The sequence below is a fragment of the Parasteatoda tepidariorum genome, chromosome 1, assembly GCF_982258835.1.
Source record: "Parasteatoda tepidariorum strain Cologne lab strain chromosome 1, Ptep-v5.0, whole genome shotgun sequence".
NCBI classification, from domain to species: Eukaryota; Metazoa; Arthropoda; class Arachnida; order Araneae; family Theridiidae; genus Parasteatoda; species Parasteatoda tepidariorum.
This window is the reverse complement of record NC_141755.1, coordinates 18,502,509-18,574,597: the sequence shown is the minus strand read 5'-3', so window position 1 is coordinate 18,574,597 and position 72,089 is coordinate 18,502,509. Positions and strand designations below refer to the sequence as shown.

General features: G+C 31.4%; 3 protein-coding genes across 3 annotated transcripts in view; all 3 read left to right on the top strand.

The window, feature by feature from the left end:
- The first annotated feature begins 23,259 nt into the window (after nt 1–23,259).
- On the top strand, nt 23,260–48,657 carry LOC107444036 (lysosomal acid phosphatase). The gene is made up of 9 exons (XM_043042408.3): nt 23,260–23,492; nt 31,889–31,984; nt 36,298–36,378; nt 38,810–38,959; nt 40,427–40,522; nt 41,401–41,490; nt 45,030–45,150; nt 47,587–47,669; nt 48,180–48,657. The coding sequence occupies exons 1-9, from the start codon at nt 23,370–23,372 to the stop codon at nt 48,492–48,494; spliced, it is 1,155 nt and encodes a 384-aa protein (XP_042898342.1). The 5' UTR covers nt 23,260–23,369; the 3' UTR covers nt 48,495–48,657.
- Nucleotides 48,658–48,883: 226 nt separating this feature from the next.
- Nucleotides 48,884–59,730, top strand: LOC107444030 (potassium channel, subfamily K, member 16). Its single transcript, XM_087163967.1, has 5 exons — nt 48,884–49,135; nt 51,252–51,428; nt 53,258–53,581; nt 56,883–57,118; nt 59,477–59,730. The coding sequence occupies exons 1-5, from the start codon at nt 48,994–48,996 to the stop codon at nt 59,660–59,662; spliced, it is 1,065 nt and encodes a 354-aa protein (XP_087020093.1). The 5' UTR covers nt 48,884–48,993; the 3' UTR covers nt 59,663–59,730.
- A 7,372-nt stretch (nt 59,731–67,102) lies between these two features.
- Nucleotides 67,103–72,089, top strand: part of LOC107444031 (two pore potassium channel protein sup-9) — a 13,664-nt gene continuing 8,677 nt past the window's right edge. Inside the window, exons 1-2 of the mRNA XM_071180521.2 lie at nt 67,103–67,341; nt 70,332–70,508. Of these exons, the coding sequence (XP_071036622.2) occupies nt 67,167–67,341; nt 70,332–70,508 (352 nt within the window). The 5' untranslated portion in view covers nt 67,103–67,166. The remainder of the gene's footprint in view (nt 67,342–70,331; nt 70,509–72,089) is intronic.

Below are 72,089 nucleotides of genomic sequence, written 5' to 3'. Positions count from 1 at the left end.
TTTTTCCTTCTAAAAAGCAAAAGGTTGTTTGAAAAATTTGATCGTAAAAAATAAACAAAACATCATTTATTCATTTTTTATGATTTGAACATAATAAATAAATAAATACGCGATTACCAGGGCACTGAAAATAAATTGCCCGAAATTCTTGGGGATGTAAAAATTCCAATTGAGCATATATTTTGTATACTTACATGGCTGACAGTGCATGCCCTTATTCAATCAGAAATAACGAAAAAAAAAGTATGAAGCGCTCCTCAAAATTTTTATTAAAATCGTGAATTTGTCAAATAAGACAGAAAAATAGCTCTAAGAGAGGAGGATGAAAATCCAAATATTAAATTTAATTTTGAAAAAAAAAATATAAAATAAATTACGCTTATTCATTTTTTATTCTTCTAATAATGATCATTTTTATTTTTAAAAAAATTTAACCCAATCACTGCACATAAGAATATTAATAGTATGGAAATTCATTATATTGCGTCAACGTAACATGAAGAACATGCGTTTGATGATAGTACTTATTGATTTTGATTACATTGCTACTTTAATAATAATGTTCTGCATTTATTCCATCAATACTTAATACTTACCTGTTAATAAAGCCATATACTTCAAGGTTAATAATACTCAATATACTTTGTAAATAAATAAATAAAAAAAAACTAATAAATGCTAATAATACTTAGTAAATATATCTTGATTTATACTGAAAATATTGTGTTGTTAATATAATGTTGTTATATTATTATAATATTAGATATGTTGTTACAATATTCGATAGAATATTGTTAATGCCATTTTTACCGATAGATTAATAATGGGAGTGTTTGCATGTTTTTATATGCAATAGAAAAAGTTGTAGCGGCATGCAAAAGTTTCATCTAGGCATGTATTTTGTAGACTGGCAACCATGCTTGGCAGTGTATGTTCAAATTATGAGATTTTTCGAGTCCTGGGTCAGATTCAGAAATCTTCCTGTTGAGAATGATGAGGCTAGGTTATGTGATAGAATTGATGATTTGGTTGTAATTTAAATGCTCGAATGAGGAACAAGAAAAAATGATTTCCAATTTTTTTTTTTTTTTTCGGAATGTACAAGCCTAGAAACGTTATATGTAACAGGGGGATACATAAGGGTTACGACAAACTTCTAGGGGAGTTAGAGCACATGATCTGAATTAAAATCGCATGGGAAGCCAGGCTCTAAAATGTCGTTAGACGCAACTAGAGGTGCTTCCCTTTTATGAATTGCTTATTCGAGTAGTTGTGAACAGGTCATAATAAGTAAGTATCAACAGAAGTGTAGGACGACATTTCCGGGCATGAGTTTTTATGCAATTTTAATTCTGTTTAACTGACTCCCCTAGAAGTTTGTCGCAACCTTTATGTATCCCTCTGTTACATATAACGTTTCTAAGCTTGTACATTTAGACCTATAATTAGACTAAAAATGTCATTTAAAAAAATCTAGTTTTAGGAGCAAAAATAATTTCAAATTTGAAATCCCCACACCCGAATTGGGCAAGATCGAGTATTTGTATAAGTACAACAAAAAATTTGCAAAAACTTCCTAGTACTATAGATAAAAATCTAATGAGGGTGTCTCAGGATTCTATGAAAATGTTGATAATTAATAGTCTTTTAGCTTCAACTGCATCTACCAACCAATCAGAAATCTTTAATAACCCTTTTCAAATAAGAGCAGGATGTAACATAAAAATGGTCTCCCACCGTTTTTTTTTCTTTTTTTTGTTTTTTTTTGTTTCCATTGCGATTTTATTAGCTAGAAAATCCCATGTAAGATCCAGTTTTCTCACATTATTTTCTATACATTTTTGTCATCAGGCTAAAATTAATAAAATCATTAGAGTATCCTGTTCCTTTAAAATATTACCTATAATATTTTTATTATTCTACATTGCTATTATTATATTTTTGATTTTTATTGTTTTCTAAATTAAGAGTTTGCTGACCAGGTGGCCGAGTGGTTAGCGCGTCTGACTGCGGAGCCGATGGTTGCGAGTTCGAATCCCGCGCAGGGCATGAGTGTTTCTTTCTCTCTGTGTTCTATGTCCTTTCTCCTTTGTGTGTGAATGTGACCTGCCCTATAAGCGGGTCTGTGGTTGTGTGACGTAGGTGACGCTGCTCCACCACCGTGGCTTCGCCACAGGTGCCCACTGGGTAACGAGAAGAGAGTAGCAGCTCTGGCATTTCTGGCCAATGGGCACTCCTGGCCACATCCCAAGTGCCCGCCATTAAAAAAAATGTTTAGTAGAACAAAAATAGAGAAAATGAAATGTCATCAGTACTTTGTGATATACTAAATTCAGTACTAAAATTCTATCAGTATGCCGGATAAAACCTTTTGGCGGGCCACAGTTAGTCCATCCCTGAGCTAGGTCTACCTGAATTCACTTTTTTTTCTATATTTTATTGTTTTATATACCAATGAAGGTGACACAGAATTTATCATGGAGGGTTTCTCTGACACTATAGCGTCCTCTTAATACATTAAGCAGGTGTTTATTAAAATCAGTAAGCCCACAACTGCTTCAGCTATCCATCAAGGAAACTAGTTGAACAGCTTATATAACTTATCATTCTATTAGGTTAATGTATAAGGAATTTGTGATAACTTTTATCAAAACATTTCAAATACAGACCAAATTAAGCTTGACTCAATTTTTTCTTCTTATTATTTCTTTACCGAATGTGTTGACAGGTTCAGGTAATCTTAGAACTCAGGCGTGGCTATTTAATTTATGACCACTTGAACCTGAGCAGGTGAATTCTAAACGTGCAGATAATATTTTGTTGTAAAGAAAAAAATCTTTGTCGAAGATCTATGTTCTGAAAGGAGTATATTAGATGCTATCGTAGTCACCTCATTGCATAAAACTATTAATTAATAATGGCGTTTTTCACAACCTTGTGGTTTCTCAGTTATCAATCTCAAACTTTTTCATCGTTCAAACTCTTTGCGTTCGCGAAATTAATTTGTTATTCTGATAAAATTTTCGTTTAAATACTAAACTTCTATAACTATTTGCATAAACCATTTTATTTTACTTTGTAACAGTCGACAGCGTTGAACAGTCGACTCAATTCTGAGTTTACAACTATCAATGTTCAACTCCGCAGCCTTGCAATTTTGAAACCAAACCAGTAGACTAAGGAACTCTTGGATCAAGCATTGGTACAAACTAATCTTAATGGAGGACTTTCTGTTGGAACTGATCCGTATTTACGTTACAGGGAGAGAGGAAAACCACGAAAACCTTCCATGGGTAGTCCGAATTCAAGGGAACTCTAACCCATGAACTTTCTGCAACTCGGGACATTTTACATCAGCATTGTGGTCGGTGCGAACCGTGTGCAGAAATCATATCAACCACCCATCGCTGTGACTAGAATCTGCGTCACCTCATTGGAATGCGATTGCTCTATTCCCTGAGCCACCACGGCACTGCATAAACTATTTTATTTGCATTTTATGAGCAGCGTTGAACAGCCGACCCATTTCTGAGTTTATGACTATCAATGCCTTGGTAGCCTTGTAATTTCGAACCCAACCCACAAGATAAGGAATAATTGGAATCCTGAATCAAGCATTGGGATAAATTAGTCTTAGTGAAAATGTCTTATCTAGAGAACCGGAGAGCTCTCTTCATTAAAATTTTTCTAGGCAATTGACTCATTAGTGCAGAAGAATAGTGTATTTATTTGACAGCGTTTTGATGGAACTCTCCTACATTAAAGCTGCATGAACTATTTTATTTTATAACCATTGTTGAACAGCCGACCCAATTTTGGGTTTACGACTACTAATGTTCAATTCCGTAGCCTTTTAATTTAGTACCCAATACAGAAGACAAGAGACCACCTGGATCAAGTATTGGGAGATATTTGCATTCGTGGGAGGACATTTTGATGGAACTAATCCACATTAGCGTTACATTAAGAGGAAAACCATGAAAACATAGTTTACCTGACGGAAAGGGGACTCTAACCCATGATTTTTCAACCACTGAGGATATTTTACGTCATCACTGTGAGTGGGATGAGCCGGGTGTGGAATTCGTATCGACCATTCATCGCTGGGATTCGAACCCGGTTCACCTCGAGACGAATGCGCTATACTCTGAGCCACCACGGCTCTTGCATGAACTATTGTGAGTACTTTTTGAGGTTGGTATCACTTTATACTAAAGCAGAGGTCACTTCGGAATCATGTTTACAGGGTGTCACAAAATTGTCGCAAGAAGTTTGGTGGAAAATGTCAAAATTGTCTTATTTTTAATGTCAATAAATTGCCACCATTTTTATTGTTCAGTAACAAAAAAATTTTGTAATGACATTAAGATATAGCGCATTTAAGAGCTAGTAAAATATTTTTATGATATCTTTTGCAAAAAAAATAATTAATTTCGACCATTAATAAACATATCTTGATATAAAATTAGTTTGTAAATCTACCATACACACCACAGAGGAGCATTAAAACAAATTCGAATTAGGCTTAATATAACAGAAGTGGATGGAATTTTAATGTTACGAAATTATTTATTATAATTGAGAGATTTATGTAAACTACCTTAAGAGTATGTAATTATCTTAATTAAAAATAAAACATACATGCCTCTGCAGTAACAGTGAACTTTTGTAACAGCTGCGTGTGAGACAAAAAATTTACATTCTCTTGTGCTTTATGATAAACAATCTATCATTATCCTTTAAACCTTCAGTGATTCTAATTTATCAAATATTTTAAGCGATTACATCATTGCCTGCTAGCTGAGTAAAGAAAAAAGGATTTTATTGCATGCTCTTTAATATTTCATTATATTTTATTTGCCATGTCAGATAAACTTAACTGGAGGTGAATTTTTGTGGACTACGCCCCTGAATTAGTATTCCTAAAATTATCTGGAAACATGTGCTTAGTGTTTAGCATTTAAATTTTATTTCTATAAAACTAGATAATTTAAAACCAATGGTAAATTTTAAAAAAAGTATAGTGTGCTGAAAAGCGAAATTGATGGAGAAATAGTACTAATTCGTTTCAGAGAGAAACGTAAAAAAGCGCCATACTGTTAGTGACGTCAATGATTCTTGATTAATTTTGAAATAAAAAAAAATAAAAAAAGTTATTTACTAAAACTCGAAATTAATGGAGAATTGGCCCTTTTTTGTTTAGACGAAGCATAATCAAACTTTTTTATTATTAACACCAATAATGTTTAATTAATTTTTCTAATAGGATCTACTTGAAATAAAAATAAGCTTTGTTCTAAAAAGTAAAATTAATGGAGAAAAGGTATTTATTCGTTTAAGGAAATACAAAACATAATCACCACACTATAATTGACAACAATGTAGCTTGAGTAATTTTAGCAATAGATACTACTTAAAATAAAATTTAAAAAAAAAAAAATAGTTTTGTACTTAAAAGTAAAACTAATGAAGAAATGGTACAAAGTCGTTTAAGAGAAGCATTAAAAATTACCATACTCTTATTAAGGTCAGTAATGCTTAGTACTAATTGAAACATAAAAACAAGCTATATTCTAAAAAACTAAATTTATGGAGAAATTATACTAATTCGTTTCGGAGAAAAATAAAAATTCGCACACTGGTTTTTGACGCCAATAATACTTTTTGGTAATAATGATGAATTTTAGTAATAGCTACTAATTTGAATTAAAAAAAATAATAAGCTGTCTACGAAAAAGCAAAGTTAATATATGCTTGGCTCTCATTTGCTTAGGAAAAACGTAAATCTTTCAAACACTTCTAAACAATAACTTTTCAAATGTTCACTTATTTGAAGATATTTAGAATTAAAGAAACAGTTATTTATCATGGAAATTTCTTTAATTTGCAAAATCAGTTATTGATAAATTTTTGAATATGAATGAGAAAAAATTTTTTTTTTCTCAGACTGCTTTTTTTTGTTTTTGATTTTATATTTTAGTACGAATATAATTCCGAAAAATTATCAGATTATTTTAGTTACTAATAGATTGTTTTTTATAATTAAAATATACCAAAATATATTTTTTTCTCGTGCAGGGGTTTTCAACTTACATGAGGCCGGGGGCCACAATTAATAACACAAATCAAATGGCGGGCTGCAACTTTTTCAAAATTTTATATAGGACTCTTTTATGTTTGAAGGAACATTAAATATTACGGTCAGATCTTTACCAAGTTGTACAAAACAAAAGTATTGAATTACAAATTAAAATAAGAAGTAGATTTTTTAAAATCCTTAATTGCATATTCAAAAATTCGGGCTACAATAACTTTAATGTGCACCCATGTATTAAACAATTAATGTGCAACAGATATCTAATTGTTACGTGTGCCGATAATTAACTTTAAAAAGGTTGGTATTAAAACTTACACAGTAGCACACAAAATGTTCAATGACAAAATTGAGGTTTGTCTGCTGCAACCACCAAAGAATAGATATTTACATTTTAAATTTAAAATTTACAAATGTGTGTGTAAATATTTTCGTCCAAAATGAGTGGCTTCAAAAAGTTAAATCGGAGAATTTCTTCGAGAAAATTTCTGATACACACGTGCTAAATTTCACTCACGAAATACAAAAAAATGAAATAGAAAAGAGCAACATACATGATCATTTTTGTACTTGAATGAATATTTTCTTGGATGCAAAACCTGAGAAATAATTTTTTTTTGCACCGTTGGTATGATTAATTTCACAGAAACGAAGAAATTAGGTTTTTATTAAAGTGAAAAGTATTTTAAATTCATAAAGATTTTTTACAAAAATTGTCTGCAAAAAAATGACAACTAATATATTTTAGTTCGCGGTCCACAAAAAAAGGCTTCATGGGCCGGTTGCGGCCCACGAGCCGCCAGTTGGAAACCACTGAATTAGAGCGTCAGAAAAAAATATAAAAGGGACTCCGATGTCCCATCTGCGCCAGAAGGATAAACACTTTCTTTCGAAAGAAAACATTTTTACTAAGGAAATGAGGTTTCATCTGTAGAGATTAAAATTCTTTAAAAAAAATACACATATATATATAAAAGAACGAAAATGAATGACGGATTTTCAACTTTTTCTTAAGAAAGTTTCAAGAGAACTAGGAGGAAGAAGAAAAAAAAAGTCTGCTAAAGAATTTTAAAGCTGTAAATATAATTCGGAGTATTGAACCCAACTGAAATATCGTCGTCATAGAATATATATATCCTTTATCTAACCTTCACACATGAGATTGTTCTTTCATTGAGAAGAAAATGCCAAAAGGGAAATTAATTCATATGAGAACGTGAGAGGTGGTAAAATACCCGCGACACAAAGGTGGTCTTGAGCCACAAATAACAGCGACAAAACACCATCAGCGTGAAAGAAACCATTTTTTCCTCATTTACCTTTTCCTTCTTTCCGAAGGGTTCCTGAAAATTACTTTAGAGAAGGCGATACTGGCGGCTTTTAAAAAAAGAGGCATTAATTACCTCTGCTAATGATGGTCCGCACGGAACGCTACCTCAGAAGGTTTTGTAATTAAGTGGGAAAATGCTCACCATCCCCTGGCAAGATGGGTGGTCCCTCCCTTTAAATTGAGACCACGCCTCCCTTCTTATAGTTCTCCCACAAACACTATAATTGAAGAAATAAAAAGGGAAGTGGTAATTTGAGGAAGTCCCGGCTGTAGCACGTAGAGGTGAGAAACTGAGAAAATCTTTTTGAGATTTGAACTTTGTCCCTTTATTGTCTGACCAGCAAGAGTTCTCGTCTGTTTTCTTATTGAATTGTCTTTTAGCATTACCTTTTATTTGACTCGGACTATTAATTAAATATGACTGTCTATGATTCAGTTTAATTGCAGGTTTGTGGTAAAGTAATGCGAATAACAATGCCTAGTTGCAGTTGACGCTGCTGGTTGCTGTGGTGAACAGTAATACCTGTGGCAAAAATACTGCGTAAAGTGATGCCACTATAGTAATGCAACTATTTTACTAAACAATGGTGATAAATTGATACGTTTTCTACTCGCAGCTCGCACCGACCACAGTACTGACGAAACAATATCCTCAGTGGTTGAAGAATCACGGGTTACAACCTTGTTACAACCCCTTTGCCATCGGGGCTAACCCTCTCCTTGTTAACACAATTGCGGGTTAATGTTCCTTCAAAAAGTCCTCCAGGAAGTTCATAATGTTTGATCAAGAAGTTCCCTTGTCTTCTGAATTGTGTTCAAAATTACAAGGCTATGGAGTTTAACAAAGTCGAAAATTCAGAATTGGTTCTGCTGCTCAAGACTGAATATATCCGTTACATAATAAAATAGTGTAAGGAAAAGAAATACTAAATTCTAAAGAAGAACAATTTTCTGAAAAAGCAATCTTTAAAAAACCTTTTCTACCAAAACTATGAAAAACCTGCAAATTTGAGGATAATGCTTTAATTACTTGTACAAGTATGGTAGAAACATAAACTTTGGTTTCATCCTATCTCCGTCCTCTTAATATTTTTCTTTATTCTTATTGTCGTTCATACTAAAGAGGTCAGAAACGATTGAAATAATTTTTCTCCCAGGTAACCTCACCAACTACCCGAAAATCAACCCTTTCCAGGGCTAAGTTTCCAATGAAAAATTTAAAAAAAAAAAAAAAAAAAAAAAAAAAAAAACTTTCCAATTTTGTTCCAAATTTGTTACCTTGTAATGTTTATTTTACATTCCATATGCTTCAAACTAAATTTAAATTGTGTACAATTAATAATAAAGCAGCATGTAATATATTTCCTCACACAATAAAAATATAGTTTACAAAAGAAATCTCCATAAAGCTAAAAAGGCTTTGGGTCGTTGTCATGAAATTCCTGCCTGGCACAGTGAGCAGTGTAATTTATTCATTCTCAGTTCTATCAGATCCTTTTTACTCAAAATTTTAAAAACGTCTATTAAATTAATTTTTATATAAGTACAAATTTCTTTTTAGTACAAAATTTTTTTTGGGCAACAAAATATATCGCTGCCAAGCCAGTATTATATGAATAAGTTAATGACAAAAAAACAAAGAAATTCTTTAAGTTATATATTATGTAGAAAGATTCAAAATGCAAGATGGTGAAAAGAAAAGGAAAAAAACTCAGTCTGGTAATCAATCATCTCCAAAAAATTCCAAAATGATCGTCTGCTTTTTTTTTTTTTTTAATCTTGTTCATAAATATATAAACAATATGACATAAAGGTTTTTGAATGTAAATAAAATATATTCATTTTACTAAGAATATGCATGCTATACATTAACAATAACAAAAATAGTTCCAAAAATTCCAAAATTATCATCTGCTTTTTTTTCTTTTTTTTTTGATCGTGTACATAAATATATAAACAATAAGACATAAAGGTTTTTGAATATAAATAAAATATATTCATTTTACTAAGAATATGTATGTTATGCTTTAACAATAACAAAAATAGTTCCAAAATTATCGTCTGCTTTTTTTTTCTTTTTTTTCTTTTGATCTTGTGCATAAATATATAAACAATAAGACATAAAGGTTTTTGAATACAAATAAAATATATTCATTTTACCAAGAATATGCATGTTATACTTTAACAATAAAAAAACGTAAATATGAATGAGGTTAGGCAAAGTTCAACACAGACGGCAAAGGAGACCCAATCAAATGACAAGTTTCACAGATCAGCAATTTTAAGTTATTAGTAATTTCATGGCGTAATGACAGAAAATTTCTAACAATTATCTTTATTTTTGCCATCATTAGAAGCCATTTTTCAGCAGAAAACGTAAGTCTCCCAAAGTAACCTTATTTTCATGGTATTTTTCAAAGCAAAAAACCGTTGACTTACTATATTATTTATTCAAATAACTTTCAGAAAATAATAACATCATCTTTAAAATGTTTATCACTCTCAATCATAGATGTTAAAATCTCTCAGATGGTGTTGTGAAAAAACAAATGATTTTTATCTCTAACTGTGACGGTAAATATGTTCGAAAATATTGTGCTGAATCCGTTTCCGTAACTGATCGTGACGACGTTTATTTAAATTTTTTCCTTCATCATGCATCAGATGATGGTTTTGTTAAAAGTTGCCACATCTGATAAGAATCGAATGTTTAACAAGGATAAAAAACTGTCAACAAATAAATCACCGAACGGGTTTTTTTTTTAAATTTTTTTTTTATTTTTAAAATATTGTTGACGTTTCGCTTCGGGAATTTCACTTCTTTATAAGGATACCCAGAATTGAAATTCATGCGTTTCACTGGCTGTAAATATGAGAAATGATTTCTACAATTTCACTTTTTTTTCATTTATTTTAACAAGCATCTAATAGAGTTTTCAAGTTTTTTAATGCTAATATGTGCTTTCTGTTGCCCATTTATTTTACAATAAAGCAAAAGGAAAGAAAAAAAGAACGAAATGTAAATATGTAACTTCTGTTGCCCATATGTTTTGCAATAAAGCAAAATAAGACAAAGTGTAAATATATAACTTCTGTTGCCAATTTCTTTTAAAATAATGAAGAAGAAAAAAAGAAATATAGAAGAAAGAGCAACTATATAACTTCTGTTACCCATCTATTTTAAAGTAAAAGAAAAGGAAAAAAAAAAGAATATAACTTACCCATCAATTTTGCAATACAGATAAAGGAAAGAAAAATATAACAAAATAATGTAAATTTGAAATTTCTGTTGACCATCTACTTTACAACAAAGAAAAAGAATAAAAAAATAGACCAGAATTTAAACATGTAACTTCGGTTGCCCATCTATTTCACAATAAAGCAAAAGGAAAGAAAAATAGAACAAAATATAAGTATGTAACTTCTGTTGCCCACATATTTTACAATAAAGCAAAATAAAAGAAAGTGTAATTATAAAACTTCTGTTGTAAATTTGGTACACATTTTCATTGTAACACATTTTCATTATGGTACACATTTTCATTTGGTTGTAAATTTGGTACATTGGTTTAATGGTACACATTTTCTTGAAAAAATGACACCGGAAGTTTGTCATTTTAATATGGGTTTTGTTAGTAGCACCGTTATCCACTTTGTAGACTCACTGGGCAAAGCAAAGTAACATTCTATAGATACAGATAACAATAAATTGGACAGTAAACAATTACTTTATTCAAAGCTCCAAATGCGTGTTCCAGGAAATTGATATGGTTTGAAAATATGTGCTTAAAAATGGATTTCACTCACAACGAGTGATTAAGAAAACGGAAAGGTTATTTAAGTCAACAAACATGGCATTTGATTCCATTTCTTAAGTACGCTAAAGTTGTAATATGCAACATAAGCGTTACACAAGCGTTTCGTTTTTTTGAAAACGCTCATTATAAGATATGTTCACTTTTCAAACGCGTGTATCAGGGTATGTTTATTTTCTTAAATACGCTTTTTTTTTACCTCTATCAATTTTTTAAAACGCGCATTTTAAATTCTATCAATTTTCTTAAACACGCATTTCCAATAATATCACTTTTCCTAAATGAATATTTTAAATAATATCTATTTTCCTCTTAAACGCATATTTCAAATAATATAAATTTTCTTAAACGCACGTTTGAATCATAATATCAATCTTTTTAAACGAGCATTTTAAGTAACATCTATTTTCTTACACACGCATTTTTAACTACACCCAAAATATAAATAATAACCCCGCTAATCAAATACCACGCAACCGTAATCTTAGACAAATTTTGAAACGTATAACATTCTTTAGTTAAAAGCGAGTATAAAAAGAGAAAATTTTTTTCAAAGATTAAATAAGCAACAAGAGCCGGTTTATTCTGAATTTCATAGCCTTCGCAAATTTCCGATGTCCCATCCCATTGCCTAAGCATATTTTTAGTAAAAAAAATCAAGCCACGAAACTTTTTTGAAAATGTTGTAAAATGCTTTTAAATGTCCAATTGTTGTTGTTGTCTTGACTCCTTAAGGCACTAGGGGTGCGATTGTTCTTGTTTCTCAATCGCGCCATCCTTGGCCAAGAATTCAACTTCTGCTACATGCGTAACATTCGTTTAATTGCGGACCCATTCCTACAACCATACATCGTAATTTTGACCTGTACCAGAGGACGATCAATCTCGAATTCAGTACCCCCAGAGGTTTACTTTGTTATAGGAACATGGAGAACTTTGTGACTCAACAGAATCAACGTGCACCAGTCACCAATAGTACACGGGGAATCTTTGGCCTTCTGGATTTGAACGATTTATGATTTGACATCTAGATTCTCACGAACATGAGTCCAGCGTCGTACGAACCAGGTTATCTCGGCGCCAAATGTCCACTTATAATGTATAATAGTTAAAAAATATTTCTATTTTTGAAGGCAAACTTTAATAACTTAATTATTTTATTTATTTATTATAAATTTCTGGAAAAATTTTATGTTTTTGAAGAAAAAATCTATCGTTTGAACTTTTAGAACCACATTTTTTTTTTAATTTCTTTATTTTTGTGGCAAGTTCTATAGTTTAGGCATCGTAAATGGTTTTTTTTATTGTAATCTTATTTATTCCTTATCCCCTAAAAGACGTGTTTTTATATTAATAATCTAAAAATTATTTCACTTTTTAAATTTTTAACTCTTTTACATGGGTGTGTGAATTTGCAAAGGAAGTGAAAATTTTCAAATCCGGTGAATTTCTGATATTTCTACACTTCTTAATTTATTAATCTTCATATAAATATCCTCTTGGATTAGTATAATTTACTGTTGGGTTCCTTTGATTACTTGTTAAAGGGGGGCCCTAGGACTTCCTGATGTTTTTGAAAGGATGGACAAATCGAAGTAAGAAAAGACAGGACAGTGTTCATACGCACTTGGAACAAATTAAAAACTGGTGTCATAAAAAAGTTTATGCTAACATTACTACCACTTTTTAATTTTTTTGTAGGAGCCTATTAACCCTTTCAGGTTCAAATTGAGCAGGGAGTAAGAGTTGAGTACCTAAAAACTTCATTGAAAAGCAAAAAAAAATAGACTTTTGGTTGCCTTTTTAAGTTTTTCTGGTCATTAACTATTCAAATGATTGGTGTTTTCATTTTAACCAATCACTATTTGTGAGAAAAAAATGTATATACACGCTTTATACAATAGAATATATTTATTTTAAACAAATATATGAAGCAATATTGTTTATTCTTATTTTTTTTAAATATAATTTATAAAAACTAAGATTCCCAAGGGCCCTCTAAGTGCCTGGGGTACACGGGCACTATCTGGGTGTGCCTATGCGTAAAGACGGTACTGGTTGTCGGTACTGGCGGATGTACTTTGATTTTAATTTTAACTATTTTCGAGAGATGTGCGCGATATTGTCAAAGTTTTTTACGCATTGAATTTTAGAAATTATTTAAAATTTGTCCGGCAGCCATTAAATCTCACAAACAACTATAAGTGTAAGCACGGGATATTTCAGAATAGTAGGCAGCTGAAATATTATAATTATTTCCATTTCTGTTGATAGATAAGATAGAAAACTCCTCACGATTCTTCATTATGCGTCGTACTACTTCCTCGCGCACCTCTCGAACCATAACTTGAGTATCATATAAAATATATTACGCTATTGCTCGAAAAAGGCAAGCTACTTCACCAATAATTGGTATGACAGTATGCTTCACCACAGCAACGTTTATGTTTAAAATTACTACAGTCATGATTTCTACAGAAAGGATAAAAAATAAATCTAATTAATTACTTTATAACTAAGTTTTTATTTCTATAGAAATATAAAATTATTTTAAATAAATTCTTAGCATATAACTAAGTATTCAGCACAACTTAATCCATCACTTAAGACTACCTAACAAAATGACACACTATTCGCGATCGCAACGCTCGAGTACACCGTCTAGCGGGAGCCTGTAAATATCAGACACTAATTTATCACGTTTTCATTTAGTTCCATCGAAATCATTGACAGAATCAGACGCCATTTTTTAGCTGCAAATAAGAAGCAAAATTTCCCTAAGGAAAAGGCCGAAGAACTTGAAAAAAATCTCCAGAATATTAGTAAATCTTTCAGGAACAGTACACGCCAAACATTTGAAGAAAAATTCCTCAATAATTTTTAACTTCTATTGATTCAACTGATGACTTCCGATTTCGGATACTGTTACAGATGTGTGTATTAAGGTAAAATGCATTTCTTCTGTCTTCAATTCATTACGAATTAAAGTGAAGTCAACATTGCTTTCGTCATTCCAGTGAATAAATATGAATTCAGAACATGCAGAATTGTAATAGTTATAGCATATTCTTCTTCGTTATAGAATAGTATATATTTCTGTATCCATATAATTCGGAAAACAACAATAAAAAATTATCCAAGTTACTTGAAATAGTGCCATTTGTGCTGATTCTTAATTAATTTTAATCGTTTTCTTGGTAAGTATTTTTTAGTTTTGAAAGAATAAGTTCAACTAGAATTCAGATATTCTGTTTTTAGCTACATATTCAAATTCATATCAATTATAAAATTTTGCTGTGTAGTATGTTATCTAAAAGTAATGAAGGGATAAACTATGTATCTATTATTTGAGAATAAAGTTTTCAAACAAGGAACTTATCATTTTGGAATTCTCCGGGAATTATAAATCAGGTAAGTGCAATGATTTTTACAAAAAAAAATTTGCCTGTAAAATTTTTTTTTTCATTTGATGATGGTTCTCTACAGAATGGTTTTTTACGTCTGATTAAGAACTATAAGAATAATAAAAAAAGAAACAATATGAAAGTTTTTATTTCAATGTAAAGAATTCTTAAAATCGTTTTTTTATCCTAAGAATTCTTTATTTTCCGTTTTTTAGTTTATAATTTTTTGATAAAAATTGTTCTCAAAATACTTTTCTTGAAAAATTAAATGGTATAACATTATGTGTTTACGTATACTTCTTGTATATTCCAATGTTTGAAGTAATGTGATTCAGAAAAGTATGGAATAAAAATTCGGTACTTACGTATTAACGCCACCGCCGCTACAGATTTGGCGGTTTTTAAGTGCCGCTAATCTACACTTAAAAGTTTTGCGACAATTCATAAAATAAAACACTTTATTTAAAATCAAAATAGTCAATCGGATTTCGGTGGAAAATGAGCCGATATAGAGTTTAGCATAGATTCAAAACAATCATATCGCCATATGAACTCTGATAAATAAGATTCCAAATGAAATAACATTTCCAAAACGTACGTTTACCAAGATAAAGTTTTATGTTGTGGGAATTGGTACATTTTCGTTTTTTCGGTAAAATATTTCCCTCCTAAAAAAATGCAATTGCATCTTGTTTTGTTTTTGGCAAATCCCAAAGACGAATTTTTGTAGCACTAAAAATGGCGACAAAAAAGAATTGTTTTTGTTTCGTCAGTATTCTTTATTTTACGTTTCTTAGTTTCTAAATAATGATTTTTATTGAAACTTGAAATTTTTTGATAAAAATTGTTGTCAAAAAACTTTGTTTACAAAATTAAATTTCATAAAATTATGAGGCTTATGTATACATTTAATCATGTTATATCATTAAATTTAGTAAAACTATTTCTCGGGCATTAGGTTTTAACTCTTATAAGAATATATATATTTTTTTCTGTTAATGTACAAATATTTTTCCGATGTGTTTTGGATATTCCTTCTCTAATAAAAAGAGATACCATTTTGTTTTCGTTTGTATAAGAAAGAATATCAAGCATTTTTCTTTTTTAAATTTAATTAGCCACAATAAAGAAGGAACGTTGCAATGCTACGTGCTACATTAACGACGTCTCTAGAGTAACTGAATGACTGTTCATATAGAAATTGCAGGTATTAGTCTCATAGAACAACGCCCCCTATAGTTCGTTGCGATCGCGAATACTATTAAAATTAACACTATTTAAATGAATACTTAAGACAGCCTGATAAAATTATGAAATCGGAGGTTTTTCAAGCAATCTTTCAACTCCTTTTTAACCCCCTCAGGAGTGGAATATCTAAAAACCCTTCCTTAGTAGGTGTTTATTCAATGGTATTACGTGTATTAAATGGTCATTCCAGTGTGGAAGTGATAATAAACGGTGAATGGAGCACGTTAAATCTGTCGGGATCACAAGTCCTCAAAGTTTCCATAACAAATCAATACCTCTGGGGGTACTGATCCAGGAGTTCCCTTATCTTCTGGTTTGGGCTCAAAATTACAAGACTACGGTGTTGAACATTGGTGGCCGTAACATTTTAGGCCAGCTGTTCAACAACGGTTATAAAATAAAAGAAGGAGGTCGTTGTCTAAATTTCATGAACTCTGCGATGATGAATCAGTCAATCAGGGCAAGTCATTTTTTTATGCAGAGATTTCCTTTCTTTCTCTTATCAAATTTAAAGATTTCGCTGTCTAAACTGTAGGAAAAACCTGCAGCAGTTTTTATAATTAAGAAATATGCTTTTTATTATGCTATTTGTGAAAAATAAAATTATCAGAAATCTTAAAATGAAATTTCTAGTTTCTTACATCATTGTGAATTATTAAAATTTTGATGAATCATTGCCAAGTTTCACTGTCAAAAAGAAATAAAAATGGATAATAATCTGTGGCGGATCATTATAATAAATTTTGTTACGCTTAGATAAACATCTTCACGCATATCAAATGAAAAAACTAGACATAGACAATATTTTTTAATGTCAATTTTCGAAATAATTTTTATTTTATGCGAAATAAATAATTCAGATAAATATTTAAAAATATTACTTTTTTTATGATGACATTGCAGCCTGCAGAAAAAAATTTCATGTTTATATTTCATTGCTTTATGCGTACTGTATTATTTTCTATTTTTGTAGCGTTTAATTTCAAAATCAGCATAATTTAGTTCAAATTTTATTTTATTTATTCTTTTGTTAATGAGATTAAATTCCAGGATTTTTTCTTACATACATTTTCAATTACAAATTATTAAAGTTTTATTTAAATATTAAGTAAATTTGACAACATTTTAAGATTTATAAAAATAAAAAAAAATTTAGAATTTCAGTTCCCCGAAAGAGAGGCCAACTACACAAATAGTAGTATTTCCAAAAAAAATTAGCATTATCACAATTTTATGAATGCATTGGATCATAATACGTAACATTCGCGTAACACGTAATGTTAATTTTAGTAATTCTTGCTGATTCTACATTATTTAGGTTAGCACATTAAAACACGTTCTAAAAGCATACGTGTACAAAAGAAACAACTGTGATTTCATTTATTTATCAATCAATAAATAAATTTATTATTGAAAACCAAACATAAATGATTTTATTTTTAATTTATAACCGTCGTTGAACAGCCGAACCAATTTTTTGGGTTTACGACTACTAATGTTCAACCCTGTAATTTTGAGCCCAATCCAGAAGACATGTGAACTCCTGGTTCAAGTATTGGGAGATATTTATCCCTCCACGGAGGCAACACCTATAAAACCAAAGGCCGAAGGAAACCAAGAAAAGCCAAAGCAAATTCCCTAAGTTAACCTGATGGCAAGGGGACTCTAGCAGATGATCCGTCTACCACTGAACATATTTTATGTCACCACTGTAGTTAATGATAGCAGGATGCGGAATTCGTATTGACCAGCCATCGCTGGGATTTGAACCTGGTTCAACTTATTTGAAAACGAACCCTCTATACTCTGAGTCACCTCGGCTCGAAGATAATTGATTAATGAAAACGTGCGATAAAACCCTAATGAACTACTTTTTGATTAAATAGAGTCTGGAAATCACCGCGATTCATATATTATTTTATACAATTATACATGTAACTAACATCCCCCACCCTCACTTTCACAGTTTGAGCTAGTTTGAATTATTTTAGTTATTTATTTTTTAAAGCCACTACGTTTTGTCTTGAAACTACATTCTCTTATTTATGGTATCAATTTAATTAAAAAAAATATTCAAAAAGTGTATATTTACATAAAATAGGGGTCAACTATAAAGGACATTTTCGTTTATTTTATTTATACACTAGCCGTCTAAAGCGGCCAGCTGTCCGCCACGCTAAATACTTCTTGGGCTCTAGAATTGCTTGTCGAAACTCGGTCATGTTCCATCCTTCTTTGACGTTCCACAGACGTTTCTTGGGCCCTTCTTCTTCTTCTTTGAGAATCTCTTAATATCTTTTTCTTTGACAAAATACAAAGTTTTTTGGAAAGCGGTTCTGCCATGTCAGTAATCGGGTTTTTAAGAAGTCAACGAAAACTTTAGAAGAACAACAATTACTATGAAAGCAAATCATGAAACTTCAATATTAAAATCTAAGTGCTTACCTGCAAACTGAAACTTTCAGAAAATAACTAATTACATTTAATAAAAACTGTTGAAATAAAGAATGGAAAAACCAAAGAGATTCAAGGTAAGTGTGATCGTTCCTTCAAAAACAATTAAATTCCTATTTTATATATTATATAGCTACAACGCTTAAGAAAAAACAACTAAAATGCTAAATACATGAAAAGAGCACGAAAACGAATTAATTTTTATGGTATCAATTTATATTTCTATATAAGTTTTTATGGTATCAATTTCTATTTCTATATCGCAACAAAAATTATTGTCTTTGCTTAAGAAAAAAAAAAAAAAAATAGAGCGTGGAAAGAAGAAGAAAAACTTATTATAACAATTATGAACATCGACAAATATATCAAAGCGAAGCGTTCTATTTAGGTATCGAATATGTAGCCACATTTTTAATACAAAAGTTAAACTTTTCTCCACTTTGATAAATGTAAACTAATGCGAACCTTACAATTAAATTATTAATTCCTTCGTATATTATTGGTTTAAGCTGTCGAAAATTAATATTTCAATTGTAAGGTTCGCATTACCATACATTTATAAGAGTGGAGAAAAGTATATGCATTTTTTTATAGTTTTTTGAATATGGCTCTTTGAAGACGAAAAAGCATTGATTTTCTTAGAAAATGACTGATAACTAAAAAACTAATCCAAATTTTTGAAAAAGAAAAAAAAATACTTCTTCATTATGTCGAAACACAATTATGTGCCGAGTTTCGTGCCTGGGCGAGGCTTCTGGGGCGAGATATATTGTGATTACAGACACACACACAGCCGCGTTTATTATTATGTATAGATTAATATTATTTATTTTTAATTTTTCAGTTGGTAAAAAGTATATCATTTATAAATATTTTTTTAAACATTCAATAGTTTCCAACCACAAATACCATAATTAATAAATAGTTAGTTGGTATTACAGTAGATCATACCAGGAAGAAAAATAAATGGTAGTTTCTGGAACAAATTCCACGGGGAAAAATAATTGGATAAAAATAGTGGCGTCATCACGCGGCAATAAAATGAAATAAATACCTGTTAAAAAGTATTTGTTTGATAAATTTCAATTTCTGTTTTCATTTTTTAATTTTTTAATCCCGTTGTGAAATAAATATTTCTGCCTTTTATTACCTTTAACCATGACAAAAATACTCCATATAACAACAGAGGGATGAAAAAACTGAAGCCTCAAATTACCATTTACTTTAATGTTTGTTAAAAATGTTTTTTTTATTTACAAAATGTTTTTCAAATTCCTTCTGTCAGTTCGTAGAATTCAATGATTGATAAGAAAATTCAACATAAGGACAGTTTTTTATTTTAAGTACTATAAATAAACGGAAGGAAAATTTTTAATGAGTATAAGTTAAATTTAATTTTCTTAAAAAACTAAGTAAATTTCATTAATACAAGTCTTTACGCAAATATTTAAAGCTTATATTCTTTGAAAAAAATTCCAAATTTTGTACACAACATTTTATAAAATTTTTGCTGTAGACGTTTATTTTCAGAGATGCAATGCAGATGTTAATTTAATATTGTTAGTATTTTGAATTATTTGAGAAACCCATATCATTAATTATACCTATATTTATTACTCTATTATTTCTATTAACACCAGTAGATTAGATGTTTGCCTGAAAATTACTTTTTGTAATTATAGCATTTCCATTTAGTTTGATATATTTTTTAACATTTGAAAGGTACAGGCTTACTACAGGTTTTTGTTTCTGCAGTGCAAATTTATGTTATTTTCCGTATTTCAACTGTATATTCAACAACTTGATCTTATTATGGGAACACAAAATCGCATAAACATTTAAAATCTTGATGGCCTTATTTTAAAGAGAGAAGCACATAAAATAAAATTTAACCAAATATCTGTAGAGAAAACTACTTATTAATTTTCCTAGATGGCAGCACTGAGGAAACACCTAAAAAAATAACATTTTATAAACGTAGTTTTTATAAAAGATATTTTTAGACAACAAAAAATTAATTTCAAACCTTAAAGTTTGCTAACTTTAAAAAAATTAACAGTAATATTTAGTTATTTAATATAAAATTTAAAAGTTAGAAACAATTATTTTACAAAACGTTTTACACATATTAAACAGTAAATTACATTAATTAAAATTTTCGTAAAACTGTATCCAATCAACATGCGCATTTCAAATTTATTAAGAAATTGCAAAACATAATAAATTATTTACATTTTACACCATTACTTAATAATCTAACGGAAGAAAAATATTTTACGGGGTTTTATAGTAATCAGAAATTAAAATAGAATTTAAGCCATATTGCAGCAGGAAAAAAAAAAAAAAATTCAAAATTAGTAGATATTAAATTTTAACACCTTTACCATCGCTACCATAAAAATGTAACACTTAAACCACATTTTGTAGAACTTCTGCCTCCACCGCCATATTCATGTTTAGTTTCAAGTAGTACTTAAAAACCCTTAGAAGAATAAATAATTTGATTGTAACGGGTAAATACTAATATGATTTAAAAACAAAGTTTTCTAATGCTTAATTATTCCTTACTGATTACGGACAGGGGAAAAATAAGTTAAATCGTATATTAATTTTTATATTGAAATAATTTGGAATATTTATAGGCATTATTACTAAGGCAGAATTGGTGTAAAATATGAGCTGATTGTATTAAAATTTTGTTGACAAGATATTGGTAAATTCACTAATCTTTATAAAATTATTGAATGACAGTACTCTAAATAAATTTATATTTCATGATAAAATTTCTTAAAAAAATATTTCTAGTTTAGAAGTTTTTAAAAATCATTCACTATCGAAGAAATTTCAAAAAATTAAACACTTAAAATTCATGTGCGCAAATTTTTTTGTTAGAAACTGTAGAGTATGTTAAAACAACGTATTGTTCACATTTGCAGCAAATTGAACACGGTGCAAAGTTAAACTAAACCACCCCGTGCGAACTGAACCTTATCGTTAAATGAATAATCTCAATAAACTGACGAAAAATGATATACTTGATTAAGCACTTCATTGATTTCCAGAAATATTTAAATGGTAAAAAAAATCAACGTGTTTCAAGCACTCAAAAATAGACACTCATTTATTTCAATTAAGACATTTTAATTAACCAATAATTGCAAACGGAGGGCTGTTCGATTGGATCGGGGTGTTGTGGTTGTCCCGCCGCTGTGGGCCCGGTTTTGCTCGTCGTCTGCTCGAGGATTGGTGCTGCAGCCCTGCATGTTTTTGAGCTCGTCGCTTTGAGCTCGATTGTCCTCCTCTACTCATGAAAGTTTCGTTGTGGTGCTCTCCATCATGCGTGACTCGGGGCCTTGTACTTGAGAGCGACTGAGTTTTCAAATGAATCTGGTCTGGGGTATGGGCCTTCGGGCTTGGATCGCCATAACAATAATAATTGCATAAAATTTTGCAAACCTAGCTTAAATATTTACGAAGATATATGCATATTTTACAAAAAAACTAACTCTTAATAACAAAATTATTATTTCTAAATTTGAAAAAAATTCATTAAGAATTTTGCAAAAAGTTAGCCTTTAAATTAGTTTTTTCATAGTGCGCATACATGGAAAAATTAAAAAAATAAGATTATAATTTTGTAGTGAATCATATTTGGTAGCCAATAAAATAAAAAATAGAAAATCCAATTTGAATATCGTGAAAATTTAAGAATTTTCCAGCAATTTTCTAACTAGATATTGTAAATTTTAAATGAAAGCTCTGAATGATGAGGGGTTTTCCACAAATTCCATTTTGTATAGTGAGACGAAATTAAATAACAAATAATACCTTACATTAAACGCCTGTGTACACAAATGTGATAATAGTACAAGAAAAGAAAACATGTGAAAGAAAATATACTTTAGCGGGAGATGATCCCTCACAATGCCGGTGACATTTTTAATAAATCTTGTTTAATAGTATAAAATAAAATTTGTGAAAATCCCCTTATCATTCAGAGCTTTCTTTACAAAAGTACAAAAAACAACTTTTATTATTAGTTACTAAATACAAAATCGCTTCAAAATTACGAAGAAAAAAATTTTTCAATTTTTTCCGCTCATGCATAGTATAAGAAAACTACTTTAAATGCTCCTCATATCTTCCGCAATTTTAAACGATACTTTTTTAAATTTTAAAATAATAATAATTTAATTATTAATTTAATACTGCTTCCAAAATTTTTGTTGCATATTTTGAAAGTTATAGCAAAAAAAAAAAAAAAAAAAAAAATGGTAAGACAAATAAACTAGATTTTTAAAGAAATGTCTTAAGAAAAATATTTAAGCTACTTTAAAGATGTGCTACAAAGTTAGTGCAAATGACAACCAAGGTAATCAATTCAAGTAACAAGCTTATTGTTACATTTTCTGGCATAGGACGTTCAAAAACACTTGTTTTCGCTCGTAATTTATTGTCGGTCCCTCAAACTTCTGAAAGCTTTAAAATCTATTGATAAGTATGAGATATGTTCTAAATATCTCTAAAGTTGGTACTATGTATAAGGATAACATGATATAAAAAAATGACTACCCCGCTATAAGTTAAGTACTAAAACAATGCACAGCAACTGATCAACCTTAAACAGGTTACAACTCTATTATGATTCAATGTTAAACTAATTTTTCTAAGAGTGTAGCGCGCAGGCAATGTACCGTTGTTAATCCATAAACAGAAATAGGAAATGTAAGTTTGCGTTATTTGTTTTGTGTCAATTGATTCGAAATCAAATTAAGAGTCGATCTTTATGCTGTTCAGTATTGTGTCGTTCATCAGAAATTGTTACAGCGGAAAATCTGCAACGTTTTAAAAATCCTGAGCAAATAACGAATAAAGGAAGACATAAAATTTTGGCGAATCAGCTGTCAATTACTTAAAAACAAATCGAATCATTTAGAACTTGCGTTCTTTATGAACAAAATGCCACTTTATACTTAAACCATCTAGATAGAAAAAAAGTTAGGACGTTCTTATCTGAATTAATTATGTGGAAATTTTTGGTGTTATCTTTAATAGCATCTAGTGGTCTAATGGCCTATGAGGATGCTTATTTATCGTCAGAAGATTCATATGTTCTAAAGGAACGGATGCTTGTGTATGTGCAAATAGTAAGACTATTTTCTATATTTATTCCAAATCAGAGCAACATTCTACCTTTATTAAGTAATCCAAATATATTGATAGTAATCGAAATTAGGATATCTTTCATTATGTTGTCCAAATATGTTCATAACAATCTAAATCTTTCATTACTTTTTATTTTGTAATTAAAATATATTGATTGCAATCATAATTAGGATATTTTTCATTATATAATCCAAATATATTGTTAGCAATCGATATTAAGATATCTTTCATTATATTTCATCATGGAATCCAAATATATTACTTGCAATCAAAATTAGGATATCTTTTTTTATCTTTCATTATGGAATCCAAATATATTGATAATAATCAAAGCTAAGATAGTAAATATTTTTGGGTATATTGAGGCAAAATGAGTATATCTTTCATTATATATTATATAATCAAAGCTTATCGATAACAATAAAAATTAAAATATCTTCCGTTTTCTGAGAAATATATATTAAAAGATTGTTTTCAACGTTTACGTTATTGACGGAAGATTACACGCTTATTACACACGATTACACACGAAGATTATAAGATTATGAATTTTACATAGTATTTAGTAAAATTCATATTTTTTTCTTAAACGTCAATATTTTCCATGAAAACACAAATAATTTTGTTTTCAAAATATATAATTTCTGTAGCTTTATATATATATATATATATATATATATATATATATATATATATATATATATATATATATATATATATATATATATATATATATATATATATATATATATATATATATATATATATATATATATATATATATATATATATATATATATATATATATATATATACCGTAAACCGGGGCGAGTCTACCCATATTAGTTTTATTTAATTTTCACTATTTTAAATTGCATATAAGAAATTTTTACCGACGGAGGACTTAGTTCAGACTCTAAGGAAGATGGCGCTGTAGTAGTTTGATCCGTTTTTATTTATTTGGTGTCTTTTTAACCGACCTGTTCAAACGTCTTTTGAGAGATTTGTATTGAAAATCAGCAAACTTTTAGTTGGTGCTCCGTAAGTATATTATTATCATTACTATTTTCACTTTGGTTAAGTGATAAACTTATCTAAGTCTAAGATTACATTAATTTTATATGAAAAAAAAAAACAAAGAGAATGTAAGTTTTGCTGTTGTAAACAAAAAGCCAGAATTCGCGGGGCGAGTCTACCCATTCGTATTTAGTTTTAATAAAGCATAATAATATAATTTAGAACTTTGTTTATATTAAAATTAAGTCATTTCAAATGAATCTGAGTATATTATTTTAATTCTGCATTGATAAATTTATCATTAATAAGAAAATTTATAGGTTAAATATAAATGTAAATATAAAATATGTTTATTTTACCTATTTTTTCAATTTTTATATTACGAAATTAACTTTTTTTATTCAATGCAAGTTAAATGAATTATTATTTATAAATTATTATTACCTCCCAAAAGAATGGGAAAAGGATTTTTCATGATTCCCAATGTTTGAATTTCGATTTTGTTAATAATCTTTAATTATTATTATTCATTATTATTTAATTGTAAATTTATATTAATTTAAATTTATTTTTATCAACAATAATCAGAAATTTTTTTTATTTTATAATGTTAATGATTATAAAAACAAAACTGTGATCAAAATGTGATAATCGATCAAATACTCAATTTGTGTTATTTTATGAATAAAAAAATGGAATATATAATAAAGTTATGAATTTTACTTCATAAATATCCTATATAGTAACTAAAATAACAATTTAGTAGTAAAATTTGATTATTTACAATGTTAACATTCATTTTAGTAGAATGGGTAGACTCGCCCCATACGAGAGATTTGTCAGCAGTTCTATAAAAATATACAGTAACAGCGTAACTGTTAATATTTTCTAAAATCGATTTCACAATCGATAAATAGCGATTCCGAAACACCTATTAAAAGCCTTTCTTCTTTAATATTTACAAAAGTTTGACCACTTGAAAGTTGACAAACTGAAAAAATGGGTAGACTTGGTTTACGGTATATATATATATATATATATATATATATATATATATATATATATATATATATATATATATATATATATATATATATATATATATATATATATATATATATATATATATATATATATATATATATATATATATATATATATATATATATATATATATATATATATATATATATATATATATATATATATATATATATATATATATATATATATATATATATATAAAAGAAAGTCGTGTTAGTTACTTCACTTATAACTCAAGAACGGCTGAACCGATTTAGCTGAAAATTGGCAGGGAGGTAGTTAAGAGCCAGGAGAAGGACATAGGATACTTTTTATCCCGTGCGATAAACCGTTCCAGCGATATCAGTGAAAGTCGAAATGGAATTTTCTGATTGGTTAAAAGCTAGCCATTGTTTTAAATTTTGCTATAAACGATTCAATTTTCAAATATCTTGAAGATAACAACAGTGATATTTTCTATCTTATAACTCTATTCATTTAGAAAAGTAAATTAAAGTAAATTGCATATACTTTAATTTTTAATTCGCGCTTTTCTTTATGTCAGGTGAGCACAAGCAAGTAAAATAAACGAAAATAGATTTCTTAATTGTTGGTCGTATCACGGATTCAGTACTGTGAAAACTGTTTAATAAATATAAAGACAAAAGCAAATTTCATTCAAATTGCACGTTTTCAGAAATATTTATATTTAGTACGTAATTTTAGGTTAGCAAAATTAAATATACTTTTCGAAGATTTCAGTGCTGTGACAGTTGTCATTTGAAAACTATTAGTTTGTTTGTTTATTTATGCAAAGTTTTCGAATTCATCCATTTTATTTCTTTCATTTATAAAATTGATTTTTGTTTTAAATCTTATAATTTTCATATTTCTTATTCATCTCATTTTTATTGCTCTTTTTATTATTTAAAATATGTATGTGATATTTCGATTTAGCAAATTTGCGACCACTGCCAACTTTTACATTTCTTTTTCGTTGTCAGAAAGAATATTTGCAAAAATATGCCGCCTAAGCAAATCGCTCTTAGTCGGTCGACATCTCAAGCGCGCAAAAAGAGAACTACCCGTGTTTCAGAAACATCGGAGCAACGGGAAAAAGACTTGAAACTAATCGAGAACAGAATGCTTTTGCCCGTTCCTTAGAAACGTCTGAGCAACAGGAAAGAAGACTGTCAACAAATCAACTACGAACTACACAAGCCCGTTCGTCGGAAACATCAGAGCAACGGGAAGCAAGAATGAAAACCGACCGAGAACGCATTTCGCTATTCAGACGCTGCCAATACTCTGATTTGAATTTCAGTGCATTTCACTATGATCCGACAACAAACTATAGTCTTCCCCCAAGTGTCATCATCGGAGAAATATATCAATTATGTATGTTTTGTAATGCTCTCAAATTTAAAAATGAAACAGCTGAAATTTGCTGTTCTAGAAGCATACAGAAACTACAAGATTTTACGTCGCCTGCCGAGACATTATCAACCTTCGTATCAGGTCAAACAAACCAATCGAAACATTTTTTGGCGCATATACGCCGGTACAATTCGTGTTTCTAAATGACTTTATTCGGTGCTACACGTATCCTGAACGAGAATTACATCCCAACATTCAAAGTGCAAGGCCAAATTTATCATCGTGCAAGGATCACTTCTTTCAATGCCTAACGCAGATCATAAATTTCTACAAATTTATTTCATGGATAACACAAATGATCAAGTCAATCAACGTTGTCAGGTAAACAATGGCACTAAACGAAAAATTGTTACCGTATTACAAAAATTTTTCGATCAACATAATCAGTTAATTAGGCTGTTCACAATTGCCGTAGACTAAATGTCATCCGATATTTACAAAGTTGTTATTAGAGCTGAAAAAACACCTGTAGGCCACCACAAAGAAAAATACAATGCGCCAACATTGGATGAAGTGGCTATTGTTATAGTTGGCGAAGAATTTACCTCCCGCGATACAGTTCTTCATCGCAGAAATCGTGACGTTCAAAGAGTTCTCAGAAACGTACCGATCATATGATGCATTGCAATATCCTATTTTATTTTGGAGAGGAGAGGAGGGATATTATTTTAACATAAAATTAAGAAGTCCGCAAACAGGCGAGAAAACCAATAAGAAAGCAAGTGCAATAAGTTTTTATGCATATAGATTAATGATTGCCAAAACGCTGATAATCATACTTTAAAATGTCGACAATTAGTTCATCAATACATTGTCGATATGTATGCGAAAATTGAAACTGAACGCCTACTGTATATTAAATTAAATCAAACCAAATTACGTTCAGAAGAATGCATTCATTTACGGGATGCAATAATTAATGATGGTAACGTTAATCCTAATGATGTGGGGAAAATGATTATATTGCCGACTACATTTGCAGGGAGAAAAACTTGGACTCCCTGCAAATGTAGTATTCATACATGTCTGAGTATTCATACATGTGCCTTGGACTCCAAGGCACATGTATGAATACTCACAGGATGCAATGACATATGTTCTCGCATATGGGCTCCTAGATTTATTTATTACATTTACGTGCAATTCTGCTTGGGTTGAAATTAGAGATATTTTGTTACCAGGACAATCATCATCGGATCGTCATGATATTACAGCACGTGTGTTCAAACAAAAATGATAATCTTTACTTGATTTCATTGTGAAGCGTCATGTTTTTAGAGAGACACGGTGTTGGGTGTACTCTATTGAATGGCAAAAACGAGGATTGCCTCAGGCACACATTCTAATTTGGCTTATTGAAAAAAAAACCACCTTCTAAAACTGATCAGATATCAGCAGAAATTCTTGATGTCACCATAGATCCAGTCTTATTTCAGATCATTGTCCAAAATATGTTTCATGCTCCGTGTGCATCACCATACATGTCTGTTTGAAAATGCACTAATGATATCCTAGAGAATTAACTGCTTTTTTTCACCATTAAATAAAATTTGCATTTCAAATCATAATCGCAAATGTCATTTACACACTTAAATACAAAATTCAAATTGAAAGCGTTGCAACGCACGCAGGGTACAGCTAGTATATATATATATATATATATATATATATATATATATATATATATATATATATATATATATATATATATATATATATATATATATATATATATATATATATATATATATATATATATATATATATATATATATATATATATATATATATATATATATATATATATATATAAGTAAATACAAGAAAACACGAAGAAAGTTAAGAAAAACAATAAGTTTTTATTTGTTGTTATTTTCATAAAAATTTTTTTTGAGTGCTCCTCACACTATTGTATTAATATATTTTGCTTTGGCTTTATTGATTTATTGATACAATATCAGAAAGCACTCTGTTTTGCGGATATAATCGTGTGGGCTGAAGAAAAGATTATATCTTTTTTTTTTCGGTTTTATTTTTCCGGTTTTTTAAATAAAATTTCATCTTTTTTTTCTTTTCTTTTTTTTTTTTTTTTTTTTTTTTTATTATTTATATTATATAAACTGTTGTTTGTTATTTTTTACTTATTATTCCCCCCCCCTTTTTTTTCATATGTCTATAATTTTTCTTTGTTTTATTCTTCATTTTGAACTTATATATATATATATATATATATATATATATATATATATATATATATATATATATATATAAATTTTTTTTTTTTTTTTCAAATTTGTGTTAAGCTCTCAAACAAAACTGGTTAAGTTAATAATTCTCAATCTAACTATCGAACATTAACTTTTGTATTACATCGTACTATACATTTTTTTTACAATCCATCATAATTTCAAGTTTTTAAGTCTCTTAATTATTGAACGACCAAAACAACGGTCCTTAATATTTTTTTAATGTAGAGAGAAATAGAAAAGACTTTAATTAAGAAAGATTTAAGCTAGAAAATAAGCTAAAAGGGAAATTAGTAATAGTAAATATATGATAAAACAGTATCATAATAAGTTTTTGTTCTGTTTGTTTAGTAACCCTATTAAGATTAATTTCTAATTTTACATGAAGTTTTTTTTATTTTTTGGCAGCTATTGTTTTTCTTCTACTCTTTATAATATTACAAATAAGTTTTTTTTTTTTTTTTTTTTTTTTTTTTGTATCTGGACTCACTTCTTGCAGCTGAAACCCTAGAGATGGACGTTTCATTAATTTTTTTTGAATGGCTAATGACCGAAAAAAACGGGATATACGTATCCCAAGTCAGAAAAATAAGTTTGTTATGATTGTTTTCATACGATAAATTTTCAAAATCATACAAATTATGATTCAAATAAGCATAAAATGATATAAATAACCCTTATATTATGACACGCATTTTTACTTAGTTCTTGTTCAGTGTTTTTCTTCTCGAAATGATCCTTAAATCTTCATAAACATGTGATTTATTCAGAGCTATGCTGCCATGACAGTTTTACAAATGCTGCGCCAAATATCTAACTAAAAGGAAGTCTAACTAGACATTAATGCGCAAATCTAGTGTTAAAATCTAGTGTTAATCTAGTGGAAATCTAGTGTTAATCTAGTGGAAATCTAGTGCTAAAATAAGTCCTATTTTTGCCCAACTGGTCAATTTGCGACACATATGTCCCATAAGGCTCGAAAGGGATAAAGAAGACACTAAAAAAACAAAGCATAAAACTTTAGTTTTGGGGGGTACATAGAGTATTGTAGCTCACAGTTTTCCTAATAGTTCATAACTTTATAATTTATAAATGAACTATAATGTTAAAAATCGACTTCATTTTAATTACTGAAATAATTTGGGCCTATATTTTATAACTCTCAAAATTTTTTCAACGCTATTGAAGCAATAATTAATTCTCGTTTATGGAAAAGAGAGTGTACAGCGGCAATTATATTAAACCACTTAATTCACACTAATAGGAGTGTACACATTTATCCATTGTAGTTAGACAACATTCTACTACGGCTTTAGAAGTCCGTGATTGGATCCTTGCCGGTGGTCAAGGAACAGTCCTTAAATGTATTGCGCATGTGTGAAAAGCGCAACTTTGTGATAAAAAGAAATTTAAAAGTTAACACAAATATTTTAAATTTTGTTTAATAATAACGAAAAATAGGTTAAAGTATTTGGTTTGATTTATGATGTTCGATTTTTGATGTACAATGTTTTTTGTTGAATCTCGAGAAAACGTTTCACCGTGTGCAGATATATAATTCTTCGCCAATATAATTTTAATTCCGGGGTAGAATCAACGAAACTATTCATCTATTTTAATTTGTATATTCATTATTGCTATCGCTATCAATACTGGAGTCATTAGCTTTTTCGAAGCAAAATAAATAATTTAATTACATTTATTTTCTCATGGGGACCGAGCATGGGGATTTCTACATTTAATATTCATAGTCAATCTAGTGGGAGCACTTTGTGTGAAGCGTGTAAAAAAGATGGCTTTAAAACATCAATATGAAATATTCTACAAAATATTAAATAGTATTTTTAGGAGGCCTCATACCTACCGACTGAATAGAATCGTGAAAAGAATGATGAGAGAGGGAGACAACTTAGTCACTATCTCTTTATGCGATTTTATTGCATGCGAACGAGAACCTGATTGGTGGAAAATATTTACCTGCAAAAAACTCGCCAATCAGATTCTCGTTCATATGCAACTTTTTTGGATCACAAAAAATTCACATTCAGTGAAAATGCCCCTTAAATTTGCTCATATCACCCAATCAAAATTTGATGACTTTAGATAGATTTGATGACTTAGCTTTAGATACTATGCTACTTTTACTATCAAAATTGCAGTAATGAAATTTTTTTTATCAGCATTTTTAGAAATATAGTTTAGTGCAGTACATTTATTTGCTTTTAGTTCATTGTGAATATTACTAATTAGTGTTAGATTAATTATTGTAATCATGTTAAAATAATTATTCAGCATCATCAAGTTCGGTTTTCAGTAATTCATACAATAATTGAGAGCTATTTATCAGGTTTTTGACAGGTTTATTGATGTCATATAATACTCAATCACCAAAAGTTTTGCTAATGATCAAATACGCGTTTGAATTTCTCAATGTCCAAAATATGTACTGAAACATAACAGATATGTTATTTATTTTATTGCTTAAATGTTTTTTTAATTTAAAGATGATATTATTATTTAAATATCTTGTCATATAAATAAAAAGTTTAGAATTTATAAAATTTATTACTGAACAAAATATTTTTTTAATGATTTTTCAAATTAAAAATAAAATAAGCTTTAAAGCATGCCCTTTTTTTCCCATTATATTTCAGTTAACAACCAATGGAATTTATACACCTTTAGAAACTTACCCAAACAGTCAAAATTCAGCCAATACCTGGAAAGATGGATTTGGAACATTAACAAGAGTAAGTTTTTTGAACAATTAATAATTAAAACTTCTATGCAGAATGTCTCGTAATCACCGCTCTTTATATATAATTTCCAATAGCCCATTGTGCAGCTCTAGTGTGACGTAAATGAACAACAACTACTACTACTACTACTTATATATAATTTCGGAGATGGTTCAGATGGAAATTGGAAATGGTTTTTAACAATCGATTTTAACCCCTACAGAACCAATCATTAAAATTTATTATGTGCTAGTATCTTGTATTGATCATGTTTTAAAAATTTTATTTTTCTGATTGTTTTAATGAGTGGTTCAGTAGGGGTTAAAATCAATTGTTATATATATATATATATATATATATATATATATATATATATATATATATATATATATATATATATATATATATATATATATATATATATATATATATATATATATCAGGGACGGCCAACCTGCGGCTCTTTGAAGGATTATTTTGCGACTCTCGATAAATGTACCCGAGATAAAATAAAATAATATCTGACATTTCACAGTGTATATTTAGTTTTCAAACTAAATTACAACTTTTTCAAAAGGACATTAAAAATAAAACATTTTGTCATTTTCCTCGAATTAAAAAAAATTGTTTCAATATTAAACAAGAAAAACTCAACGAGTATATAAAAAAGCTAGAAGGAATATGGACGGATTTCCCAAAAAAGAATTCAAGACTTGAAGTATTTTAAATCGTCTCTTGTTTTTTTTCTGAATCCATTTGAAATTAACATAATTCAAGGTGAGTTTTCCATTTCCAATATAATTATGACCCAAAAAGCATCTGGAGAATTAGAATTAATAGAGATGCAAGAAGATCAAGCTCTACAATTAAAATATTAGTCGACGTCGATTACTGAATTTTGGAAATTTGTACTAGAATCGAAGTATCCTGAATTAAAAAAGGTTGCTTGTCGAATTATTTCAAAATTCAGAGCAACGTACTTATGTGAATCATTTTATTCCACTTTAAAATTCGTGAAATCCAAACACCGATCAGTATTAACTAACCAGCATCTCAAAGAATTACTGAGAAGTGCTGCCACCAAATTCACCAAATTTTAAAGAATTATCAAGAGAAGTAAAATAAATGTGTTTCATTTTTAATGTTTAAATTCAATACACATATTTTGCACTTTTACTTATATGTTTTCAATAAACATAAAGATCAACAACCAAATTTCAACTGTTGGGGTTACAAGAAACGGTGGTGAGAATACCAAGACAAAGATGCCAAGTTGGCGCGATATTTCTGAGATATTGAACATCCACCAGCCATTGAATTATCTATACATAATAATAAAAGCGGCTGTGTGTGTGTGTGTGTGTGTGTGTCTGTAATCACAATATATCGCCCCAGAAGCCTCGCCCAGGCACGAAACTCGGCACATAATTGTGTTTTGACATAATGAAGAAGTATTTTTTTTCTTTTTCAAAAATTTGGATTAGTTTTTTAGTTATAAGTCATTTTGTAAGAAAATCTATGCTTTTTCGTTGCTTTCAAAAAATTGGCTGTTGCCAGCCAATTTTTTGAAAGTTAACTTAGAAATAACAAACCAAACGATGTTAAACAACAAACCAAACGATGTTAACAAAATGACGTAGAAAGCGCAACTAGATCGAAATTATACAAGCGCAACTAGATCAAAATTATACAAGCGCAACTAGATCAAAATTATAATACCTGAACGCTTGACGTAACAATCGTCTTCAAAGAGCCATATTCAAAAAACTAGAACCCCTGAATTAGACAGGCCGACTCATCATCTATTTTTGCTCCAAAGAGCTAACATAAGCACAATACTAACATAACGTTAACTTGTGAACTTTTTTGCTCCAATATTGCTTGATAGGTCAGCTCTGATAGTATAGGAGCGAGCCTTACAAAAAAACTATTAAAAAATGCATATACTTTTCTTCACTCTTATAAATGTATGCTAATGCGAACCTTACAATTGAAATATTAATTTTCGACAACTTAAACCAATAATATACGAAGGAATTAATAATTTAATTGTAAGGTTCGCATTAGTTTACATTTATCAAAGTGGAGAAAAATTTAACTTTTGTATTAAAGATGTGGCAATATATTCGATACGTAAATAGAACGCTTCGCTTTGATTTATTTGTCGCTGTTCATAATTGTTATAATAAGTTTTTCTTCTTCTTTACACGCTCTATTTTTTTTTTCTTAAGCGAAGACGATAATTTTTGTAGCGATATAGATATAGAAATTGATACCATAAAAAATTAATTCGTTTTCGTGTTCTTTTCATGTATTTAGCATTTTAGTTTTTTTTTTCTTAAGCATTGTAGCTATATAATATATAAAATAGGAATTTAAGACAAAATTGCAGGACAGGAACACTTTAATTGTCCACTAATCTTCAGATTTCCTGCTATGTTTCAAAAAACTTTATTTGTGAAAATCTTTAGCATGGCGGACAGCTGGCCGCCTCAGGCGGCTAGTATTCAATAAACTATACAAATTAGCATAACCATGGTACATAAACATATTCCAATCTAAAATTTACAACGATTGAATAAAAGCTGTAGGTACACATAATGAGAAAATTACCATGCATCCTTTTTAATTGTCCAACGGCAAAATCACAATTTACTAATGCTACGTTTAAGAATTCTGACTTGTTTTAATCTCCGCTACTCTGACCTTTCCATCCGTTCCAGGAAATAGCTTTAAAATTCGTCCCAAGCTCCACTGATTTACAGGAAGATTATCCTCCTTTATTAAAACCATCACACTTAAATTTATGTTGGTTTTCTCTACTTTCCATTTTGTTCTTTGTTGCAAATTGTTCAGATAGTCGCGAGACCATATAGACCAATTGTTTTGTCAACCTTTGCCATCGAGAAAATCGGGTTTCTGATTTATACAACAAACTTGACTCAGCTATGGCAGTTATAGACTATTACAAAACAATAACTGACAGAATTACTACGTTTAGTATCACAGCAAAATCCAAGTGTCATGATCGAAAAAAAATCAATCCTTTGCTACTTAAACAAATATTAATAAAGGTTAAAAGTTGTACGAAAAACATACATTAAAGTAACGAAAAGGAAACAAAATTCTAACAAATTTTATTGAAATAAAACCTTTGTTTAATGCAAACAGAGGATTTTTCGTATTATAATATGTCAAGGCGAAACCAGGATTCTTTGAACTTTCTCCAGATTTTAATATTAGCTCAGTTGCTTGAAATGCAATCTTAGAAAATCAATTCAGCGTTGTACCCTATAATCTGTACTTTGAAATTTATCAAAGTACAATTCAAGGTACTTTATTAGAGCTGAAACTTTAACTAAGGGTAAAAATGAATCATATTATCTCTACCTTGAACCTTTTTGCGGTTCAAGGTACAAAGTACGGTTTAAGGTACCTTGCTATGGCAGAAACTTCAATCAAAGTGCTAAAATGAAGGTTTCTATTTATGTGCAATCACGTGTCAGAAGTACGATGCTATGGTTCAAATTAGAACCACATTAAAAATTACGGTTGCGATTAAAAATTCTAAGACATTAAAAATTCTAAGAAGTCTCGCCTATTTATGGATCAGTATAGATAAATTGACAACATCAAAATTTGATTTTAGTTTACTTTATTTTAACAGCCGTTTTGGAACAGCTGATCCTTTTTAAATTTGTCAATATTCCACTTCACAGCCTTGTAATTTTGAATCCAATCCAGAAAACCTGCGAACTTCTAAATCAATTTCTGGGTCTAATTCTCTTTCTCAGTTGACGTTCTGATGAAACTAACCCATTTCTGCATTAAATGGAGAGGAAAACGACGAAAACATTGTTAATCTGACATCCGAGGGATTCTAACCCACGATACGCCTAATGCTGAGGTTATTTTGAGCTAGACAATTGAGATATTTTTTAGCGGAATTAAAAAAAGTAAAATTTTTGGCGAAAAGAAAAATATGTATATATATATATATATATATATATATATATATATATATATATATATATATATATATATATATATATATATATATATATATATATATATATATATATATATATATATATATATATAAATATATATATATATATAACTCAAGCAAATAAGACGAGCACGTTGCCAGTTGTGTTATTCAATGGTTAAAATTATAAAACTGAAGTACAAATTTTATGCAATAAATCAACAAATTATACAATTGATTCTGTCTGTAATTTGTAATATTTATTTAACACCATGCCATTTTCTATAATTTTTGAACGTATACTATAAATTGTCATGAATTTTTCTTTCTTAAATAGTTGGGTAAGTTGCAGCATTATGAGCTGGGTAAAGTGCTTCGAGATTATTACAAAAATTTCATTACTTCTTCACCAGTTGAGGTGAGTTCATATATTCAAATTATTATTGTTTAAAAAGCATAATTTTTGTCTTGACTTTGGATCACAATTTAAACAGTGCACTTTATTAATGGCATACATTTGTATAATTTTAATTATGCTTCATAATTAGTGCAGGAAACAGAAAGATAGAGCTATGCATTTTATCGACAAAGATTGTCAAACTATGCTTCTTTTGTTTACTAATTTAAAAAATTTTCATTGACTTTGATATATAGATATTTCACAAATTTACATTCGAAAAAAAAAGCATTTCAACATAGAAAAATTTATAACGGGATTCTCTCAACCTGGTAAGAGGACCTCTGATACACAACCACCTGATCTATGACCTCAGCACCAGCTATTTGTTCATAAACAAGATGGCGTGTTTATATTCTTGATATTGCTGGCTAAAGGTCGAGCTAAGTTTCTCCGCATAAGTTAGAATGTTAATTAACTTGAATTTAACACCAGACTGTATCGAATATAGAATTTGTTAAAATATAATTATTTCTCGTCTACATTTTGTACTTAAGCTAGGCTCATTATTTGTTTACGTATTTTATTGTGACCGTGATTAGTTTTGTTTTGTATATCTGGCAACTTTGTAGCATAATAAGTATGTTCATGTTCAACACGGCTTCGTGACTGGATTTCTAAAAAATAAACCAAATCTTTCTTCATTAAAGAATACAGAATGTATCACTTAAGAGAATTCATATTTGAAAGAGTAGGCTTACTCGAAATAAATAGGAAAGATCAGTTGCAAACCTAAGCAAATGCAACATTTCAATAGCCAATCAGGATCCATACCCACGATGACGTCCTTTGCAGGTATGCAATTGCGTTCGTAAGGAAATTCTGTGAATTATTTGTTTCAAATGAAATTTCCAAGCAGCATTGAAATATTTCTCAATCAAAAGTTACGCAGAATGCATAAGTTGCGTAATTTTAAGACTTCATTTTTAAAAAAGAATAGCAGCATGAGCGCAGAGCTAAACTAAGGCACATAAGTGTCCTGAACAAGTGAAAAAGAGCTCGAATTGCGAAGCGATCCGAAAGGAACTACGAAAGCAGTTACGGGAAGTTAGCGAATCAGAGGATGGGTCTCCTAGTAATAATAATAATAATTCAGTAGAACTCTGGATAAGGTAGGCTATGATTATTAGTTTTCAGTGTTTAGAGGAAGAAATAGTGTGAGCAATTCCTTCATGGTAAATTCTCCTTTACCTACAAAAATAACTTAAAGTTTAAAATAAAGAAAAGTGAATACAGGTAAACCTAGAGTTGAACCATTAAGTTTTAAATGATGAGGAAATGTCTTAAAATATTAAAATGCAAACAAATTCAAAGCAGCCTTACTCTAGTTTACGCAATAGAATGCAATAATTTGTTTTAATTTTAATATTTTGAAAACAGCTCATAAGCCTTTGAAATACACGGTTTACTCTAAGTTAACCTGAACTTACTTTTCGCTTAACCTTAAATTTTAAAAAGAACCAAAACAGAGGAGACAGAATTTGAAATGAAAATTTCCTCAATATATAGTCTCTTTAATAAGCTTAATTCTCCAAAAGTTAGTTCAAACTTATTTCTAATGTACTGGGAGACTCAAAAATGACTGATGGATTTAGAAAACCAATAAAATAAAAGAACGCCACTCGGTTAGATGTATGGTTTGTGGCATTATGCTTGGGAAACGTAAAAATTTCATCCCACGAAATTGCACATTTAGTAAAATTTAATAGATGGCGTTGCAGGCATGCGAGAGCTGCAGAGAAATTGAATGTATGTCTTCCCATAGTGCGGCTTTCAGATGAACTCCTCCAGACATCAGTCTCGTGTCCAGACATCAGTCTCGGTGGTGTTGGTCGTGGCGGGTACCATGGCTGCAAGAAAAAGTCACTCCGAATAGGGGTGTAGGGTGAATAGCTTTGTCTTGATCTTGGCATAGGTCAGCGTGAGTAAACCAATCGACAGCCTCGTTCCTCCATTGTAAGCCTCACCAGAAATGTACTCTCGCTTGTTACCATAGCAACAGACAGCCTCAGACTCTTAGAATTCTCCTCAAAGCCCCACAATAGTTGGTATTTCCCCAAGCAATCAGTTAGGGAACGCTTGTGTATTATTATTATTGTGTAGTATTTGGAACACAGATGTGTACAGACCCTGAGAAGTTTCTATAGCTCCATCTATTGCCAGGAAGTTTAACTAAATGTGCTATTTGGTTCAGATAAAAACCTAATTTCCCAAGTGTAATGCTGTAAATTAATCATTTTTATCGCGTTCCGTTCTTTTCCTTTTTAGAGATTTTTCAAAATCCATCAGTCAATTTTGGAACACCCGATACCATCAGCACATTATTCTTAAAATATTTTAGATGTTATTGGGTCTCATTTTCAGATCTCATTTACTTGTGTTTTATTTTAAGATCGATGCGTTTAGTTCTGCTGAGGATCGATCGACGCACAGCTTGTTGTGTATGTTAGCATCCTTGTATGCACCCACAGATGAATGGCAGTTTCTGCCTGGATTCAAATGGCAGCCCATTCCTGTTTCCTATCTGGATAGTGATGACATTGTAAGTTAATTTTTTTATTATCCGTTTATTATTTTGTTACAAAACTTAAGGTGTTCTGTAATGATTATCTCGAATCTATATTTCTAGAATTCGTGTCAAAAATTTGGCTAAATTGCATGTACATTAGGAGTCGCAAATCAATATTTAAATAAAAGAAGAAGAAAAATCTAAAATCTAAAAATCGAAATTTATTATAGATTGTTCTCTATCCACCCCCATAATAAATATTTTAATGAATATTCCCAAATAGAAAATTTAAAAAAAAAATTGGAAATGACCTATTAATATCTTTAAAAAAATATTACAGAAAATATGAGAAAATCTTGTCAAAGTCAATCCTAATGAAAAGAGGATTAAATGCTTCAGAGAAAGTTTACTTGTCGGATGAAATTTGATTATTAGTTGATTAGTTGTTATTTGATTATTAGAAACTACTTTTAATTTCACCCATCGAATAAATTAGTTAAGCTTTTAATTCTCCCTCTAATTTTAATGACCTTGATTAAAATTTGTCGGTTTTTGATAATGGTTTGTTAAATTTAAATACTAATTAGAAAGCACACATTTTTAAATGTATTTAAGAAATAAATATTAACCTTTTAGACGACAAAATTTACAACGTCAATTTAGGAAAGCGACTTTTTTCCCCCAAAGAGATAAAGTGTGGTCATTTAATTACTCCACTTCTTGATCAAAAAGAGCTATAAACTAGAAAATATCACTGATGTTATCTTTAAAATACTTGAAATTTTTTTTTTTTACATGAAGTTTAATTTCAAACAATGGATAACGCTTAATCAATCAGAAAATTCCATTTCGTTTTTCAACATCCCGCGTGAACGGTTCATAGTAGAATGTTCTAATTACGACAATGACTTTCTCGTGCTTCGAACTATCCGTGTGCCAAATTTCATTTCTCTCGGTCTGATGGTATAGGAGCCTATAAGGGACACACGGACAGATATTTATTTTTATACATAATGATTATTTTCAAATTTTGGTCATAAAATAAAGTCCTCAAGAGTAAAAAATTAAGATATTTAAATGCCACAAGGCTTTAAAAAAAACTTTTTGTATTAAATATCTTATCTTGTTTTTAAAAAAAAGTTTTATTGCAATTAAAAATATCTTCCATCTAAGGTAAATTTTATTTTATTTTTACATAGACAATTGGTTTTTAAAGGCGTAAAAACAGAAAAAAAGTCTTAAAATTTTAAATTTTTAGTGATAAGATAGCGCCAAATGTTGCCCAATACATATATTGGGTTCCAGAAGCATATTTTATACTACTTATAAATAAAAAATTCAATATTTTATTTTGCTTCACCTTTATATTTTAGACTACATTTGGAAAAAGTAAAAGAAGGTTATTTAATTTTTTTTGTTTCTTATCAATCAAATTTCATAAATGGATTTTTCTATGTTTTGTGCAATTTTGATTTTATACTTAGAATATTTCGTTTTTAGTTTTTTAGGTACCCGGAAAATTGCGAAACTCAGCTAATCGATCTGGAAAAACTTTACACTACTTCGCCAGGAAAAGACTTCATAGAGAAGGATAAGGTATGAGAATAAATATTATTCCTCTTGACCAAAATGATCCACCCAAGGGAGATAGATGAATAAAGGGGGATTTTAAACATCGGATAAAGCTCCAAATGTAATTGTTAAATTTAAGTTTTTTTTTCCTTTGGTGTAGACTAGGTATGAATAAAATTTTCGGCATTTGCGAAATCTGTACATATCATTTTAAAAGTTAAAATCAGGAATAAATAAGAGGGATTTTTTTTTTTATATAAATAGGGATCTTTTTGTTTCTAAACACGTTGAGCGCCACGCTAATTTTACATGACTTGCCCATCTGGTCAAGGTAAATAGCTTCAGACTAAATTTGCAAATATTAGACGGATTTCGCTATTTTTTTAGATGGTTTATCATGACATATCTGACAAAAATGGTGAATTATATAAGTCTACGAATTGTTTAAAATTAGCTGTGGAAAAAAAATATACTAAATTGAATTTATTAAACCAAGAATCACAATAATTAAGTAAATTTTGAATACATTTTCTGCAATTCCATAAGAGAGTGTAAATTTTATAGTTCTATATCATGTTATACGCAGTTAGCCAGCTGTTTTTCGCGGCCTATGTGAAAGGTCAGTGTCAGCAAGCGGTGGCAGACTCAGCCTAAATGTAATTTCAGTGTCAGCCACCGGTGGTTGACGTGGTCTAAATGTAATTTCAGTGTCAGCCACCTGTGGTTGACGTGGTCTAAATGTAATTTCAGTGTCAGCCACCTGTGGTTGACGCGGACTAAATGTAATTTTAGTATCAGTCACCGATGGCTGACGCTGCGCCCAACGTGTTAATTGCACTTCGGTTAGCCTTTCAGTGCCTGCTTTATTTCAGCTCTTGTATTGGAATGTTTTTTCTTTCTAGTTCCATTATTCCCTCTGGTCAAATCACAGTGGCATGTTAATAGAAAACTGGAACGATGTGGCTTATCTTTTCGACATTTTAGAGAAAGAAGTAAGTTTCCTTTTCTTACATAAATGATACTTCTTTCCAATATTCCTTATTTGGTCACTCGTTTCGAATCATGGATAAACGAAGTCAGATTTCATATAACAGTACATATTTATATGCCTTTCAACTATAAAAATCAGTTTTTACATATACTTCTCTGAGAAAAATCGGCTGCACAGTACACAAAATAAAAAATGCATCTAAGTAATTTTTGATTCAATAATGAAATTACCAAATACTAAAATTCAACCTTAATGGCTCAAAGGGGTAACTTTATTCGTAGTTATTCTCTTGCTTCTCAGCTATACTTTAACTGGTTTTCAAAGTAATCACCAACATTATCCAAAATAATAACTCGCTGCCAGCGATGTGCTAAATCTTAGTTAGAAACTATATGTAAAACGAACTGCTCGCATATGCACTTTTCGTGTCAACGCACCATTGCATATTCGAGTTGCATGCAGTGAGAATGCTTCATAAGACAATGGAGATTCACCACAAACTTGTTGAAAATTTTTAAGATATTTAATTATACTCATGTCCATAAATTAAGGATAATTCAGAATCACACGGAAATCAAACTCTAAAATCAAAATTTCACCTGTAGAATTATCACACACATCCTGAAGAAGAATATGCAAATTACAGGAAACCACTAGATGACGCTGGTATTACGTCACAATGACGAGAGTGTAAGAGAGGGGTATATAAGGAATGGTGGCAAAGAAGTAACATTGTTCACAAGCGCTTTAAAAGCCTTTCAGTGCAATAACCGCATAGTCATGGCACAAAGGAAGCATTTGGATGATTTTTTACGTGGCAGAATCATCGGACGACTGGAATGTGGACGTACCCAGCTGGAAGTATCCGAGGAATTTGGAATCACCCAGAGTGTCATCTCCAGGCTTTGGCAACGATTCCAAGATGATGGTAATGTGAGTAGACGTTACAGCACAGGTCGCCCCCGAGTTACAACGCCGAATGAAGACCGGTTTTTGGCAGTTACTGCCAAAAGAAACAGACGGAGCACGGCATCAGACCTGTCTCGTCAGCTCTCTTCAGCTACCGGTACGACAGTTTCAAGGTAGACCGTGTACAGACGCTTAGGGCACATTGGTCTATATGCTCGTAGGCCTGTCAGATGTGTTCCACTTACCGCAACTCACTGTCGCCTGCGATTAGCCTGGAGTAGAGAGCATGCATTGTGGACACCGCAACAGTGGTCTTGTGTGATGTTTTCCGACGAGTTCAGGTTTAGTTTGCAGTCTGATTCTCGCCGGACTTTCATATGGAGAGCGCCAGGTACCCGTTACCACCAAGACAACACCATTGAACGACACCGTTACGGTGGTGCAGGATGGCTCGTTTGGGGAGGAATTATTCTTGGTTCCAGAACTGACCTGCATGTTCAGAGTGTAACGATGACAGGCCACATCTATAGGGATGTCATTATGGAACAACATGTACGTTTGTTTCGGGGCGCCATGGGTGCTGAATTTCTGTTTATGGACGACAACGCCCGTCCTCACCTTGCAATTATTGTAGACGAATGCCTTCAATCGGAGGATATCACCCGTATGGATTGGCCAGCATACTCACCGGACTTGAATACAATAGAGCATGTGTGGGATATGCTTGGCCGACGAATTGCAGCCCGTCAACCCCCTCCCACCTGTCTACCGGACTTTCGGAGGGCATTGCTTGACAAGTGGCGTAATATTCCCCAAGATCAGATTGATAATTTGATACTCAGCATGCCTAGGCGTTGTACGGCCTGTATTGCATCATCCGGGAGACATACTCCGTACTAGCCATGTTATACTGTTTTTTGTAAATAAGTTCTTTTTTAAAATTTGCTCCAGGGAGTAAAAATCGCAATTTTTATTAATTATGTCAAACATATAGCATCTTTTTTGCTCTTTACCTTTTGTTTAATACATAGACTTTACAAATAAGTCAAATTTGTTTGGCTTCTGCCTCTTTCTGTGTCTGAACTTCATTATCCTTAATTTATGGACATGAGTGTATCTATAATGATACTTAATTATCTAGAATAGAAGTTTGTTGAAGATAGTAATAAATATAAGTATGTCTATAAATGTAAATTTTTAAGAACTTTTTGCTCGTCATTCATCCGTCTTTTTTCGCAACTCAAAAATTGTAAACGTTATTCGACAACTTGACTGATGCATGTCTGTCACATTTTGGCACCGCTAGTTAAGGAAGTTTACACACCATCTCACAAGTGTTCTATCAGGGAGCACATCCACCACTATACGCATTTGCTCTAGACGCAAGTGCGAATGTTTAGAAACTATATGTAAAACGAACTGCTCGCATGCACTTATCGTGTCAACGCACCATTGCATATTCGAGTTGCATGCAGTGAGAATGCTTCATAAGACAATGGAGATTCCCCACAAACTTGTTGAAAATCTTAATGATACTATTGTGCTTTACGATCTCTGGCCCATTTATTTTTATATTTAACTCTATTAATCTTCTTTAGAAAATAACGTGACAATAGCGTCTGTTGACAGGATGTTGTTGTTGTTGTTAATTTACGTCACACTAGAGCTGCACAATGGGCTATTGGCGACGATCTGGGAAACATCCCGGAGGATGATCCGAAGTCATGCCATCACAATTTTGATCCTCTGCGGAGGGGATGGCATCTCCGCTTCGGTAGCCCGACGACCTGTGCTCGAAGTCGAGCACTTTACGGTAGCACAGTTTAACGAGGACCCATACCGCACACCCTCGGTCCCTACGCAGACTGATCCAAGTGGTCACCCACCCGCACACTGACAGCAGCCAGTGATGCTTGACTTCGGTGATCTGCTGGGAACCGTGTCTTAACGATCAGTCCACTGCGGGACCTGTTGACAGGAGGCTTTGTTCTTTTCACGAGGACGCATGCGCATGATGTTGAAGAGTTCATATACGCTCTGAGGTGAAGTGGGTATTTCTGTAACAAACGTGAGGTATCATTTGGTGACGTCTTTACGGCACTGTAACCACTATTAAAGTTACAATCCCTAGTTAATTCTGTTAACCGGGTATGACAAAATATTTCGTCATACACGAACTACTTCTGCGATGGGCGACATTTTTCGGCATGGAAATTACTTGAACTTGCTGGTATTGCTTAAAGCTACGAGGAAAATAGTCTTGATTGAGGAAATGAGTTTAACAAAGGTTTTTCTCCCGTTAACAGGTTAAGGAAGTTCTTAAAAATGGGATAAAAACGGCAAAATGCAACCTAACAAAAATAATCAAATAACAACATGCAGAATATTTAAACACTTCACACTTGATAATAGATAAACATATGCATACACATATAATAATAATATTCATTACATAAAATAATGACATTTATTAAGAGAGCCTAAGCTTTTTATAATAAAGATTATTTCATAATCCTCAAATGCTGTCTTAGGTGTGAAAGAGTTAGGTCTGAATTTTTTTTAATTCTATTCATTATCATATTCATTTTATTTTCTAAATGTTTGCAATTACAAATATGTTGACTCCAATAGAGGACGCTGGGTCTCAAAGTACCAGCATGGGCTAGTAAGTATTGGCATCACTTAGAAAGGTTGACAGATGCTGCGCACGGCTGGAATTACCAAACTGTGAGAAGTCTTCAACTGAAAATTGGTAAGCAAAACAATAAATAAATTTGACAGAAATATGTGTTGTTTAAATTGTTTTAAAGTATCATTCATATTAATGATGAATTTCAATTAATTCAATTAATTCAGTTGGTTCATGAAACTTCTTTCAATAAATAAAAGCTAAAAGAAATTTTCAAGAACATGCCAATTAAAATGTGAAGCTCTTGTTCCATTTCCAGAAAATCTTATCATGAATAAATAATTCTTCAGATAACTAATAAAGAATTAAAAACTAAATGGAAACCCGTTTGCACTTGATGAAAAGAAAAGTAAACAGTCAATGAATATAAATGAGCACTGAGCAATCATACACAAAACTGAAAAGCATACAGAGACATAATTAAGGAAGTTAAAAGAATTCCATTTTTTAATTTTGGTATGTTGCCCTTCTCGGTGACTTTACGTTATTAGAATGAATCAAACTCGTTTTTAGAAGTTCAACTCAGCAAACTACTCAGAATCAAACTACTCAGATTGACTTTACTCAGAATCAATGACTACTCAGAAGTTAATGATTACAGTCAAGTCATGATGTCCCAATTTACCGCAATCAAGCAATTTTTCCGATGAACTTGCGCTTGACTTACCGTTGCTACTACATCAGATTGTATTTGCATCAGTGCAGATATTATATCGGTATGTCAGATGGCTTCAAAAATATAATTCGGTAACTTTGCTTGAGCAACAGCATTCATATTTTTTTTTATCTTGAACTTACTTGAGGCTGAGATGACCATGGAGAAAAATTGAAATTAGCGCCATGAGAATTGTCACCTTTAAGAACCCTGAGGTAGACCCAAACTATATGGCTCAACGACAAGGAAAATGACCTGAAAACTCTAACGACTAGAAATTGGAAGGGAGTTGCCATGGACAGGAGGCGCTGGCTTTTCTCAGCTGTTGAGGCAGCCAAGGCCTACAACGGGGCTGTTGCACTGACAAAGAAGAAGAAGAACTTACTTGAGGCAACAAAGAAAAGACATTTACTGTTAAAAAAAACTTGCGCTAAACTCCCAGTGTGACTCGTTTTTGTGTAAATAAAGCTGCATAGGTTATCAAACAATATTGATGGTCCTTTAAGAATTTGAAGGAAAAAAAAGGACTGCAGTTTTGGTAATCTTTTGAGAAAAATTCATTATTTGCACACTCCCCAGAATGTTCTATCTGAAATTTAAAAAAGAAAAATTAATTATTTATTTATTTTTGATTGGAGATAAAATTGTTTCTTGTGCCCGCTGTCCGATTTTAGGGACCAAAACATCAATTGTTCTTGGGCAGACAATAAAAGAAGAACACACGAACTGTTTCTTTTAACGCCACAGACATGTCCAAAACAGAGGCTGAACTATATCACTTGACCCTAATAGTGTGGTTGTTATTGGCAACCAGCTATTTACACTATTTTACTTTGAAATGAACATATTCCAATTTGCTGCTATAACCTAACTAACTGATCACTGTTAAATATTCAGCAGGCAAGTAAATGAAGTGACGCTAGCTTAGCCATCTTGATATATAATAATTGCTTTATAAGAAATCACCATCTTCTTCGAACCACGTGAAAAAAAACGAATCTCATTACCTTAAAAATCAATCTATGTAACTCGGAAAAAGATTTTGAATTGATTAAAAACTGCCATAAAACTCATCTAAAAAATAAAACTATTAAATACACATAAAATATAAAAAATAGAAAGAAATTAAACATTATATTAAAATATAATATTTATTGAAAAAATTATACATATAAGTTTCAAAAATAGCAATGTTTCTACGTTGAAGTACAACCAGTGAACCAGAAGTGAAAAAAATACATCACGAGTTTAAAATTATATTTAATAAGGGTTTTTTTTCCTAATTTGTAAATAATGTCTACCTTAGCTCTCCTCTTTCCGACAAAGTGTTCTCCAATCACCACCCAATATGTATATCTTCAGAAGCTTCCATAAAATTGAGTATTAAGGGTACATATGCATCGAGAAAACGTACAAAAGTACATGTATGACGTGATTCCTTTAAGAGAAATCACGAGGTGATATGTCCGGTGATCTCTGTGGCTATGTGATTAAGGAAAATCCACTTATCGTTCACAAACCCTAGATGCTGTTTATGAACCACCAATGCTTAAAACGCTGCAAGAACTTTAAAAGCGTATTTGTATAGCATTAGGAATCATTGATTGTGAAATTACGGAATGAATGCAGCGAACTTGCTTACAGATTAGATGTTTGTCACGTTACGGAAGAGTTTCATTTGGAACAGAAACAAAAAATTATAATATATTTTTATTTCTGATTTTTTTTTTTTTTTTTTTTTTTTTTTTGCTTCTGAGTAATTCAGAAATATCATTTCATATCCAATCATTCTAAATAATTCTGATAAAATAAGCATACTGAATTCGACTAATAACTTTTTTTAGGTCCTCTTCTGCAATTCATGACTGTCCGAATGAGAGCTAAGAAAATAGTGGATGACCCTACAAAAGTCAGCGTTTACATGACAGTAAGAAATGAACCGATTTTTCTTAAAAAAATCAACCTCTTTCTTAGTTGTGATCGTTTTACTCTAAGAAAAAATGCATAATCAAAACTATGGTGAAATTAACGGTGCTTCTCTGGCTCTATAGGAACACCGAAATGCACGTTAATTTTTACGATTTTGCTGAAATTGACTAGAAAATATGACTCCATAATGCTTGTTAAAATTTGGTAAATGTGGTAAAACTTGGTAATTTGATCATGATACTTTAGAGCATGGTATGAAAAACATTTATTCGGTTAAATTTACTTTTCACAAAAATTTATTTTTTACTTTTTGGTTAAAGCTGCTTACGTTCACTTTCGGTTAAATTTACTTTAAAATATTTTTTACTAAATGTGTGATAATAAGAACTATAATTTTGAAAACTAGAATTTCCGGTAAACCTCCTGTATGCCTCATTCTTACCGCTTGCTTCTTCCTGCCTAATACTTAATTTAAATCTGTTCAATCTAATTCAATTTTCTTTTCTAGCATGACTGGAACCTATCAGCTTTCTTATCTGCTATTAGAAGTTACAACGGACGCCGACCACCGCCTGGTGCAACTGTGACTATAGAACTATACAAAGAATCTACATCACGTTTCTCCGTTCGAATGCTATTCTTTAATGCTACTCATCCTGAATTGGGTCGCCAAGAACCTCACCTTCTCACACTTCAGAATTGTGAAGAATATTGTCCGATCGAGACATTCGCCAAGCATTTAGAGCCACTTATTCCAGAGAACTTTTATTCCACTTGTGGTCAAATGCTGGAAGTGGACTCTGCTTACGGAAGTAGACTTTGAACGTAATGGAAGTAGAAGGGAAGTAGAGAACTGGAAGTAGACTTTGCTTACGGAACATGATTTTTAATGATTGCAATCAATTAATGGATCTGTATAGTGAACGTATTTACTAGTGTATAAAATTATGTACTAGATTAAATAAAATAAAAAAATTATGAGTGAACAGCATATTTATTAAACTTATTGAAGCACATAAAACATACGAGAGAAAAACAGAATCTCAAGGTTTTGTGGCGTAACTACCACTATAAATATTGAATACCAATTGACTAGTATATAACACATGTTAACTTGATCCTATTTGGAAATACCTTTTGATAGATGATGGTTGACATAGTCGATAATTAAATCCCCAAAATCTAAGTTCAGCTTCTGGCTTGGACATCTCTATTGATGTCTTTTGATAAAGGTCAAATTTTTAAAGGTTTGCATAATTAAGGGTTTTATTGACATCGTTCATTAAAGAATTATTTGTTTGGGATGATGTTTAAAGCCCGAAATGTGGAATGTAGTTTTTTGTTATTCAGTATTTTATACTCTTTATTTACTTGTGGGCGGCGCTGTCTTTTTAATGTTTGATGGAGTACAACCATTGCAAACAACTGCTCCTGTGTTTAGCAATCAATCTCTTCACTTCAAAGGTCAATCTTTTCAATCCAAATTTAAATGGCTGTTACTTTTAACTTAAATAGTAAAATAGTTGGCTTGCAAATTACTTTTAGATTCATAGATTAACCAAATCATATAAGTAATAGAACAATAAATATTTGTTATTTATACGTTTCAGAGGGGGTTAAGAAATTGATGTTGGCGCCAATGATACTTAATTAATTTTGGTAATAAGTGCTACTGATATTATTTTAACGAATATTTAATACATCAATGTAAGTACCAGATATCTAATATTATTGTGGTAATTGATTTTTTATGCCCCTCCCAGACGACTAAGTACTAAAAATAATTTTCGATAACTGACTTGCTTCATAACTTTATATTTACTATTATATACTCGGTACAAACGAAACCTATTTTTTCATTCATGCAAAATACCTTACGTGTTAATGGTGTTTTTTTTAATTAAACATAAATAGAATTATTATTTCAAACCTTTTTCTTTCAAACCTTTTTCTTTCAAACCTTTTTCAATTTTTTAAAAAAAACTAATTTCATTTGTCTTTTAAATTTTGAGGGGCGTTAAAAAGGGGAAAAAAAAGCCAAATTGCAGTAAGCGAATATTGGACTACAAAAACAATCCTTCACCTCAATGGTCAATATTAGGGGACACCGGTAGCAGCGGTTCTTAACATTTAAAATATCAGTGTAGTGTATACCGGGCAATTGCACTGGCATCTCATCATTTCATTCTATTTCATAACCATCTTTGAACAGCCGATCCAATTTTGGGTTTAGGATTACCGATGTTCAACTCCGTAGCCCTGCAATTTTGAACCCAATCTAGAAGACAGGGGAACTCCTGGATCAAGTATTGAAAGAAATTTACCTTCGTAGAGGACTTTTTGATATTTACTAATCCGCATTTGCGTTACATGGAGAAGAAAACCTCCCATGGTTAGTCTAACGGCAAGGGGACTCCAACCCATGATCCGTCTACCACTGAGGATATTTTACATCAGCACTGTTGTAGGTGCAAGCCGGGTGCGGAATTCGTATCAACTAGCCATCTCTGGGATTCGAACCCGGTTCACCCCATTGGAAGGCGAACGCTATATTTCCCGAGCCACCACGACTCAAATACCAGATTAATACCAGCAAGTCAGTCATCAAATTCCAGCAATTATTATTGTTTGATTATTATATGTGGTGTTTGATATGCCGAAAGAAATTTAATTATTGCCAACTGCCTACTTTTAACGGAAAAATACCACTTTTAGTCACAAATTAGGTTTAAAACAAATATTACATGAAAGGATTTCGAAATTTTTAGTTTAAATTGCAAATTATTTGAATAATATAGTACCATCAGATGGGGTGACTTCGTGCAAACTGCCATTTTTTCAATTTTTGCATCGTGCCATCCAGGGGTATTTTTTTTAAGCTCGGTATCAACTGATTTGAGTTGTCAACATAACAAATTAACGGTTTACCAAGAACTGGCAATGTAAACATCATCGTTCTTGGAAAATTGTGAGCTCAAGTTGCAAGCAGTTTCAAATTTTTTAACGTCGCAAAATCGGAGGCTGGAAAGTTTGCTCGGTTGAAGAAGTTCTAGTTCTCCTGACCAGGAAGGTAGGTTATACTTCAAAAGTCTTATCAATTGAGATAACAAATCATGCATAATTTTTTGCTTTTAATTATTATAATGTTGGTAATGACAGTTTGCTCAAAGTCACCCCTCGTTGCACAAAGTTACACCCTCTGACGGTACAGTAGATCTTGGAACTTTTTTCTAATACCAAACCATACTGTGAAATTGTAAGTTAATTTAGGTAACCGAACTATCCTCCAGAGATTGAGGAGTGACCTTATTTTCGTTTTAAATTTATGGATATAAAATTAGCGTTCTTCAAATAACATTTTTAATTTTTTTTACTTAAAAAGATATTATAAAACTGGAAACAGCTTAAAATATTCAAGAAGAAAAAAAAACTACTGAAAAGGACTAACTAGGTGTAAATCGGACTATTGAAAAAATAAAATAGATTTTATTAAACAATATCAATGAACTAGGCAGTATGTAATGATTTATAATTATGTTCACTGAACTTCCAAAACCTAATCGATTCGTATATTTTAAAGAAATGAAGCAAGTGCTGTTAGCGGGCAACTATACAGCAGCGCAAATAAGAGAAGCAGTCTTGAATTTTTACCCAAAAAGTCCATTTGGTTACTTTACTTATCCACTATACGAAGACAACCTGTGGTGGACCTTCTTCAATTGTGTTTTCTTCTGTTATCAAATGTTGGCAACCATAGGTAAGTCTAATAACAACTAGTAGTTCATGATATTTTTACTAAACACAAATTAGGTCCTAACTCGAGAAGAAGAAAACGTGATTAGGCCTAACTTTAGGCTTGTTTATTCTTACGTTGAATCAATTTTCAGATCAGATTTATTTGGATACCTATAAGCGATGTCGCGTGTGTGTGTCGAATATGATTGGCTTCTGAATTGCAGCATAAGCGAATGCCACGATTTACACACGTGAACGTCACTTACAGGTATCCGATTGGAGAGCTTAGTGAAAGATGGTTTTAAGTCACATTTTTTCATTTGAGATTTCTTGTGGACAGGTTTTATTTCAGTCTTATTTCACACTACAACATTCAGGCAATTTGTACCGTTCTATGAGTGTTCCGGTGTTGACGAAAGCTCCAATTGCATTTTAATATAAATAGTTGGCGAATAACTTTAAAAAATCTGTTCTACGGCAAAAAAATTAATATGAGAAGGGGCGTGATGTGAACAGTTTATGACGTGAACTGTTTGAATAGGTATAAGGGATTTACAGTTTTTGCCAATTGTATTTGCCAATTGGATTCGGTTCATCACATAAGGACCTAGTATATTAATTTCCAAATGCTAGAGAAAAAACTTTTGAACATATTCACTTAAATTCCCTAAAATGTAACTTACAACACTCAGCTACTCGCCTCTTCAATTTGTTTAATTATTCACTAATAGTCCCTTAGTGTAGTTCTAGTGTGACGTTAATAGACTAACAAATTTAATTACATCTTTTTTCTAACGTTAATAAACAGTTTTTAGACATTGAGGTAATAAAACTTCAGATCTGTATCCTTTCAATTTTGAATACAACTAAAAAGACTAATATTTCCATAGAAAAAGTGTCAAAACAAACCTCTCCGCCGATAAGTTCATGATTGAAACTAATCAATAAACTAATGTTTTTTGAAATAAAAGATAATAACGAGCTATTTGGAATTTTTCTTCTCACTCTAAGACGAAATTAAAACAAAAACTAAAGCTAATTAATATCCGAATCACCGATGCTTTTTTAATTACAAAAAATAGACATGTAAGCAGAGTAGAAATTGAACTCAATAATTTAAATTGTCGCAACTTGTTAGTTTAAACATAGTCCTTTTTTCATAGACATTGAAAGTAATCACTTACGCTAGTCGTAGTAATCACTTGCGCTAGTTTTACATCGTAAAAGTAGATAGCTGGAACGTTATCACTTACGCTAGTTTTACATCGTAGTCATCTTGGCACCAGTTTAGGATTCTTTCAAATTAACCACAGTAATATGGTTCTACTAGGCGCAATGTAAAGATTGTTACAAATGTGCAGAATTATTTGGTTCCATTTGGCACCATATTTAGGTCTATTATACAAATGGGCATGATACTTTGGTTCAACTTGGCATAGTATAAACGTTACTATAAATGCGCAAGATAATTTGGTTCCACTTGGCAGAGTAAAAAATTTTCTAAAAATGCAGTTCTACTTGGAATCACATTAAATTTGCTATAAACGTGTATGATAATTTGGTGCTACCTAGCACCGTATAAAGGTTGCCGCAAATGTGCATAGCAATGTGGTTCAATTTGGTAACGTATAAGAGTTGCAATAAATGTACACGATATGTGGTTCAACGCACACCAAAATTTCTAGCAGTGCTTATTCTAAGCGGAAAAAAAAACGTACACGATTTTAAATACAACACGCCGTTAATTGCAGTGACATTTAAAAAAACGCCTTTGCGTAATTTATGAACATCTCCTACTTGTATTATGTTATAATTTAAATTTTGACATTTTATGATCATTTTATTTCGTAGGTTATGGTGGCATCACTCCCCATAGTCCCTCAAGTCAAATGTTCGCCATATTTTATGTCATACTTGGTGTACCGCTATGCACGCTATTCAATAAAGTCCTTGGACAGTCTTATGCTGAATCTCAAAACGAGATGATTTACATCTTGAGGGACAAAGTACGAAGCAAGTACTTTATGATTTTCTTGTTCTACGTCTTCTGGGCCCTAATCTTTTATTTTCTTCCCTCTGCCGTATTCCTGCACACAGAGCACTGGAGTTTCCTTGATGGTGTGTATTATACAACAACAACAGCAGCTACTAGCGGACTAGGAGATTTTCTTGTAGGTAAGTAGGCATAAAATGGGTTTTAATAAAGAAAACAATTAAAATAATAAATATATAAAAATGACAATCGAAACTGACGTCGATAGGGGGTACTAGCTCCGGAAGTCATGAAAACACAAGACCTTTTCTATCGAGAGAGCACTACAAATGTCCAAAAATTGCTCTCTCGGTAACCCAATGATTTTGTAAAAAGTCTAGGAAAAGAGAAAAGAAATACATAAAACAAAATTACTTGCTTTTTTGTTTTTCTTTTTTTCTTTCTTCTCATTAAATGTGGGCGTAATTTGTTTTCAAATTTCAGTTTGGTTAAAGATTTTCAGAAAGCTCCGCGCTTTGGTTTGAAATAAGACTATTTTTAAGTAGATTTTTTCAACAATGCTTTCCTTTCTGTAATTAGTTTATGCAATTTGCTTTTGTATTTTTTTTTTGTATTTTGTATTACGTATTTATTTTCTCTTTCCCTGGACTTTTCAGAAAACCTTTGGGGTACAGAGAAAGCAATTTTTATACATTTGTCGTGGTTTTGTGTCTTTATGACTTCCGGAGCTGGTATCCTTTGAGGACGTCAGCTTCGGTTATCATTTATACATTTCATTGTTTCTTCTTTAAAATTTTCTATTGGTTTCAATTTTCTTATGGATTTTCTGCTGCATTGCCCAACTCTCCTTTGGAATTATAGTATTTAACTGCTTTATACATGATTTTTGCTTTCTCCTTTTATTAGACATAAAATGGAGATTACGCACTTTTGCGTTATATTCCGTATGCTCCTGTATGTAAGATTTGAAGTGATTGCGCATGAGTACTTGAAGCACGCTTGCACTAATTCTGGTAAAATACGCATGCATACGTCTAAAAGTATCGAACTAACGTGTATGAAAATAAGAGATTTTACAAATATCCATAAGTGAATAAAGATAAGTAGTGAAATATCATTTTAACTTCGACCACAGAATCAAAACAAATATTGGACGTGGATATTATGAAAAATAAACTTCCCCATACTAATTAAAGTAAAGCATATTCTATAATTTTAAATAATGAAATAATATTTTGTTTCTTATGGGCATATTACAATTAGACAATCATAATTTTGAACTGAAACTCATAAAATTTATTTTTGTGATTAAATCAACCAATTGTTGAAGCATCACACGATTCATTTTTACATTTTGTAATAACGTATAGTTTTATCTTCATTTTCAGTTCGTGTTCTTGATTTATTTGTAACACGTCCATGTTGTTAATTCGATGATAGGCTTAAGCAAGAAACAACATTAAACAGCAATGATTAGTTAACTTGTAGCTTTGTAAAACCACACCAACAATACGTAAAGATACGTAAGTTCTAAAAAAAGGCGTCCACGTGCGCAGTTGCTTCAAATCTTGCAGATGGAAGTGTACGCTATCTAACTTAAATTTGTGAAATCTCTCTAAAAGAACGATACACACGGTTTCTTAAGTACGCTCCATACGGATTTACATGTTTTTCTTAGTGTGAGTGATTAAAAAAAAGAATTATTTTCTCTCTTTCAGTATACTTGGAGAACATATTATTCGAAGTTTTATTTTATTATTGTCTTATTAATTTTCCGTTTGTTAATTTCGTAGAGGTGAAAATTTCGATTGCCGAAAACGTTTGCTTGCATCATTCAAAAAATATTTGTAATTTGCAATGAATTGAGATACAAAACTTCAGTTGAAATGTAAGCGCTTTAATTGATCAGAAAGATGATGAATTCTGGTTTGGCAGTAAATTAGTTTTGGAAATGATATGACGACAAGTTCTGGTTGAAGAGATGAAAAAACGATTGAAACTTCTATTGTCATTAGACACTGAGCTATATTAAATATTTCAATGCTCTATAAAATCGAGAAGTGGTCAAAATTTTAATTGCAAATTTATTTCTTATCAGACAAGAAAGCAAGATAATAAAAACTAAGGTAGCACCACTATTCCTCGAAAAGACTTTCTCTTAAACACCGTAAAGTTTCCCCTTTTAGAAAAACAATTACTTCAGAGCACCGTAGATTTTTCTCAATCAAAATAGAAAATTTCTCCTAACCACCCAAAAAAATTTTTGATTTGATAGAAAAGTAATTTTCCTTAACTTTTTCAGAACCATGATAACACAAAGCGCGATTCTCCCTTCACTATACCACAGATAGCAAAATAAGGTTTACTTTCACTCAGCAAAAACTTTTCAATGTTAACCTAAAAAGGTTTGCAATGTGGTTCACGCGTAAACCTTCTAACCTTAAAACAAGATCTGTGACAATCTGCTCTATTCTAACCACATTACCCTTATCAAAAACCTTGGAAAACAACCTTCTATATAAAAACCTTTAATCGAGGTTGAGTCAGGGTTTTTCTGTGTGAAAAAAACCTTTAATAAAGCTAGTCTCAAGGTGAAAATAATCTTAAATCTAGGTAATTATAAGGTTTCTTTTCGCAACGTCTTGCATGCTCAGCTAAAATCCACCTTGTCATGAAATTTTAATGGACAATGCAATTTGATCCTATCGCTAAGTGTGACGTCAGCCAAAACGTCAAACGGATCTAAGTGACAATACTTTTTAAAAAAGCTTTAAAAAATAATTTCTTATTCTCTTAGAATGAAAAATAATCTTAATCAGTTAAAATAATCTTAAATCTAGCTAATTATAAGGTTTCTTTTCGCAACGTCTTGCATGCTCAGCTAAAATCCACCTTGTCATGAAATTTTAATGGACAATGCAATTTAATCCTATCGCTAAGTGTGACGTCAGCCAAAACGTCAAACGGATCTAAGTGACAATACTTTTTAAAAAAGCTTTAAAAAATAATTTCTTATTCTCTTAGAATGCCAGGTTGCCGTTAGGTTATATGCTTTCTAAGTATATGGTAAGAGTCTTTCCGACACCAGCAGCCTATGATAACACGAATGCGATTGCAATATGAAACGTTTTATTTCAATTTTTAAACAAAAAATGAAAGCAAAATGACTCATCTTAAATTCTGTCTTAATGGAATTGAGAATTAGATATGAATAAAACAGTCATATCGAAAAAAACATTTCGAAATTTTACATGGAATGCCCTTTAATTATGATTTTTAAATCTATTGAACGCTATGAAACTAAAACAACACTTCAAATCAATCATGGAGGTGGGTGAAAACAACAAAAATTTAATGACGTGACTGTTTGAACTCAAGCTTGTCCGTGTAAATCAATAAATATCAGTTTAAGTACTAACTATTGAATAATAATGTACTATATTTCTATTTTGCTTAAATACTCAAGCATGCATCATATTGCAGGTCAATTTTTGAAAAGAAATACGTACTTTGCTGTCTATCGATTGCTGCTACTGGCCTGGATGGTGCACGCTGTAGCATTTTTCGCTTTCACATCTGATGCATTATCCAGAGTTTTCAGTCGATATCTCCTTTATGAACTCCACATAGACATCGAAGAGCATATATTCGAGTTTCGACCAGTATATGTGAACCCTGAGAGCTTGGATGTCCACTTTAGACTTATGAGAGCTGAAAAGGTGACCATTTTATGAGATATCTAATTATTATTGGGTACTTGCAACTCGGGAAGAAGGGAAGTGATTATGCCTGACCACGTGATGTAAATCAGATTTAATTGGATGTCTGTAAGCGACGTCATGCGTGTGTGCTGGACATGATTGGCTCTTGAATAGACAAACACCACGATTTACTCACGATGACGTCACTTGCAGGTATCCAACTATCGGTGCATTAAGGTTTTAAACATTAGGAACACGAAGAGAAGCATGGTGTTTTTCTCAAGTGTATTCAAAATTTGTTAGTTTTGAAAAAGTAATGATGAGTACTAATGAGTTGTATATTCAAAAAGTTCCAATCCTTATTGTAAGTAGTTTTTAGTTTGAAACTCAACTTGGTGGACAGCGTGATATTTCCATATCTTAGATCATAAGTGTTCTATAGGTTAAATTGGAAAAATTGTATGGCTATTACATAAATAAGATATCTTGCTTAGAACAAAAGCGTCCGCCAGAATCACACGATGAGAATTATTTATGACGTTTAAACAGTAAAAGAATTAAGATATTGATAATTAACTGTTTTCAAGCTCAAAAGAACAGAAAATCAGGAAAATTATTTTAAGCTCCGCCAAACAAAAAAACCAGATGTATGCTTCAAGCTTAATAGAACAGAAAATCAGGTAAATGATTTTAAGGAAATATGTGGACTTTTCGTTTGACAAAAAATCTCGCGTTCACTACGGAGATCACATTTTCAAGATTGCAACCATTTCTTATATTTCGAGGGTTAAAAATGTATTTAAAAAAAGTATGTTCAAAAGTATGCTAAAGTACGTTTCAGTGTATTATTGTATAACTTAAAATATCGACTGTGGGAGTTATTTAGCATATTTAAGATTAGACTGAAATAAGATTGCATCTCAGTTACCGATTATTAGATCAACACTTATTAAGGTGTATCGTTTTTTATATTTAGCATTAAACATTAATTTTGAAATTAGATTTAACACTTTCACGCAGCATCATGGTCGTTTATGTACGTATATGATGTGCAATATCTGCCGAGACATGAGATAGTTCAATAGATAATACATAAGTGAACTTGCGGAATGCTACCTGAAAATACTAATTCTCTATATTAGGCAGATTTCGCTCTCTCAGGTTCTGCGCAAACTCTGCAGCGAACCGAATTAAAAGAAAGATTTTATACAATCTTTTCTAATCATCTCAGTATCATCTCATTACAGCTAACCAAAAAAAAAATAATAATAACTACAATACACTTTTAACTTAGTAAAGACTCACTAAAAAAAGAGTAACAATTACTGTCAAAAAATATATGTATTATAAATAATAGATTCACTATTTGCATGTACAGCAAATGGCGTCGCGTATGTAAATTGAAAGAGAAAAATACCAGCTGCCATCACAGGACCGAAATTTAACTATGTGCGGTTAGTTCAATATGTTACTTGGTGTAACATACCATTCCAACAGATTGTTTTGTGGTAACTGCGTAAACTCTGTAAAGATCAGAGGCTGTTTAGTGGTAACAGCTCTGCGCAGATCTAACGTACGTGAACGTTGCGAGATCAAAGAGATTTCACACTTTTATATTCCGTTCATCTCAGAAGTAAGATTTGAGGTATTATGTTATTAAAGTATTATGAAGTATTATATATAAAGTTTACGTGAATGAAAATAAGAGATTATAGAGATAAGAAAAATACTAACGTATCGTATTGGCGTAGCGTAATCATCTTCACGTTATCATCTTTGACCATAAAATCAAAACATTTATAAGATTTTATGGAAATTAAACTTCTTCCAATTGAATTGTATAATTAAAATAAATATATTCTGCAATTTTAAATAATGAAATAAATATTTAGTTTATTAAGGACCAAGTGCAATTAGACAACCATTATTTAAAACTAAAACCAATAAAGTTTATTTTTTATTAAATCAACCAATTGTTGTAAAATCACATAATTTCTTTCAACACTTCATAATAAAGAATCTTCAATCCTCATTTTGTGTTGTCGTTTTTTTTTGTTCTTTTTTTTTATCTATCTGTAACTTGCTTGCGTTGTTAATTCGGAGATAAACAAGAAGAAAAAAACTTTCAACAGCTATTAAATTTTTTTATTTAGCTGTATAAAACCATACTAGCAAAACGTAAAGATACGCAATATCTTTTTTAAAAAATCATAAGCACACACACAGACACATGCGCAGTTTCCTCAAATCTTACGTACGAGAGCGTCCAAAATCTAACGTAAATTTACGAAATCTCCCTATTAAATCTTGATATTAGCGTTTAAGGCAATGATATATAGCTCAAATTTACTACTCTATACAATATTTTTGTTATAGGGAGTTCAAAAAGACATTGATATTTGGAGAGCAGATCAAGTGGCAAGCGACAAAACAGTTTATTTAGAAAATCACTTCAAAGGTTTAATATTGGCAACTGAGAACTTGAAAAGTGCCACTGAAAGTGAAATGAGGAAAAAAGGTTACTCCGTGGAGGATCTTACAGACGAATTTAAATTGGAATGACTCAAAATTTATCATGTTTCGTGTTTACATTATTAACCTCTTTGTAAATAAATTAATTTGGAAACGGCAAAAAAAAAAACTGTTTAGAAGTTTGATAGCCTAGCTTAAAGGGATACCTGAAAGTGACGTAGTGTCTCGATCCTGATTTGTTGTTGTAGCGTGGAATTTGGTTACGTTAGCAACTGTTCCTTCCATTCCATTTCGAGTAAGCCAAGCCCGTCAAATATCAATTCGATTAAGTGGCATATTCTGTATGATTACGCAAGAATTCTTTTACAAAGTTTTTAATTCTTCTGCTATATATTTCTTAAGGTCTGGTTTCTTAGGACAAGAGCCTTATCTGGGCGTCAGCGGGACGTCAACGTCCCGCTGACGCCAACAAAATACTGGTTTGTTAGCTCAAGGCTTGGTTTCTTAGAACTAGCGCCTTATCTGGGCGTCAGTGGAAAGTTGACGTAGAGCTGACGCCAAAAAAATACTTTTTTGTTAGCTCAGCGTGAGCAGTCGGTCCAAAGCAGACATTATCTCTCATTGCGCATGCCTTAATAACGTAAACAAATATTTATTTTGAATTTGTATTGATTTTGTTATTGTCGACCAGTGTTTTAGAGAACAAATAATGACTTTGTCCAAGAAAAAAAACACATTATAGCGGAGCTAAATGAAGAGTGCTATGTTTAATGAAGAACCTATGTTTAATGTCAAAATCAAAATCTTGGCTGATTTCAATGTGCTGTTGGATGTTGTCCGCCATTGCTTCTGTGGTTAACGTCACGTTGTAATCCAAGTGCAGTTGAGTTGGACGGCAATTGTAGTTCAAGATGAGCTTTCGATGACGTATACTATCAAACTCACAAATGGACCAATCAGAGGTTAACGCTGATTTCCAGCTGACGGCTTCCTGTCCTACGAAACCAGGCCTTTACTTAACACAAGAACAAGCGTGAAGCTATGTAGCCCACAAACGAACTAATTAGTCAGGTACACAAAGCAAAAATATATTACGGTTGCAATGAAATAGAGAATTATTAAATCTAAGTTAAGTAACAGTCGTGGATGAGAAGGAATTATATTTCAACACATTCGATGTGCGATACTGAGCTGTATTTAATTAACTTCGCGTTAATTAACATTATAACTTATGTGGAGAAACTTAGCTCAACTTTAACTCTCGGTGAAATTTATCACAACTTGCAAAATCAAAAGACATTACGTCATTTAAATGGAAGTAGAGAGAAATAGCGGGCATTATTCCAGATTTAAAAAAAAAAAAAATCTGAACTATGTTAACATAGTCTTGCAATCAGCATTTTCAGAAAGGTATTTCAGTACTTTATCTTCAACTGAGTTTAAACTTTTGAAAATTGTGTTTTTTTTTGCGTAACTTACGTGAAAAAAAATTTCAGCATCAGTTTTTATCAGTATAAACAATAAAAATTAAAGTAACAATAAAATATAAAACAGAAAAAAAAACTAAAAAATTAAGATAGTGGAGAAAGATGGACATTTAAATTAGCTGTAATTACGTAGAAAAGCTGTAATTAGCAATTTTTACGATGAGAAGAAGGAATGATGACTCAAATTCAGAAGGAATGATTTCAGAAGGAATGATGACTCAAATTTAAAAAAAAATCCTGTTACACAAACCCCTAACGAACAGGAAAAGAGGTAGACCCAGGCTGAGATGGCTGGATTTAGTTGAGACTGATTTCCTTACTCTAAAGGAGAAAAACTGGCGAACAAGTGTCAAAAGTAGAGAGAAGTGGATTCGAATTCAAAGGAAGGCACTGGCCCACCCTGGGCAGTCTAGCCAGATATGATGATGTAATTACGTAGAAAAGCTGTTATTAGCAATTTTTACGATGAGGAAAGGTATTATAATGTAATTTAGCTCCAGAAAGAATAAGCCCATAAAAATATCTTTCCAGAAACATCAAGCATAGTAAAAAAAAAATTGAATGTAATCTTATTAAAATATTGTTATACTGTCGTTTTTATTTCAGGTTAAAGATAAATACTTTAGTATTATTGGGAGTACAAATTAGTCCGGTGAGTTTTTAAGAGATGGCTCTGCTGTTATGAATGTTTCACAGTGACAGCTGGTTTCGGTGGTTTCAGAGAGGTTAAACATCTGTCAGTAATATTCAGTTTATATCACTTTGAGGTTCATACAAAAACCTTGTTTTTCACTCTATTGAATATGTCCAATTTTGTGGTAACTAAGCACCATTTGCGGGAGTTTTTATGTTTCTGCTTTAATTGCAAGAAAAGTGCAGCTGAAGCACATCGAATGCTTGTAGAAGTTTATGGTGACAATGCTCCGACTGATAAATCATGTAGGGAATGTTTTCGTGGTTTTAAGAATGGTGAATGGTGTGTGATGAATGGTGAATAGCGTTGTATACAATGAGCTGCTAGAACCTGGTGATTCCATTACGGGATATCGGTATGGGCTACAATTGATTCGTTTGAGACTTGCATTACGAGAAAAACAGCCGGAATACGAGCAAAGACTTGACAAAGTTATTCATCTGCATAATAACGGTCGGCCTGATGTCGCGAAAGTCGTAAAAAATAATTTGGAAACGCTCAAGTGGGATGTTTTACCGCACCCGCTGTATTCACTGGATATTGCTCCTTTTGATTACTGGCTGTTCCGACGGATGCAGCATGATTTGGAAGGTCACCAGTTCACTTCTTTCGCAGAAATCAAAAATTGGCATCTGACTTGGATCGCCTCAAACGACGAGACATTTTTTCGAGATGGAATTCGAAAATTGCTTGAGAGGTGGGAAAAAGTAGTAGCCAGCTATGGACAATACTTTTATTAATCTGTTCATTCATTTTGTTCTGAAATAAATGCATTTTTGATCACACAAAAAATGGATCGAACTAATTTGTACTTCCAATAGAAAAAGTGCATTCCGAACGACTTTAACATGTTTTATAAAATACTATTAGCCGCCAGAAAATTATCCTTTGAAAATTATCCTTTTCAAAATTATCATTTGAAGAGTATCAATTTTAATAGCAACCAAGCCAAATGCCCAGCACAACTGTATTAAAATAATCTAGTTCTTTAACTCCTCCTCCTATTCTAACACCTTATAGATTTAAATAATACATTAACTAAATTTTTTCACTGTCTAGCTGTTGAACTACTTTTATTTCAACTTATAACTATTTCCAAGAAACGTCCGTGATGTTGTAAAAGTTCTTTATGCATTGAATTTTAGTAATAATTTTAAAATCTGTCTGACAGCCATTAAATCACACAAACTTGCATTAGTATGAGTTCGGGACATTTCAGCTTAGTAGGAAGCAGAAATATTAAAACTTTTTCCCACTCTGTCGTGAGATAAGATAGAAAACTCAACCCGATGATCCATTACGTGCTATACTACTTCCTCAAGCACCTCTCGAGCCATAACTGGAATATCGATTAATATATATGCTTTAGATTGAAAAAGGCAAGCTTCGTCACCAATTAATGGTATGACAGAGTGCCGCACCATGGCAATGTTTGGGCATTTTAGAAAGGATCAAAAATAAATCTCAATAATTACTTCAACTAAGTTTTCATTTCTAAAACAATACAAAATTATTCTAAATAAGTACCTAACGTACAACTAACTATTCAACACTGCTTAAACTATTTCCTAAGACAACCCAGCAAAATGAATCTAAACAAATGCTTAACGTATTGGAGTTATCGACCATGCCAACCGTCATCTATCAAAAGGTACCTCGTGATTGAATCGAGTTAGCATGTCTTATATACCAGTGAATTGATGTTTAATATTCGTAGTGGTAGTTAAGCCACAAAACTCCCCCACCAGAATTATATCAGGGATAGAATTCGATGAATGGATACCACTGGTACTTGTGAAAGACCGGGAGAGAGAGTCACCGGGTGTTTGAGTGCTGTAAGTGAGAGGTGTATTAACTTCACAGTCGTAGTCGCTTCTGCGTTGCCATTAGCAGTTGTGTGTATGCAGGCTGACGTTGTGCTAAATCGAGACGAGACTGAGTAGCAACAGCGTGAGGAGGATTGGATAATGTCGCATTCACAAGTAGCAAGTCAATTGTTCACTGTGGTCTATCCATCGAAGTAGGCGTTACCGTCAAGTTATTTTGCGAAGTGGGCGTTACTGTGAGTACAAATCACGTCCGGGTCACCAATGTGGAGGCGGAGTTATCGACCATGCCAACCGTCATCTATCAAAAGGTACCTCGTCATGGAATCGAATTAGCATGTCTTATATACGAGTGAATTGATGTTTATTCGTAGTGGTAGTTAGGCCACAGTATAATTAATTACTTAAGTTCTTACTTAAGACAACCTAATAAATTGAATAATTATAGATGACTAAAGAGTGGCCAATTTCAAAAAAATTATAAAAAATTACTATGGATGCTTTTTTTAACAGTTTTTTTCGTTATTTAATATTTTTTTGACGTAATTTTTTTTTTATGGTTCAAATTTTTTTTTCAAAGTTGTTATTGGGAATACCGGAAGTTATTCTCAACAGATTTTAATAGTTTTTCTTAAAACAAACCAACCAAAATATTACAGTGAACATCAGTAAATTCAACGAAATATAATAAAAGAAAGCGATAAATTCCACTGTCTAACTAGTAGTTAAGGGTTTTACCGTAGCGTGATTTTATTTAGCGCGTAGTTTAAAAACTCATTTTTATATACTCTAGTATTGAAATGGAACACATATGCTAGATTTATATCGAGATGTTCTTCACATGGATGCCCCAGCTAGATGCGTATTCCTATTGGTTGCATCTGTAACTGCTTGATCATTGATGGATTTCCAGTATTTTAGCTCCAAAGAGCTAATATAAGCACAATTCTAACATAACGTTAACTTGTGAACTTTTTTGCTCCAATATTGCTTGATAGGTCAGCTCTGATAGTATTCGCGATCGCAACGCTCGAGTACGCCGTCTAGCGGGAGCCTGTAAATATCAGACATTAATTTATTACATTTCATTTAGTTCCATCAAAATTATTGACTGAATCAGACGCCATTTTTTAGCAGCAAATAAGAAACAAAATTTCCCTAAGGAAAAGGCCGAAGAACTTGAAAAAAATCTCCAGAATATTAGTAAATCTTTCAGGAACAGAACACGCCAAACATTTGAAGAAAAATTCCTCAATTATTTTTAATTTCTATTATCAACAAACTTTCAACTGATGACTTCCGATTTCGGATACTGTTGCAGATGTGTGTATAAAGGTAAAATGCATTTCTTCTGTCTTCAATTCATTACGAATTAAAGTGAAGTCAACATTGCTTTCGTCATTCCAGTGAATAAATATGAATTCGGAACATACAGAATTGTAATAGTTATAGCATATTCTTCTTCGTTATGGAATAGTATATATTTCTGTATCCATAACAACAATAAAAAATTATCCAAGTTGCTTGAAATAGTGCCATTTGTGCTGATTCTTAATTACTTTTTATCGTTTTCTTGGTAAGTATTTTTTAGTTTTGAAAGAATAAGTTCAACTAGAATTCAGCTATTCTGTTTTTAGCTACATATTCAAATTCATATCAATTATAAAATTTTGCTGTGTAGTATGTTATCTAAAAGTAATGAAGGGATAAACTATGTATCTATTATTTGAGAATAAAGTTTTCAAACAAGGAACTTATCATTTTGGAATTCTTCGGGAATTATAAATCAGGTAAGTGCAATGATTTTTACAATTAAAAATTTGCTTGTAAATATTTTTTTTCATTTGATGATGGTTCTCTACATAATGGTTTTTTTCGTCTGATTAAGAACTATATGAATAATAAAAAAAGAAACAATATGAAAGTTTTTATTTCAATGTAAAGAATTCTTAAAATCGTTTTTTTATCCTAAGAATTCTTTATTTTCCGTTTTTTAGTTTATAATTTTTTGATAAAAATGGTTCTCAAAATACTTTTTTTGAAAAATTAAATGGTATAACATTATGTGTTTATGTATACTTCTTGTATATTCCAATGTTTGAAGTAATATGATTCAGAAAAGTATGGAATAAAAATTCGGTACTTACGTATTAAAGCCACCGCCGCTGCAGATTTGGCGGTTTTTAAGTGCCACCAATCTACACTTAAAATTTCTGCGAGAATTCATAAAATAAAACACTTTATTTAAAATCAAAATAGTCAATCGGATTTCGGTGGAAAATGAGCCGATATAGAGTTTAGCATAGATTCAAAACAATCATATCGCTATATGAACTCTGATAAATAAGATTCCAAATGAAATAACATTTCCAAAACGTACGTTTACCAAGATAAAGTTTCATGTTGTGGGAATTGGTACATTTTCGTTTTTTCGGTAAAATATTTCCCTCCTGAAAAAATAAAATTGCATCTTTTTTTGTTTTTGGCAAATCCCATAGACGAATTTTCTTAGCACTAAAAATGGCGACAAAAAAGAATTGTTTTTTTGTTTTCGTTTCGTCAGCATTCATTATTTTACGTTTCTTAGTCTCTAAATAATGATTTTTATTGAAACTTGAAATTTTTGATAAAAATTGTTGTCAAAAAACTTTGTTTACAAAATTAAATTTCATAAAATTATGAGGCTTATGTATACTTTTTGTTCATTATAATTTTTGAAGTAATATGATTCTTAAAACTATAGAATGTAAAGTTTAAATGGGCCTTTCATGTTATATCATTAAAATTAGTCAAACTATTTCTCGGGCATTAGGTTTTAACTCTTATAAGAATATACATATTTTTTTCTGTTTGGGCGTGGGTTCGAATCCCACTTCTGACACCAAAAAATGGTACTGAATAATTGAAACTAACGACCCCTTAAAACTGACATAATTTAATGACGAACACAAATAAAAACATACACAAAATACGAACACGACAAACACAATACCTAATTGTACGACATTTTTAAACGAACTAAACTGCATGAAACATTTACTAATCACGTGACATTTTAAATTGAAATATAGATGGCAGCACACATTTCTTTAAACTGAAACACTGTTAATGTACAAATATTTTTCCGATGAGTTTTGGATATTCCTTCTCTAATAAAAAGAGATACCATTTTGTTTTCGTCTGCATAAGAAAGAATATCAAGCATTTTTCTTTCTTAAATTTAATTAGCCACAATAAAGAAGGAACGTTGCAATGCTACGTGTTACATTAACAACGTCTCTAGAGTAACTGAATGACTGTTCATATAGAAATCGCAGGTATTAGTCTCATACAACAACGCCCCCTATAGTTCGTTGCGATCGCGAATAGGAGCCTTACAGTGGACAGGTAAGTGAAGTAACATCAGCTCATACATATCCATTAAATACAGGTAAGTCGATCCGCGTGTTTTAATTGCGGTCCCATCTTTGAAGGTTTGCACTATTATGTGTTTCAATTAGAAAAGATAGTGTATTACACATTCGAAGTTTCACAAATGTTTATTTTGGTATAGATCAAAGCATATTAAAACCAGGGAGTTTATAATAATGCAATTCATACAAAAACGCTTGCAGCCACGAATGTGGAATGTTATTTTATGCTATACAGTTATTTATATGATTTATTTGCTCATTGGCGGAGCTATTATATTTGCCTTAGATCCTTTTGAAGCAATGAAAACAACAGTTTCAATATTTGGTAATTCATCTAATCATTTCCCAGGTCAGTAATTGACTCTTCTTTAAATGGTGAACAGCAGCGTACTTATTGACCCAATCAAGACAAAAAAACTGCTTCTTAAGAATATTAATATTTTTTTTCCTTAATTAATACTCCCCGCCCCCAATCAGTTGTTACTTTTAGGTTGAAAATTTTGCCCCAAAATAGGTGCTACATTTTAAGTAGGTGGAGTCATACATAACTTCCGATGAGGTTTAGTAGATCGACACTAGTAAAAGCATACTATCAATGAATTAAAAGACGGTTTTATGCTATTACTGGTGAAAGAGTTCTTTCAAATGGGGCCTGGATTTTTGAAATAAATTTGGCATTGATTTGAGGAAGGGAGGGGGAATGGATGTCTAGAATCATTAGTATCAATAATTAAGTATTCAAATGGAGCAAATAATTTGGGACAGAGTGAAGATTTAGTATGCCTTCCCTTCAATTTCATTAATACACTGAAGGGAAAAAAATCCCACCACGAAGAAAAAGTTTTTGTAAAATAATGGAATTTTGGCAATGTGTTTGTCTGAGTAACAAATTTTATTTATTAATGTTCCAAGATCATAGAGTAATGGAATTAAAAAAAACTTTTTCAAATGTGAAATGCTGATACATTAATAATCGGTGTAACAACCAGAATTTTGAATGAAAACAGGCAAGTATTTTATCATACAGATAACGTATGTCATTTTTTGGGATGGAATTCCTTGCCTTTTGCACTTGATCAGTCAATAACGCTTGTGGGTGACGCTGAAGTTGTGTTTTAATAATGTCCCATACGTTCAAGACGGGTAAAAAACCTGGTGATCTAGCAGGTCAAAGCAACAAGTCAAAATTCTGTAGAACATATTGGATAACAACAGCAGTATGAGGGCGGGCATTGTCCTGTTAGGAAATACCTTCTTGAATGCTGGTCATGTTGGCAACAAAACAGGTTGAAACACCAGGTTGAAGTACAAATTTTCAGTCAAGATATTCGAGGAAATATAGCTGCCATAGGAAATTGCTCCCCAGACTATAACTTTAGGTGTAAATCCAACAAGTCGAAGCCGGAGATAGGTTGGTAGCAGACGCTTACTTAGCCTCTTCTAGCCAATATACGGCTATCACTGTCACCAAGGCAGAACCGATCTTTCTTCAGAAAACACAATAGATCTTCACTCTGTTCTCCAGTGACCTCTAACCTAACACCACTCACGCCGTAAACGGCAGTAGTTTGGAGTGAGTGGAATGCAAGCTACAGAGCATCTCATTCGGAGCTGTACTTGAAGTAGCTGATTTAAATACAGTTCGTTGTGACAATGTAGTGCTAACTGCAGCTAGAATTTGAAAAGCAGACGCAGTACGGTGCGCCAAAGGCATACGTCGCAGACAGTGGTCTTCCCTCTGAGTAGTGCCACGTGGCCGCCCAGAACCCGGTCTTCTTGAGGCAGTACCTTCCCTTGACCACTGTTGCCAACAATCATTCACGGCGCCGTGATGAGTCAGAGGATAGAGTGTTTGCCTTCCAATGAAGTGAACCGGGTTCGAATCCCAGCGATGGCAGATCTGTACAAATTTCGTTGAACATTAGCAGTCATAAACCCAAAAAAATCTGGTCGGCTGCTCAACGATGGTTAAGAAATAATCATGCACAATGGAGTCGTAGTGGCTCAGGGGATTGAGCGTTCGCTTTCCAAGTAGATGAAACGGGTTCAAATCCCAACGCAGGCTGGTCGAAACGAGTTCCGCCTCCGCCTTGCACCGACCACAGTGCTGACATTAAATATTCTCAATCGTAGTCGGATCATGGGTTAGAGTCTCCTTGCCATCAAGCTAACCGTGGGAGGTTTTCTCGGTTTTCATCTCCATGTAACGTAAATGCGGGTTAGTTCCATCAAGAAAGTCCCCCTCCAAGGCAAATTTCACCCAATACTTTGCCCAAAAATTTTGGGTCGGCTGTTCAACGACGGTTATAATATAAAATAAAATAATTATCAGTTAGCTGTATTGGGTCCTAAATTTTTCTAAGTATTTTTCGTTCAAAAATTAATAAATTATTTATATCTTAATGTGTCAAACTCCAAGTCTCGTAGCCAATTGTCACCACGGGATGGATGATCGTTATGTAAATTTTTAGTATAAGTGCTCTCGGAAACAATTTAATTTTTAACAGATGCTGACATGAAAAATAGCTTTGATTCCGTTTCAGGATTCTGCAATTAATTTCTTCTGCAATTGTATTTGAAGTGTTTATATTGAGCCTAGATATGTAAGGCTACCCACGGTTTCAAATTTTAAGTTATCAACTATCAAATAATCACTGCACTTGCTGGTAAGTTCAGTTTTTTGCATGCATTTTTTTGTTAGTAAAGTAACTGTCCTATAAATATGACGCTAAGAGCTGGCCGGTTATAATAAGGTGTTTTTGAGAAATAAGGTGTTTTTGAGGTTGGCAGATGTAAAAAACATACCCGGGATAGAAAATGAGGAGAAAACCTCATTAATAAACCTCAATTTCAACGTCATTTACACCTTACAAAATCAACCTAATACACAGCTCAGAGATACTTTTAGGTGAGATGGAGTGAAATTATTCACACCTCAAATATACTTATTTGCTAAAAGTGTAGAAAATAACCAGTACACCTAAAAAACAACTTTCCTCTAGGCTGGTTGCTCTACTGCAGATTTCCATCAACCTCTAAACTACCTCAAATACCAATAGAACAGCTTCATGCACCTTGATTATACTTCATGAAAAGTTGATTTTTTAAGGTTGTTTTTGAAATCAACTTCAAATGAACCTCAAACAAACATTAATACCCAAAAACAACCTCAAATAAACCTCAAAAACACCTCAAAGTTTTGTAAGGGTGTTTAAATTTCTGTATTGACGAGAAATTTTTTTAAAATTATCTATTCCATGAACTGAAACAAATTTTGTTGCCATTTGACTTTTCCTGAGAAGGCAGTTTTTAATATAAATATTTTTTTTTCTTTCGAAGAAATGAAGAAAATGTTGTTAGCAAGCAATTACACAGAGGCTGAAATAAAAAAAGCAATCTCAGAGTTTTATCCAAAGTCTGCTTTCGTTTTCGCCTCGCTACCGTTGTTTGAAGTCAATATATGGTGGACCTTCTTTAATACTTTTTTCTTCTGTTATAACATGGTAGCTACCATAGGTAAGTACAGATAGTATATAAAAGTTATAACTTGTAAGTTCTCGTTATTTTATTTGCAGGTAAAATTTCAAGAGAGACGAAAACTACAGCTTTGTCATTTATTTATTCTCAAGATAATGCCACAATTATTTTAAGAACTATGATTTTTAAGTTAACTAAAAAGAAGAAAATAATTTTATTTTAGCTGTTCTAAAACGGGAGACGATAGGCACATTACTTTTCGCAAAAAATTTCGATCATTGCTGGGAATTACTTTTAAGCTTATTTTTTTATTTTGAAAGTGAAGTCTGACAAAAATAAAATTGTTTTTTGCCTTTTAGACAACTTTAAAAACGTAGCTGACAGAATTTTTATTCTATTTCATTATTTTCTCTTTCTTATTTTTGTACATGCTACCTTGTTTAGATCAGTAAGTGGAATTTATTTAAAAACAAGAAAAAACATAGTACTATTTTGGCAACAGCCCGGAGGTAATCTGGCAAAAATACAAAAGTTACAAATTTACCTCAAGAATTAAAACTTTTCACTTGTATAATAGTTGTGATTATTCCGACTATTAACTAGCAGGTGAAGTTAAACATTTAGAGTGATGTTTACAATAAAATATATGAAAAATTCATGGAAAAAAATTTAATTAAAGTTTATAAATTGGCCAGCGGACCCTTATAAGTATTTGAAAATGAATAAAATTTACTATATCTGCCATGTGAGACCCAGAATTTACCATGTGAGAGCTGTCAAAATATAATTATAAGCTATTAACTATTAGCAATAAAATGGTGATAACGATTTAAAAAAATGTAACATGTATTGGCAGCAGGCAAAGAGCATCTATGAAAATTTGAGGAAATTGCCTCTCGAAAAATGATAAGTTTTCATAAATTCTATTTTCGATTAAAGGGCACACTGTGAACTCGTTTTAAGATTTTATTTAAGTTAAAATCGGGTTTACAGATCTTCAATGTAACTTTTGACCATCCTGTTTAAGGATACAGCAGAACTAAAGTAATGTACAAATTATTTAAAACAACATATAATAATTCTGTTATGTCCAACTTGTTTCTTTGCTAGCTGGTTTATTTGAGGCTTGTTACAACACTTTGTTTATAACATTACGTAGTTGCCTAAATAGTATCTCAGGTGCATTCCTAAATCGTACCAATACGATTTAGATGCAACGCACCAGCTTCGACCACCCTTAAACAGGTTGAGGTTCAAGCTATTTAAACTGTACTTCACACAAACTGTGAAGAACTATTTCGGAATTAATTTGCAACCAATTATTAAATTTTTCATCTCGTGAGTGAGGCTTATAACAAAACTGCAACAACTGAGAACAATGTTTAAAAGGGTTTAACTATTCTTATGTGCCAATTTTTAACGAAACTGAATTTTTTACAGCAGACGCGAATCAATAGGAAAGAAACGAAACTATTTCTGTAAATTTAATGAGATTTAAGATCCTCGTGATAAAATTTGTTTTCCTGAGTCCAAGGAAATAAAATGTGATTGAAAACATTTAAGTGATATCCCAGATAGCAAAATAAGGTTTATTTTAACTCAGCAAAAGCCCTTTAATGT

What these genes read in the sequence shown, in the direction of transcription:
- LOC107444036 (XM_043042408.3), top strand. Translation starts at nt 23,370, where the DNA reads ATGTGGAAATTTTTGGTGTTATCTTTAATAGCATCTAGTGGTCTAATG. An exon ending in AAGTCTTCAACTGAAAATTG is followed by an intron (nt 45,151 to 47,586) that starts GTAAGCAAAACA and finishes AACTTTTTTTAG; the next exon opens with GTCCTCTTCTGCAATTCATG. An exon ending in AAGTCAGCGTTTACATGACA is followed by an intron (nt 47,670 to 48,179) that starts GTAAGAAATGAA and finishes TTTCTTTTCTAG; the next exon opens with CATGACTGGAACCTATCAGC.
- LOC107444030 (XM_087163967.1), top strand. Translation starts at nt 48,994, where the DNA reads ATGTGGAATGTAGTTTTTTGTTATTCAGTATTTTATACTCTTTATTTA. An exon ending in TCAATCTCTTCACTTCAAAG is followed by an intron (nt 49,136 to 51,251) that starts GTCAATCTTTTC and finishes TATATTTTAAAG; the next exon opens with AAATGAAGCAAGTGCTGTTA. An exon ending in GACTTATGAGAGCTGAAAAG is followed by an intron (nt 57,119 to 59,476) that starts GTGACCATTTTA and finishes TTTTTGTTATAG; the next exon opens with GGAGTTCAAAAAGACATTGA.